Source organism: Homarus americanus, unplaced genomic scaffold (assembly GCF_018991925.1).
Source record: "Homarus americanus isolate GMGI-L3 unplaced genomic scaffold, GMGI_Hamer_2.0 scaffold11022, whole genome shotgun sequence".
Classification (NCBI taxonomy): domain Eukaryota; kingdom Metazoa; phylum Arthropoda; class Malacostraca; order Decapoda; family Nephropidae; genus Homarus; species Homarus americanus.
The window spans coordinates 1399044-1471132 of NW_024737068.1; the positions used below are offsets into that span (position 1 = coordinate 1399044).

Genomic DNA, 72089 nt, shown 5'->3' on the forward strand with positions numbered 1-72089 from the left:
ACACTAAGTCAAAGAAGAGCATCTGGGTAAGTTTATCACATTGACTCGAACAGGAATGAAGGAAGATGGTGAGGCGGAATATTGCCAGGATATACGGACTGACTCTCACGTTGGCATCTTGGACGCGACACGACCAAAGAGCTGTAGTTAAGGGATTAACAACACTATCTTAGAGAATGTAGAGGGTTGTAGATAATGTAGAAAGATGTAATGTAGATTCTCGCCATGATTACAAAACTACCGAACTATTTAATCTAATTTCTACCAAAAGGATTTTAAATCTATACTAAATTTTGTGACGCTATTGACTATACAGCAGTTTGGGAATGATGGTGTTGTGGTCTAGTGGCTCCATCACTCGCCTCGTGTTTTTTAGGTCTGGTTCGTGCACAGTTCACCACTCAGCTGTATATGGGTGACTAACTATACGAGACTCATTTTGAGAACACAGTTAATTTGGGAAGAGAAATACTATCGCTGTAATCAGATAAAGTCTTTTAAGACTTTTTCACATATTTTTTGTGAATAAAAGTAGTAAACTGAACTGAGTCTTGCCTGATCCTTCGCTCATCCGCTTGTTGTAAACAGACCAAACTTCAGCAGTTTATTTTCAGGGAAATTAGAATTCGGGAGAAAACTTCAAATAACTATAAATATGATAAACCTTGTACAGTAATAATTTATTGAGACGACTATTTTGTATTACGAAAGTGTATTAATGAATAAGGACGAGGGTGGAGAGGGTTACTATAACAAGTTTGAAGTTCAAAGACGAGTTGAGCGACTACACGAGCTGTCTCACGTTAATAATTGTGGTTCTAAACTATTGATTATTGATATATTTAAGTGCCAATGATCTAAGGTCTAGCACTCATTATGTTTACAAGTGTCAGGACTCATCAATAGTCACAATTAAATCCACGTTCCACACACTGGGCTCGAGTGGTTTGAATCAACAGAAGTTCGAGACGGTGTTGAGGAGGTGACTCCGGGTGAGGCGGGTACTCATTTACCCAGTGTGTTACCTACGGCTGGGGATTACAGACGTCTCTCTTTCGCTTGTGGAATCGCAGGTGGGGTACAGAGTATTGGCAGTGCCGTTTAGGGAGCTGGGGAGTCATAGTTTTCAGATATTTAAGGAATTATTTTAAGTAATTGATCTTCAACTGCCACTTAATTTTATTTGTTTAGGTAAATTTACAGTTTTGTGTTTTGTTACGGGTGACTGAATTGATCTGGAGCTTGGACAATGGTCACGAATGGTGTTCCCACATTAAACATAAGGTACTACTGAGTCTTTCTATTTGTGATATATTCCACACTTGGGTGGGGGTAGGTTAACATTTGTCATAAGTATATATGACTTGATTAGGCAAATGGACCCAATAATATGTTTAGATAGTATGTCAGTGAAGAATTTTTCCCTGGCTGGTTGATTCCGTATATTTCACACTGCAATAGGATCCCTGATTAAGTTTATATTAATTTTAAGTACTCGGTGTTGTCCGGTATAAGCTTCTTGCATCGAGTTTTTTTTGTATTTTGTATTTTCTTGGAGCTATTTCTAGGACCCGAGTGTTCTCTGGGGAAATTTTCGTGGACTGAGTTGGTTATACGCGTCAAGTTTTCCCCAATTTAGAAAAAAATTGAAGTGGTTCTGTAGTTTTGGTGTTTATGGTCCCTGTAACTTATTAGTTATTGATATTTATGGTTTTAAATAAATTTCATTATCTGTAACTTGAGAAAAAATTAATCTTTATTATATTAAGATCCAAGCCCCCTGTATTCCCTTAGTAGTTTAAGGTATACTGTCAAGCTTTAGAATATTGGTTAATCTACTTGGTGACCAGATTAAGCTCTTGATAGTGTTTGACGTAAGGTACACAAGTTCTAGGTAGGAATTAAGAATCTCTAGATCGGCTGATAAGTACTTTGCCGTCAGTATGAATGTCAAATTAGATTATAGATAAAAGCCTACCTCCCTGTATAATGCTCAAGAATAGAATTAAGTTTTAAAATCTACATTAGATCGGCTGGAAAAAATATTTGGTCGTGAAGTATGAATGAACATTATTAGATCTAGATAAAAAAAAAAAAAAAAAATACCAAGTCTGATAGAGTAGCTGAAAACAATGATTACAATAATTCAGTTTGGAAAATCTTGAGGAAAGTATACGTTTAATTAGATAAAGAAATGTATACATGAAGTTGAGAATCGGGCTGTGAACGTCCTCTCGGCTGTTGTGGAGTGTGAACATTGTAGTAGCGGTGATTGTTTGTGGATCCGGTACAGTTACAGAAATTAAATTGCATCTTAAACATTTATGTAGTCATGTAAGTAAAATGTAAAGGTTTTCATTGGGTTTATAATATATTTACTAAACTATTTATGGAGTACGTACTTAGTTTCTTGGTTTCGAAGTTTAACGAGTATTTCAATGTAAAGTTTTGAAAGTAAAAGGTAAAACAATGCATATGTTACCAATGCATTACCTGTACAACTTTTTAATTTTTTTTCTCATTTATAGTATTTTGCATTAAAGTTGATAGATAAAAGCTTTTCAGGCAATGCTCGACACGTCTTGATTTCATATATACAACCATTTGATATTATTCATATTTAATTTAGTAATAATCAGTACAAATTAAGTTTAGTCTTCTGGTGAACACAAAATCCTGTCAGTAGAATGGGAACGTTTTTGTGTAGGCCTGTACTATTAGTTATTGTAAGCAGCAGTAACGTTGTTTCCTGGACTAAAATACCTCTGACTCCAACCTTGTACAGAGTCCCTTCTGAACTGAATGAAATATAGTGTAGTTTTCGGTAGCCGAGGAGAAAGAGGATGATGTTTTCTTGGAGTGTGTGTGTGTGTCTCGCCGTCTCCCAGTAGTGCGGAGAATAGTGGCTCACTCGCTTGAATGCTACAGTAAGAGGCGCTGCTGATAATTCAAGGTTTAAACGCCCACCGGTCTCACTATGACTGACCAGGATGCCTTTTGTTTCAGGTGTGGGCAGCAGTAGCGGTGCTTAAAGAGAGACACTCTACTGCTGAACCGGAGGTGCGTGAGTGACGAACTACTAGCACTTGCTCTACACTTACCAAGCTGTGACGTGAACCACTAGCACTTGCTCTACACCTACCAAGCTGTGACGTGAACCACTAGCACTTGCTCTACACCTACCAAGCTGTGACGTGAACTACTAGCTCTTGACCTACTAGCACTATCTACAGTGGTAACCTCTTAGTTAACACTTGTGCCTTGTATAGAAACTTTATCGAATAAAAAGGAAAGAGTAAAATTTTACGTTGGGGTTATTTGAACCCGTCAGACTTTAAATAGGGGTAAAACTGGAAAAAAAGGGAGAACCACTGATCTACACCTACCCAGCTGTGACGAACTACTAGCACTTGACTTTGACCATCCTAGCAGCCTCCTCGGCGACATTTCCCCCTGTTAAATGTTTCTTGTATACCCGCAGTTTGTATACATTGATAACTTGTATTATCAACATATTCTTTTTGTAAATTTTGAGTATTCTACTGAATAAAAATCGAATTAGTGTCGTCGTTTTGTGTTTAGTTAAGGCTTCATTTTCTTATGGTTCTCCCTGACACGCAAGATTCACGTGCTGAATATTGTTTTGTGCTGTACTGGGTGTTGACAAGGGGTTGAACGTTGTCTTGTTATAATGAAAATGCCAAATAGTTCTAAATGGTGTATTAAGAGGTAATACCTAGCAAATGAATTGATAAACTTCTTATTGTGTAAGATCCTTAACCACTTGACGTAGAATATTGAACAAAATATACTCTAGCATAAATAATGAAACCAGACAATTATAGTCGGCTGAATTATACAAGTACACTAACTTGATACTGTACTTGGAAATATCAATGGAGCGGTCTACCAGCCCAAGCTGAGGAATAATGAACCGTGCTGGGCTTAAATACCATTTGTCAAATTTCTCGAGCATTGGAGAGCTCCTACACTGGCCTCTCTTCTTCGGGATGGCCACCTCTAGTGGGTGGTCCTTTGGTAAAACATACAGCCCGCGTCCGTGACGTCACTAGACGGTGAGCGATTACCACCGTTCCTATAATTTGCAGGGGCGTGTCTCAATGTTGTATATTCATGCAGTATAGTATATTAAATGTGAATGGAAGAGAATTCATTTTCTAGCCTGCAAAAACATAATATAAGTGTTGGAGAATTTCAGCACATGCGCGGGCTTGTGTTTTGGTAGATCAGCTGGTCTTGTTTTGTGTATTGACGTTTTCACCTCCGCGATGGCTTGCATACGGCAGCTGAAGAAAAACCCTTGGTGATGCTTAGTGAATATTATAATGTAATTAATGAAGAGTGAAATTTAACATAGGAATCGAGGTGTTTTTAAATGATGAATATGTACACGTGTGTGGAGAGTGTTAGGAGAGCAGTGTGCTTTGTGCTGGTGCCACCACCCGCTCTCCTACTACTGCTAGTCTCCTCAGTAGTCCAGCTCGGCGTTCCTACAATATCGCCGTTCCTCTTGCCTCGTAACACCGTTAAACTGTTGGAGTTTGAAACTATACTCTGCCACACCCCAAATAATCATCTGTTATTTACAGTAAAGTTTAATATGACGGAATTTAATAGAACAGAGTGTTCGGTCTTCAAGCATTATTCAGTGAACGTTAGGGAGTCACTGGGCAGGAACCCTGAGTTACGGGACTCCTCAGGCCGACAGTGGTACAATTTGAGTTACACCAAAGATGTAAAAACACTCAGGATTTACATAACAGGCAAAACGACTCTTCATACGTCGTGGAGGAGGGCGCCGCTGGAGGAGTGTAGCCGGAATACTCTAATCTTCAGGTTCCCTCACCCAGAAACTAATCTGGCTAGATATTCCAAAAACAAGACTTTCTCAACCTCGACAAAGAGGAACAAACCCCCCTATAATGGTTTAGATCTTTATAGAGATCTCATGAAGGAAATAATGAAGAACAAGCACCCAGAGCATCACTTCCCGACCAGTGTTGTGTTCCCTTATGCCTTGGGCAGCATCTTCGGGTTCGCGGTTTACGTGCGCTGTTGTTTATATAGTCATAAAAGTAAGGTGGTGGAGCGTGTGAGGACTGTCACTATCACCAGGAGGATACCCATACTAGATTCTGGCAGCAGCTCGCCTTCACACACCGATCACCAACAGTACCACCATCCCCATCAACAGTGTCACCATCAACAAGACTTACCACCATCCTATGATGATATCTGTCTTGAGGAACTACCGCCATCCTTCTCCGAGGTTCAGGCTGCACAATGTGACAATAGTTCATTACGAGTGAGTACCAAGCGCTGGTCTTTTATTGTACACTGGGGTTGTTGAGTCGGCGTCCAACCTTCATTACCGATCAGCTATAATCCTACTTCAGGTTCCTTACTGTTTCTGCTATCCAATTTGATAAGGTGCTTAACCAACAAAAGCTACATCGCCCACATATTGATTCTAGTTAGTTAGGTAGGTTAGGGGAAGGGGTAAGCCGATACCTGCTTCAGCAAATATGTGGGTTTGAGATGGACTTCTCTACAAGGCGCTGTGAATCTTGTATTGACGGACCTTACCATACTGCTATCTTTAATACTGTACCCCCCTCCCCCTAAAAAACCGAATAGATGTCGTAAGAAAATTCATGACCTATTTGGCAGGAGTGTCAGAATCATTTTAACTTGTTTATCGATTTATTTTATTATAATACTTCAGTCACCTCTCTCCTCAGTTATCTTGTCTTGGTTTATGGATGTTTCAGTAAGTCTCCGTACATATCTAGGTTACTCACGCTGTTAGTGATTACTGTAAACGCCTTTTATTATATTATGGATGTTATACAAATGGCCCAGCAGAGTTGTGAGTCGGTTGCTTCGGGCTTATACAGAACACAGTTTGTTCTTGATTAGACTGCACTATTTTCTGGCATATTCAATAAGGTATGTAGTATATACAGTCTCGCCCAACCAGCTACAGTACTTGGAACTACCCCCATGTGCCAGCCGCAACGTGAAGCCGAAACAAATGAGTTTATAATATTGATGCATCAGAGACAAGTTAATTTTTTAACCATCAGATGGCGCACCGTGGTGTTTATGGAGAGATACAGGGATGGTGGACCATGACGTAACGTGACATAAAGTGAAACAGCCGATAATACTGTCAGATAACTGTATGACTTTCCCTGGATAACAATTGATTATTCTGTAGTCGGCAGCACCCAGGATTAGTTCACTGACACATGGTAGTGTTACTGTGGGGGTGAGCTCTAGGAAACAAGAAAACTTTGGGCAGTATAGTAACTGTTGCTTTAAATCTTCACCAGTACTACCTATAATAGCCTGTCTGTCTGTCCATTTGTCTTGTATAACATAATACCTGTGTATTATTTTCCAGATACCTGATGAAGAGCGGGGCCAGCAACAGTAAGGAATACAAGACGGGTCCAACGTGAGGAGACTGTGAGGGTGTTCGCTGCTACAAGTGATGCAATACAACAATTGACAATACCTGAGTGAAACACATGTTATGTACACACATGTCTTTCACGGTGTACTTCTGAACCCAGTAAAATATTGAAGACACAAAGTGGTGGCGATGTAATTGTGCTTCAGTTTTCAAGTCTCCCGTATACAGTGACTCGTTTTCTGTCGTGCGTTATTCTCCCTGGCAAGGCAGACTCTTCTAATTAACTTCAAATACTTTCATCTATAGAATTTACACACACATTATATTTGTTACTGTATCCTTAATAATTACAATAGGATACATGATTTCGGATTTACTATTGTCAGTAATTTCTTCCTGTTATTAACTTATTACATGTATTAAATGATTTAAGAACAAGATGCACAATAAATCAGACTTGATTATCTATATGTATCTTGCCAACTACTAAGATAGTTTTCCAATATTTATCTACACTCGTGCCGACTTAACACTCTTTAGACTCAATTTATATCTTTGAATAGTAATCTAAATATATATGAATTGTTACGTATGTGAAACTACCTTTTAAGAAATACATTATATATGATAGCGTAATGTTGTCGATCGTCTGTAAGTGTGTTATGTTGAGGTAGAAACAGGTGAGAACCTTGTGTTTGGATACAGTTCACACATGTCTGAATATAAACAATATAATGATTGTTAATTTCTTTGTTCTTCCTAATTGACATTGTTCCTCAAGCCATAATGCAGGAGTTGGAATTAAAGACACAATCTGCCTTCATTTATTGATAATTGTTGCGCTAACTATAGGTGATGTTGGCTTATGTGAAACAACACGATTACACCAGATGTTTACTTTCATGACATAATCCTGAAGTGGAATTTTGGTTAAAATTTGCTAAAGTAAAACGGAATTCTATCTTGATTTAAATCGAAAGATAGAGCAAAAAAATAAATAAAAATACGCTTAACTCAATAATGTTTTTGGCGCAAATGAATTTTTATCGAGTTAATTGGAAGGTTCCAAGCTCACAGCTGAAGGCATATTGTTGACTTTATACTCGCATGGTTATGTTCCGCCAATCAGTGGAACTTCAGTAGTTTTCTTAGTTTAACAAATTTATTGACATGGCTTAGAGTACAGTTTGCGTATTCTGAGTAATTCAGTCAGGTCTTGACACTAAGGGTGGTATCACTTCTCACTACCACGCAGGACAGAGGTTCATACACAAAGAAATACATCATATTCATTAACACCGGGGTCGCGTGGTACACCTGCGCATGCCCAAACCGCCAAGCTTTTGAGGTTGAATTGGTCAGTCGCAAGATGTTTACCGTGTGTGTTGGATGTGTGTCAAAGTGGCCAACCAACTTTTTATTAACGAATCCGCTGCCATCGACATTTCCAGGCCCATGGTGTTCTTTCTGCAAAGGTCGTCAAAGTGTCATAGTGAGGTGTAGACTTAATAACGTGAAGATAAACACGTTTGATTTTGCACGAAGACGCAAAATTTCAAAGAAAAAAAATTCTCGTTGTGGCTTCATAGTTTCTGCATATAGGGAGGGTTCAAGGAATTACCCAAAAGTACCCAAAAGTACATTAAATCAGGGTAAAATCTTAACGAATATCTGTTATACATACACAAAACATGTCTAATAATATTTTTAGTGTAATTTTGAAAAAAGTAATTTGTAAGATGAAATAATAAACAGTGAAAAACTATCAGTATTGGCGAACGCTAAATTCCAAAGAGTTCGTGAACAAGGGATAACTCAGATCCATCGTGACGCACTCCGCTAACCTAACCTAACGCAAAGTAAATCCTACGGCTATGTTAAATACCCCAAAGTAACAGAAACATCGGTAATTATATCTCCATTTTGGATAGGTGACTTTGGAATTTAGCGGTTTTCGCTGTTTATTATTTCGACTACATTTCAATGAAAACATTATTAATCAGGTTTTATTGATGTAAAACATATATTCGTTAAGATTTTACCCTGATTTAATATACTTTTGGGTAATTCGTTGGACCGTATAGGGACGCTTGATTGAACAAATTACACATCAGCGTGAACAAACGTGTTTTATAATACGTTTATCAGAAAACACTACTATGCGCTACCCGGCCGCTAACATCCTCCCACAAGTGATAATCAAGGTAAGGTCAAGTTAGGGTTTCTTTCTTTTTTTCTGTAGTTATACTCAACCGAATCTTTACTGGGTATTATTTTACTGTTTATTTATTTTGTTTGTTTTTCATTTTAGCAATTTTGTAGTGTTGTTATTGAAGGTCTGCATCTTTAAACTCCTTCCTTAAATTATACGTTCCTTACTCATCACTCTTATACATTACAAAATAATAAAAAATCAAATAATAAAAATAGCAATGAATGTGAAATCGTTGTATTTATGTGAACGAATTCCGGTTATGAAAATTGTTAATAACCGTCTCAAAACGCATGTCGATATTGTTGTTGTTATAATTGTTGTTCACTTTTTATCTTTAAAACTGGTTAAATAAACACTATCAATTTCAAATCCTGTGCCATCTGTGTCCATTTTAATAAGTAATGGATGACTATTCCTTGGTCAAGTTTACCTACACTCTCGGCACACGGGAAACATTACTCCCATCGCCTTCATGCATTGTTTGTAGTCATGCTGAACTGTTTACTTGCATCTCTTATAAACATACTTATCCAATTGTAATCCTGCGTGACAACTTTAATGAATAAATATTATGATTATTATTATGATTATTGGTATCTCAAGTTTCCATGGTTTACGTATGCCTTTTGATGTTTGAAATGGTGTTTTGTATAATCTAAAACAGCGTTCATCCTAAGTCTTTGTTAATATGTGTTATATGTAGAAGTCTGTTGAATAGGTCAGGGCGAACCGTCACAAAGTTTTACGTATGTTATACACCACTAGAGTGTGTTAGTGTTAGTGTTTCAGGAGTATATCTCTTGTCATCGAGACATAAACCGTCTTAAATTTTTTCTTCATAATTATCATGTCTCCTTGTCAGGTGTTGTTTGTTTAGACAGCAGTTCTCACAGAAATTATTTTCACATTAATTTTCTGAAATAAGTGACCCCCCCCCCCCCAAATCGCAGCTTTTGTCTGTCCATTATTTTGTGGCAATGTTAAATTTACTAAGACGATTTTGCGCCGCATATTGAATCACAATTAAGTAACACCGTACAGCTACTCCCCTTAGTTAATTGTCACACACTTATGGACCTCCTCTCTGTTGTTATTATTGCATTACTTAAACACTATGTTCTGATCAGATAAACTTGCATTAGAAGTTTTATTGCATGTATGTGTATGCAACTATGCCACATGTGGAGGGGGGGGGGGAGAGAGCGGCGACCTTCCCAGCTGCCGTCCAACCGTCAGTAGCCATTACATAATAAGGTTTCATGTTAGTATGGAAGTGAAGGAACCACAACTTGGAGATATAACTTTATTTCTAAATGAACACACAATATGGGTTACGGACACAGTACTATCTGTCCACTGTAAATAATGCGTCACCTGTTCTCTCCCAATATGACTGTCCCAATAGGGTTTCAAATATTAGCTGTGTATTAATAAATCACAAAGCCAGCACTCAAATACAGCAATGTTATGACACAATATTAGTTTATATGAAGTATTATATAACTTACAATTTTGTCAATATCCAGTCGATCCTCTGCCTCAATGAGCATGCTACACAGCCGGGAGGAACAAAGTCGACAAGATGTAAGCAAATAATTAAGGTCTCTGTCGTAACCGTTCCCACACCTTCATGCATTTCCTCTCTATACACTGCCTGGTTTTCTATTCTACTCCCTAATCTTTCTTCATGAGTCCCCAAAAGTTTTCAGTGGGAGGACCAGTCACTTCATTTCTCGTCATTTCTATTCCCGTTACTACTCTGTTGGTGTGGGTGGGAGAACGCTCGTGAACCTGATTGGGAGGGAGGTGGTTCTGGGATTATGTATACACGCATAGACGGTAATAGGAAGGTGGTCTAGAGTATAATGTATTCCGGTACAGATTACTATAAACCCATACATTAATTATCTCTCGCTATCAGTATATAGGCAAGCAAAGGCCCTAAACTGACACCCTCCAGTACACTGCTCTATCGAACTTGTACAGTATATAACAAACATTAATTGTTGTGTACAGTATTTCCTACATAAAAGAAAATGAACAAATGACATTGTTAAATGACTTGTGTAAATGGTTAAGATTCGAAACAGGACCACCACGGAACTGTATGCTGTATAGAGATACAGCCAAGAAATAAATACTAATACTTTACAGCATTTTTATAGCAAATTTATATTCTTACAGATAACTTTACTATTAAATTTCATGTAAAGTACAATCAGCCAATAAGCGGAAATCTCGGAGTCGCGTGATATTAAGAGACGGAGTTTGTCAGTCGCAAAATGGCGTGCGTTTCTGTGTGAAGGGCGCTGATATTTTTCAGTTACAAAACCACTCAGTATTTATTTATATTTTTAACTAACGCTTCTGCAATTGTCATTTCCATAGCCTATGGTGTTTTGCAAACTTCAGTAAAGTGGTCCAGACTGCCATTATCGTGAAAATAAACTTTAAGTGAAATTGATAATTAAAAAAAAAAAAAAACTGGTAAATGATCAATTTGTGACGAAAACGGTTTAGAGTAAAGATTTTGTTTTCTTTATATCCCGATATACAAATCAATAAACAGTAACGTTCCATAGTTGTCGTCTACCTTGACAACATTTTCTAAAATCATTAACATAGCTTGAAGTGCAAGATATATGTTATACAGGATGTAACTAATGTTCGTCGTACTCTTACATCGACGAGCTGAAGAATATTTCAGAATGGGTCTTTTAGAATCAATGCAGAGGAACTGATAAACACTCATGAGGGATCACGTGTGAGAATTGCTAATCTGTATGTACGTTTATGACATTCAGCTGATGTATATGGCCTTTTGAGGTACCCTGAGCTATATATCTTGCCAATGATAAGACATTCAGGACTGTTATGTACAATATCCACTTAAGTCTAAACAACATTGAAGAAATAGTAAAGACTGCCTTACTATATAAAGTTATAATTTATGATACCCAAGTGAAGTATCTTCTCTCTGGGACAAAAGATCATCAATTAACAATTTAAATTTGTTATTCAGAGCAATGTTTACATGTTGGAGATAATGGTGTTTACTTATCTTGAGTTGTCCTGGACAATTTTCCCGTAGAATATCATCAATGATCTTGTTGGAGCAACGAAGTATATGTTCTGGGGGAAGGTGAACTGATGCCCGAGACTTCTTGTTAATGTCAGTAACATGTTCACTCGCATTACACCTACATTTTTTACATTTGTAAGTAATGGTACCTTTACCTGACGAGAAGCTAGAAAAGGAGCTCGTTGGTTCTACTCTTTCTGTCTCATGATTTGTCCGACATTTAATACAGAAAAGAATTTCAGGATACTTCTTAGTTTCGTCTTTAGACTGAGAAAATTTCTTCGCCGGGTTATAAAAATGTCCAAGGCTGTCTATGGCCGCCATTCCTGCACCCAGAAGACCTCTTGAGGGAGCCAGTAAAAGAAGCTCGACCCATTGTTTAGAGAGGGAAGCATTTTCCTGACATACTTCATCTGCACAAGTTGTTAAGATGCTCTCTACACTAGACACGCCGGACTCTTGAGCACTTTTTAGGTGATGCAAAACTGAGGCAAACCCCCATACTTGTTCACAGCTCTCAAATGTTTCTTTAGTCATACATTTAGAATTCTGACAAGAAATTATGAACTTCTTCAGTTCAGCTTTCAGATCACTCACAGCCGAGTCCATTACTGTTGTGGCATAAGCTGCATTTTGTGAGGCTTTAAAAGTATTAACAGAGAGAGGTGACAGCTCTCGCAAGATCATGTCACACTTCTTCCAGCTCTTGTTCCCAATCTTCCAGCACATCATGTCCAATTCGTCAATTTCTTGCCCTGGATTTCTATTGAACATAGAATTATTGAATTTTAAGAAGGACTTGGATTCTATTCCATAGGACCTCATTGCCTCGACGACTGGAGGAACCTTCTGGTTGTCAATAAATGTGATAAAAGGGATCAAGTGATGAGCAACTCGCTGGCCAAACTGTGTTGACAAATAGTCCATAAGGAGGCGTTCTGAAGAGGTAAGACGCACTTCATGAGCCCGAGCTACAAAACCAACAGCATGGATATCAAGACCGTTTGAGGCAGCATTTCCGATGAAGGTTTTAAGTAAGTGAACCTGATCATCCACTTGTGGCCCCGAGGAGTCGTGTAAACCTGGAGTATCAATGATAGTTATAGGAGTCTCACTTTCCATGAAGCAAAATGTATATGCAGTAATAGATGTTGTACGGAAGTATGCATCCTTTGAATTTGGCTCTACATAAACCAAGTCATCAGATGGACTTTTGGCATTTTTGATGCAGCTGGCAATGAAGTTGACAAGCGTGGTTTTCCCGCTACCAGAAGCTCCAACGAGGAAGATAACCTTTTCTTTCTCTTTGGAACTGACGACACCAAAATATTTCCTCGTCATACCACATATATCTGAGAGTGATTTAATTGGTTGAAGGATTCTAGACTCATTGTCGAGATGTTTACTTGAAGTTGGTCTGGTGGCTGTGGTGTGTGACTGTGCATAATCGTCCAGTTTTCTTTTATTTGTCACTAGTCTGGAAACTGTGGAATATTCTTCTACTTTACCAGAATTTTGTCGTTTATCTATATGTATATGTGAAGTTGTCTGTAAGTTTTTATTGTTATTCTGAGAGTTTGGGCTACTGGTCTCTGGCAAATCGCCAACTGTATTTTCACTCATGGGTTCTCGCAGACTTCTACAAGGATCTTTACCTAATGAATATGGGTTGTTAATAGTATCAGGATATGAATGATCTTCAGCAGTTGACCAAGAGTACAGTTCTTGTACATCATCTGTGCGGTGGCTACTGGCTGAGGGTGTGTTACTCTGTGTCAGCTGAGGGTGTACAGAAGCCTGAGTTTGTTGTCCTAGTTCTGGAATCTTTGGAGAACTTCTGGAGCTAACGTTTGATTGCTTTATATTTGTTTGTTGACTAACATCTTCATCAGCCTTAAATCTTGAGTTTTGAAGTTCCAAGTTCTGATTTCCGACAGTAATTGTAGCAGCATTTACCGCTTTTTCTGTCACTTTAACACCAGCTCCTAATGGGTCACCTGTAGCCATTATAATGGGTTTCATGAGACGTACAGAGTAAGGGGTGTCAGAAACCTTGGAATTCTTAAGTATATGGCAGAAGTCGTCTCCACTTTTCTTGGCTGATGTCTTGGTAACTGGGGAAACTGTATCATTATCACTGCTATACACATGTGCCTGTTTAAAATTTGTCGCCGTTTTTGGGGGGACAACAAACTTAGAATTTTTAAATAATACATTTAAAAGAGAAGTCTCCATTCTAGCTATATCATCATCCTCTATATGCTCTGAGAAAAACATCAACATGTGAGCATTGTATTTACGGCTAACTGAACTCACAGTATGTTTAAAACAGTCTGGGATAATGTTTCTACCTTCCTCCTCGAGGACTTTACTTCCCTGAACAAGAAGAATGTTCTTACAATCTAGTATGCCTATGTCTTTTACCCAACGTCTGTCTTGATGTGCTTCATCTTGTTTTAAATCACTTAAGTCCTTTCCATGCCAGGTTCTTAGAGTGTAGAAGATACGTTTTTGAGTTTCAACCTTCAGTATACTGTCATGGCGGTAGAACTCTTTGGCTGAGGCGCAGTAAATCCACCCAGGGAACACCTCCTTCACTTGTACATCGATTTCTTCCAGGTCTTCGTGGCTAAAAAGAATAGATTAATTTAACATGCAAGTATGATAGACCTACACTACAAGATGTTTATCTTTCTAAGGCATAAGGGTCTTGGTCCTCAAAGGAAGGAGAAAAATGCACAATGTGTACAGAAAGGCCTACACAACATGACGCCAGGATGCCATAGATTGATACTGTAGAGAGAGATTATCCCCGGGAGGGAGATTAAATCATGAGGGGAGACTGGTTGATACCGACACCTGGTTGACTAATATCTGGTTGATACCGACACCTGGTTGACTAACATCTGGTTGATACCGACACCTGGTTGACTAACATCTGGTTGATACCGACACCTGGTTGACTAACATCTGGTTGATACCGACACCAGGTTGACTAACATCTGGTTGATACCGACACCTGGTTGACTAACATCTGGTTGATACCGACACCTGGTTGACTAACATCTGGTTGATACCGACACCTGGTTGACTAATATCTGGTTGGTACCGACACCTGGTTGACTAACATCTGGTTGATACCGACACCTGGTTGACTAACATCTGGTTGATACCGACACCTGGTTGACTAATATCTGGTTGGTACCGACACCTGGTTGACTAACATCTGGTTGATACCGACACCTGGTTGACTAACATCTGGTTGATACCGACACCTGGTTGATACCGACACCTGGTTGACTAATCTGGTTGGTACCGACACCTGGTTGACTAACATCTGGTTGATACCGACACATCTGGTTGGTTGACTAACATCTGGTTGATACCGACACCTGGTTGACTAACATCTGGTTGATACCGACACCTGGTTGACTAATATCTGGTTGATACCGACACCTGGTTGACTAACATCTGGTTGATACCGACACCTGGTTGACTAACATCTGGTTGATACCGACACCTGGTTGACTAATATCTGGTTGATGACACCTGGACTAACATCTGGTTGGTACCGACACCTGGTTGACTAACATCTGGTTGATACCGACACCTGGTTGACTAATATCTGGTTGATACCGACACCTGGTTGACTAACATCTGGTTGGTACCGACACCTGGTTGACTAACATCTGGTTGATACCGACACCTGGTTGACTAATATCTGGTTGGTACCGACACCTGGTTGACTAACATCTGGTTGATACCGACACCTGGTTGAGACTAGCACCTGGTTGATACTGACACCTAGTTGACCAGCACCTGGTCGTGCTACTAACAGGCTTGATACTACAGGTACCTAGTTAATCATTATCCTTCCCTCTCTTTATATCAAATCTTTATCAACTTGTGAGGAAGTGATGTTGAAGAAGAGACCCAGAGAGACGTGAGTGTGGCAGGAAGCCGTTGTATAATACATAGATAAACCGAATACTTCCAACTTCAGATCATCGTGGTAGGAAAGTGTTGGGGTATATGCTTGTTCTTGTGACTCAAGGTATCTGTTATGTTCCCCATCCTCCTCGTAGCCCTAATATTGAAAGATGTTTTAGACGGTAACAGGAGAAAACGGCCCAAACCAGAACGGCCCCACTCAGACTGTCAACATGGCTGCTATCATGCTCAGTTTTGGTTAGGTTAGGTTAGAGTTAGGCTGTTTTGGTCACAGGGTGGGGCCGTTTTGGTTTGAGTGGGGCTGTTCCTCTATTTCAACATTTATTCTTTCCAAACTAATAATGGCTTCAGTCATTTCCCGAGGCATATTACATAACATGTATGTTACAATTACTTTATTGTAGTATATTACAGGATGTGTTGTTCACTTCTGATATTATTCCTGGACCTTTATTCTTCATTCTCAATGAATCGACACATTTAGTCGTAGTTGTTCTCAGAAGTAAACAAAATGAATGAAAATACATAATTATTAACAGTTTGGGTTATGCATTAACATCTGAACAATAAAATTACTCACTCCGATATATATATATATATATATATATATATATATATATATATATATATATATATATATATATATATATATATATATATATATATATATATATATATCACTGTGGGTGCACGTGATCCAGGTATATGCTGATAACCACAAGGAAACAAGAAAACACAGTTCCCAAGCGCTTTCGTGTAATTCACATCTTCAGGGGTGAGTACACACTGTACTCACCCCTGAAGATGTGAATAGGAGCATATATATATATATATATATATATATATATATATATATATATATATATATATATATATACACATACATTATCCACAATGAACACTGACAATATAAGATGATTACTATCCTTAATATATACAAAGTTTTTATTAATTTTCTGAAACTGACATTCGTAATAATATGAAAATTAATAATGGTTAATACTGGTTTATTAGTAAAGTTTTCATACAAGAGACAACTGGTGCAAACTCTTAAAAAAAGTTATAATCAACTTTTATACATGCTAGTCTCGGGATTATTGTAGAGAAAATGCTTAAGTGATTATGACTTAAGTCCCCCATCACTTTTCCTCAATAACTCGAGGAGCTATTAAGACACCTCATGTAATAAAACCAATGAAACAAAATCTCAAACTAAAACACATTAAAATACCCTTAATTAACCTCTATAATCTTGTGATATCTATATCTATAATTTGACATCTCCGATAATTTGATGTCTCCTATAACACTAATTTTAACATTGTTTTATAGACAATAAAAAAAAAAACGTTAGGAAATCCATGACCAAAAAAAAAAATACATCACATATCATTATCTACTGTGCTGGATGGTAAATATAGGAATCATCTCTAAAAAATAACATTACAGTGAGACATAAAACATCCAGCATATTACTGTAATCCAAGTTACAGTGAATCCTCTATGTGTAACGGACTTCTCTCTCCATTTTATCCGTTAGATGGGGGGTTTCACATCTAAGGGACCCTTGATATAACGGAGTTCCATCATTTGTTAGATGGATGCGTCACATGTTACACTATACTGTATAAGGTTAGTCTCGGTTAGCAATAACATTTATGCATTTCTTCTTTCTATACACTTCTGACTGCCATAGACAATCATGTACAGGTATATTATCCCAATACATATAACCTGACCTGACTTGACGTAACCTTTCTATTTTTTAAGTTATAGTTTTGTTCGTGTAACATATAACTGGCAACTTAGTTTTGGTTACCCAGTGTTTAAAACAACTTTAATCTTACTGGTTGACAAATCAAATTCATTTAGCGTTATTTGATCATTTTCTGAAGGTTCTTAATGAATACAGTAAAGTCATAACTTGTAAAATCAATAATGTAATTTAAAAAGTATTGTACATTTACTGGATATTCTGGAATGGAGAATTGTGACATAACTTTAGTCAAAGAGCTTTTCGTGAGGTCCAACACCTTGTTCACACTAACAGCAGAAGATTGTGAGGGATCCTGATCTTGTGATCTAATTAAATGTTTAATGCCATCACAGGGACACTGTGTACACTTGTAGGTGATCAATGAAGGATCTGATCCAACTACAGGCATAGAAGACATTAGACCAGGCTTTGGTCTTCCCAATATATGATCTTCTTTACAATCAACACAATATAAAACTTCCCGCACATGTTTACTGTTGGTTGTCGTTTTACTGCGGCAACTGTCGTCAACAAACTTGTAGAGAGGCGCCATACTCCGGAGGACGCCTACTCCGGCTTTTAGTAACTTTCTTGAGGGGGTAAGAGAGAGTAGGTGGATGCAGTTCAGGGGGTCATAACCTTTTTCCTTGCATACTTCTTCAGCAAACTGTGTCAAAATAGACTCAGTCTTTAAGGGGTAAGATATTTCAATTGATTTTAAACATTTGAGAGCCGCTGTTAACTCCCAAACTTGTTCCCCTGTATGAAGAACTTGTTTTAGGTTTTGTTTTAAGTTCTTGATGTAGTTAATGTATGTCTTTAGTTCAGCTCTCAAATCTCGCTCGGTAGATTCTATGACTGTTGTTGTATACATTTCATTCTGAAGGGCTTTCATGGTGTTGACAGAGAGAGCGGGAAGACTCTGCAGAGATTTCAAACATTTCTTCCAGTTCTTCCTCCCAAGTTTCCAATAAGCAATGTCCAGCGCATCAATTTCATTATTTTTGTCAGTACTAATAGCAGAATTGTTAAATTTCAAAAAAAGGTTACAACGTACACCATAGTTTTTCATGGCTTCCACAACCGGCGGCGTTTCCTGACTGTCTGCAAATGTGACAAACGTGATGAAGTGATCTGTTATGTCCTCACCAAACAGTGTCGACACATAATCCATAACAAGTCGTTCTGACGAGGTTAGGCGTACCAGGTGAGCTTGTGCCACAAAACCAATGGCATGGATCTCGTAATTTTGGGAGGCAGCATTTGCTAGGAAGGTTTTGAGGGACTGGACATGATCTCTCACCTCCGCCCCCGAGGAATCGTTTAGTCCAGGAGTGTCTATGACGGTGATAGGAACGTCCTCTTCTCCATCACAGAACGTATAGGCAGTTATGGATGTGGTGCGTGATTTTACGTCATTTGAGCTTCTTATTACATGTACTAATTCACCACCAGCACTCTTAACACCTCTGAAGTAATTCGCAACAAAATTCACCAGAGTGGTCTTGCCACTTCCTGAAGCTCCGAGAAGAATTATGGTTTTGTGTGTCTTGTCAGAGTGAACGCCGTAGTATTTTCTCGTCATTCCACACGCCTCATAACCTTCCTCCAGTGGCTTCAGGTAACCTGACAACGGAGTGATATTCCCTTCATCTTCAGAAACACTTTCTTTTCTGAATCCCTGAAATGTTCCTTCAGATAAATCTTTGGTCGTTGAACTGCCTACTTCAGAGCCACGCGTTTCCTCAAATGATAACCGCGGTTCATTCACAAGAACCTTGGCACTGGGAGAACCTGAACTCTCTCCCTCCTCATCTTTCTCAGACGTACACAATACTTCCTGAATGTCGTTTTTTCCTCTTGAACTTTCCTCCACGTGTATATCTTGCTCTGCCTCAACAGTAACAAGATCGCTTGATCTCTTTTCTGCCCGCACTTCATCTTCACAAACCTCTGTATCATCAGAAACAAATATTCTCTTTAAATTCGGGTAGAGGTTGCTGCTCGAGCATGTTTCTTCCTGTGCCTTGCCTGATGTACCTTCGTTCCCACTCTCCTGTCGTCCTTCAGTTGGTAAAAGTTGTTTACTCGTTGCTAAGCAGCTGTTGCTATCACCGTGATCGTGAAGTGGCAGATTCTCAGCCGACGAGGTGGTGCTTGCCATCTTCCCGTCCCGGATGTTAACAATGACACTATGTCCTCCACAATCAAAGTTGTTCTCACTTACAAGGACTTGTATCTTTGGTTTATTTGATTCAAATTTAATGGTTGTTTTTATGTCAATCACATCGTTTGTTGAACTAATTGCGCAACTAGACTGACTCACGTCTTGCTTCTGAGTAGTGCTAGAAATATTTGTAGAGTTGCTCCAGACTGTTGTCCTCACAACAGAGGCATAAGTTGATGCAACTGAGGTGCATGAAACAGGCGCCAACAGGGATGCAGTAAACGGATATTTGCTGGGCTCAGATTCCATCAAAAGGCGACAAAATTCCTGCCAGCCGTGTTTACTGCCTGTAACCTTACGTCCATCCTCTCCTTCTGGATAGATGTAGGCGTGTGTGAAGGCTGAACAAACTTCTCTTGGAATACGGCTGACCGCGACACCACTGACCACATCAAGGAGATATTGTCTCAAGTCATACACTACAAGATCGTTTATGTTGCAAGAAAAATGCACAAGCATATCGGCACAATACCTATAGTTAACTGAGCTCACAATGTGGTCCTCATTGTGGGGTTGAATATCACATCCTTTATGCTCTACTATTTTACTTCCCTCCAAAAGAATTACATCTCCATCTTCACCCTTCATATTATTGTACTCCCGCACCCATCTTCTTTGTTGGTAAACTTCATGTTTCTTCAATACATCATCAATAAGTTCCTTTTTCAATGTAAAAAACTTATATCTGGGAGGACACAGCTGGGTGCTGGTGTGGTGGTAGTCGTGTGGAGGGATGAGCTTCCTTTCTACTTTATCGTAAATCCATCCTGGTGTTACGTCGCTGTTTAGTGCATATACCTCCTCTCTTTCTGGTTGTCTAAAAAAAGAAAAAAAATCACTTTTACGTTGACTTATCGAATATTTTGTCTCTTGTTAAAAAATTTTGTTTATTAGAATAATATTTAACAATATTATTTATAAGTTATTATGAACTTGAATACAAAGACGATAGATATTATATGAAGTGAAATATACGTTATTGAGCTACACATAAACTGACATAATAACAGAGTGAAGGAAGAAGCGGGTGTTTGTTTGGTATACCGTATATACTTTGTATACTTTCTCTTCTGAGATGACATATGTACTGAAGGGGTCAATATCAGGAGACCACGGGGGCCAGCAGACTTGCTCACCATGTCCGTAAATCTTCCAGCGAAATTTTCTTCAAGGAAATTTCGCAAAATCAAACATAAATAACAAATGGTCATAACTTCCAACTGGGGAACCAGCATGTCAATATGTACACCTACTGTGATATTCTGCTCAGCAAAGAAAAATGGGACTCTGTATCGAAACAATAACGCCATGGAAATTTCTTGAACACACGAGGCTACATGTGAGTGACACTCTAGGAGCGAGTAATCGTTGCTGCTACCCCCTCCTCGCCAGGTGTTGCGTGGCGGGAAATTATCAACCACTCATCAAATAGAATCGAAGTGACGTCACCACAGTGACGCCCCAATACGGGCTGACAGAAAGCCATACACAACTCGGGAGCATCTTCACTTCCTGATCCCTCAAACTTAATATAGATTTCCTTTGGTTCACGTGCTGTTTGTCTGCTGGCCTACGTACAAGTCCTCCTGTGTCCAAACAACTTATCGGCTTATCTGTCACGCCAAGTCTTAATACTTCTTATATTTCGTCTTAGGTTTGTTCAGCCTTAGTTACACCAGTATGGAAATAGGTAAATCTAAAAGCTCCCTAGCTGATGTGAAACGCCGATCTTAGTAACTAGTGAATACGCACTATTAACGAGGCAAACTTACTAATAAAGACGTATGTGGTTTTGGCCCTAAAATGTAAAAACCTCTTCAGTAATTCTTATAAGTGATTAATTAATGTCGAGCCTGCATGTACTTGCGTGATAATTTAGTAAAGACACGCGTGTTGAGTCCTGAACCTGCTTCTAGGTCCTTTGATTATTATTTTGTATATAAGTGTAATAAAAAATATTTCAATTCGTTTTAACAACCCTATACCATAATAGATAACTACTTAATTAACTACAGTACCATTAACTTGCTTACACTATACCTTGTCTACGGTTGAGACTTCTGGTTAACATCCTGCCTAATTTATAAAGTAATCATTGGATGTGTTATATATAAAGACAACATACTGTTAACTATAGGTTTTGATAATCCGTAACAGGACTGTATCACCCTATCGTGCAAGAGTCCACACCAAACATGAAATTTTGGGCTATAACGAATGTGTTCACGAAACCTGCAGTATTAGGGTTTTTAGTTCACCATGTTCGCACATTATGGCGGTTAACTCGTCCAGGCATGAAAGGTGGCTTCATCAGAGAACACTTTTTTAGGAGCTTCTCTTCATCATTCACGTTCAGTATGGAACATGCAAACTCAGCACTGAAGCTTTCCATTACATTGCAAAGCTTGGATTATTTACAGTTTAGACATGAAAAGGTGCAATTTCTTGTGTGAGGCTGTACAGTTGATCTAGCTGCAGTTCACTTGAGGCACGACGAGTAGTTTTTCAGGGGCTGTGTTGGAATGTCTCTTGGACATTAGCAACGGTATCTTCAGAAACACCTGGACGTCCTCTTCAAGGCGAGTCCATCACACTTCCTGTCTCCCAAAACTTGTGAAGTCGCCACCTAATGCTGGGTTTGGAGGGAGGAACCTTTCTATATTGACGGCGGTAATTCCGTTCAACAGTTGTCACTGATCTCGACTCGACAAACCAGATGACACATTGAGCTTTCTTGTGTAATCTTTATTCAGGTTTTCATCGTTATTAACTAGACTATTACAAATTGTAAATCGACTAAAAGAAACAATAATTACTCAATAACAAGATGCAAAAAACTGCCCAACTCCACTTCTCTTTTTTTTTCAAATTTTAAATTCTAAGTTTTTACTGGTTTACGATTGTCACGAAGACATGAGGGAACATTCAGTTAACAGACACCAGCCATTTGGTCAATTCGAACAAACTGTTTCCCCTTTGCTCCCCCGCACCCAATCCTCTAACACTGTAGATCTCGCACTAATTTCTGTTCTACAATTTATGCTCGTGTTTATTCATTGAGAAGCATTGAAATAAGATTACCTGGACATTTTCTTCCATGTCTGACCCCAAGTGAAGAACATTGATCTGTATATGGTGGAAAGTCGTAGTACAGATAGTGGAGGCATCCATAAACAAACCATCAGTTGATGTGTGACGTGACGCGTAACCTATCTTCGGACATTCTACGTCTTTGTTGGGAAGCATCAAGTGTACTGTGATGAAGGTAACAAGAGAGAGGGTTGGGTACACTTACGTTGCCATGGTTGAGGAGGAAGTCATGTTCAGCTGTGTCACTCGAGTGCAGCTCCAGTATGACAAGTGTACCGCAGTCTGATGACTAGTTGTGTTGTCAGAACCATCCAGGAAGGTACGCCAATACCTGTCAAGTATGTGGTTTTATTATATGCAAATTAAAGATGAATGAGTCGCGTAATAATAATAATATATAATTAGTTACTGATGTACAGTCAACCAAAGATGCCTCCACCCCACCCTGGCTCTCGTACTCACAATTTTACCTGGCAACACATGGTGAAATAAGGTCGTATGTAATAATGTGATTGGTGGACATTAGATAGTGACGTTCCATAAGTGAAATTTATCTTATCCGGTACATTTGTTTACACAGAAGTCAACATAATGTAGTTTAGTATTGACAAATTCTGTGGTCGATTCAAATATCAGTAAGTTGATGGTAATTAATAAAGTGTTTGATGATTTACACATACAGTACACCTTGGTGGTAGGACTGCACCTCCCATGGTTACTCGAAAGTGATTCTTAACATTTGATGTACAAGTAATGAAAGGTAAGGTAAGGTTTTCAAAGCCCTGCCTACTCTGAAAAACTAATATAAATTTCTGACGGAAACGTTGTAGAATAAATTATTTTTATTGTTTTCCTTTTCTCCCTACATAAGACGCAATATATACTGTACGTATATGTTGGCATTTATAAATATCAACCCAATTACGTCATTTCTACAATAAGTTTGAGATGCACTTATAGACTTACATGGTGAGTATAATTAGTTGATAGAAGTTACTAGAATATACAGTAGTTAAGAATTAGACGATCCGGTCGGTCATTCACCCATGGCGCGGTGCAACTCTCCTAATCCCCACTATATTTGTGCGTTCCCCCCCACACACACACTCATCATTCTGTCGCTTTATGTAACTTGCTGACAAAACCTATGACCCTTCAGGCTTCTACGCCCTTAATGCATGAGTCATAAAGGCAAGCATGAACTTAGCATACTTCCCAGATGGGCGCTGTAAACGCTTCACCTTGCACAGGGTGTAAGGGGGTGCCCAATAAACTAGCCACCTCGAGGGCAATCTAATCTAATCTATATTTTCGCGGGGAAAATGTCATGCCTAATTTGACTTATCTCCTTAACTATAAATTATAATTGTTTATATTCGGCAAACTTATTAATTCTTTACAAATTAGATTTTTATTACATTTGCTAATTAAGCAAGTCGTTGTTTCACCGTTTTTTGTTTTCCCGTTTTCCTAGCCATTTCGGGCGGCACATTTAAAATTTTACTTTGTTAGCTCGATCTGAATAACTAGGGTTACAATGTTATACACAACTTAGTATTCTAATACTTCGTGTCAAGAAATATTTACAATTGTATGGACAGATATCGCGATACTTTTCGCGACAAGGCCTTTGTGGTCAAAATGATGCACTTTATGAAATATCTGCCCAATTACACAACCTCTAAGACTGAAAACATCAAAAGGTAAAGCGGTAACACATTTATTTCTCGCCTTGTGTTCAATCCCTGGCTGGGGACAGATTGCAAGGGGTGTAATCATGCATGACACGACCAAACAAGCTATCATGTTACACACCTACAAGATGCGTACACAACACAACAGATTGCCAATAAATAGTCTTGCCATAGCCCAGAGATCAACGCAGCAACTGACTAAACATCCATATTGAGAAGTCCAGTTATTTTCACACGATTGTACCTGTATAGTTGTTGGCAAGAATGATTATTTGTTTATAAAACTATCATGTCACGCACCTTATGTGAACTTGGTATACGCAAGTGAGGATAGCGTGTTTATATTTGATATACTATTCTTAAAAATATTAACCAAATTATTTTCTCGTGTTGGTAAGTTCTCATCACTGCTTACGGGTATTTATTTTTTCTTTACTTTTATTACGATTTATTAAACTTCTCATTGACGGTAGATGCTCCTGATAGGCTGAATCATAACTGGGATAGGCTGAGACACAACTGGGATAGGCTGAGGCACAACTGGGATAGGCTGAGACACAACTGGGATAGGCTGAGGCACAACTGGGATAGGCCGAGGCACAACTGGGATAGGCTGACAGTTGTCGTAGGGGTGTTCTGTAGTGCAATAGCTATATTGTATGCGGTAAAAGACGTTCATTATACCCATCTACTCTGTATGGTAGACGTTCATTATACCCATCTGCACTGTATGGTAGTCGTTCATTATACCCATCTACACTGTATGGTAGTCGTTCATTATACCCATCTACACTGTACGGTAGTCGTTCATTATACCCATCTACACTGTACGGTAGTCGTTCATTATACCCATCTACACTGTATGGTAGTCGTTCATTATACCCATCTACACTGTACAGTATGTGGTAAAGGTTTATATTAAGAGACATAAATGTTTCGCTTTCTTTTATTTGATGTAAACAGAAGTTGACTCTTACCACCAACTATACAGTATATACAAATAGCATAAATTACAAGGCATATTTGTAAACAACCAAACACACAGGCACCATTACATGAGTAATTACAAGTTTTATCTCGAAGGATACTAATTACAATAAGGCCCTTTCCCCCCAAAGGTAAACACGATAATCTCCTAATTGGTGATCACTCTAACACAAGTTTCAAAATATAAATCACAAGTGAAGGAAGACTGACAATAGCGGGTGCCGACATTTGCTCACAAGACAGAGTTGGGAAAAATAAGTTTTAATAAAAATCAAAATAATCGGGTTGTTTTTTACCCAATTATTCACATTTCATTCTTTTATACAATAGTGATGGCCTTTTTTCTATGTAGTATGTTTAAAGTCATTAAATTATACTGTATGTTATATGAAAATTTTCTTTTTTTTTCTGTGGATATAATTTGGCCCAACTATCTTTATGAAAGGTTATTATTCACTTGATTGAAAAACTTATCATTTACTGAATTTGTATATAATAATGAAATTTAATCAAATTTCTTGTAACTGCAGTATACTGTTACTAAAAATAATTTTCCTAAAATAAAAACAAAAAAATATACCTATGACTATTTTAAAATAAACATTATTGTTGTAAAAATACACTAAGATGCAGGAACCTACATATAGCTACACATAGTAACTGCAGTATACTGTTACTAAAAATAATTTTCCTAAAATAAAAACAAAAAAATATACCTATGACTATTTTAAAATAAACATTATTGTTGTAAAAATACACTAAGATGCAGGAACCTACATATAGCATGATTATGAAATACACATAGAATCCAAAAACTTAAATCTGTATGAACATAATATAATAAGAAATAATACTTATGATTTCCAGAATTAGGAAGTAAATGCTTCTATATTTATATAAAATAAATATTACATTTTGTTCATACAGTATAAGTCATAAAGTAACCAATAAATACACATAATTCAGTAAGGTATATAATAATAATGCAGACTGAGCAGGTAGGTACACAAACACAGACCATGACCAAATGAGTAAATTCACCCAGTAACTTTAACCAACTGATATGGCTCTGGGAAGTTACCAACTAAGTTATATTAAGAAGAAACATTAGTAAAGCCACAGTAGCCACTTAAATACACCTAATTTAGTGAGGTAATAATGCTGACTGAGTACAAAAATAACTTCATCTGTCACACATGAATATTATATAAAGAATGACAAAAAAGTAATTGTGCTGTGACTGTCTATCTGTATTGTTATAGATTTTTGGATGATAAATAGTGATAGTACACTAAATAATATAATTACTGTATATATTTTTTTAGATTATTTTCTTTAAAATAAAAATAATTTTGATTATAATCAATAACATTTTTTCTGATTATATTACTTCAACAGTTCAATAACTTCCAACATGAAGATGAATGAGAGGTGTACCTAAACTACACTGTAGACATTAACTAACATTATACAAAACGTCATAAGAGATGAATACATTTTATTTCATCACTCCACTAGAAGGTCGTGGAAATATTTCAGCAACGATTCACCAGATGCTTTGTTACAGTCGCCACGCACTCCTTGGATTACCACCACCTCTTCCTTCAATTTCTCCAACATTTCAATCCTTTTCATAAAGTTGTGGCGTTTCTGCATCTTTTCAGACTCGATCATTAGGTCAATGTATTCTTTGGTTGACAGTGGGTTGGGCTTCAGGGCAATTTCTTCGAGTCTTTCCACGTGTCTCTGAGCCTCCTGTATCAAGTCAATAAGCATTTGAGCGTGGTCATTGATATCTTGCTCTATGGCTTGAATTGCACCTTCCTTAGTAAGTTTGTCCGCTTCAGCTTTCTGATAACGGTCCAGCAGTTCCTGCACAGTGCGCGTTTCCTTTACCGAGGTGTGCTCGTACCTGAAGCTCATGTTCTTATGGAGGTCCCAGAAGCACTTATCAGGACAGATTCTACAATTACCATCTGTTATGGCCCAACAATTAGCCTTGTTGTCATCATCAGGAATATAACACGGATAATGACACGTCATGTTACATTTGATACAATTGGTTACATATTCTTTTGGATTCAAGTCAATCTTAGTAATCTTAGGAACGTCAACTTCCTCCTCATAATTTGCACTCCCTTTCATGTCATCGTCAAGACGAGCCAACATATCTCTCTCCTGGTTCAAGTTTGAAAGCTTTCCCAGACCCAAGTGAATCTGATTCTGCAAACCAATTACCACTAACTGTAGACGACTTCGCTCCTCAAGCACCTGTTTGGTAAGTGTTAGACTTGCTGGAGAGGTTTTCCCCAACTTCAAAAAGAAGTTCTGCAGGCTCCGGTACCCCATCTCCCAGAACAACTTGCAGATATAAGCCGAATCTTCATCATCCGAGTCTGAGTCATCAGTATCATTATCAGCAGTTGCGTTACAGGCATACAGTGCGCTGTTGTTGAACTTATAGAACCCAGAGTAGTGAACACCAGCTTCCTTGAGAGCGTCAAGAACTGGAGGAGTCTTGGCATCAGCAAACGTAGCCATAACATAAATGTTGTCTTTAATATCCTTACCAAACATAGATGACAGGCCATCATAGACGTATCTCTGTGTCTGTGTTAAGCGAGCAGCAGAGGCAGGGGTAACAAAGCCAACTCCATCTACTTGATCAATGCCATAATCTTGTTTCAGAAATGATTCTAGTTGACTCATCATTTCACGGTCACGCTGAATTCCTCTTGTGTCCCCAAAGCCTGGAGTATCAATCAGCACATAGTTGTACTCAAAGGGCATACCAGGTAACTGGTAGAATGCATAAGCTGTGATCATATCTGTTTGACTCTCCGCCTGAGAACGCTTTGGGGCATTTTTGTCGTCAATCAACACAAGTCTGAACTTGTCAGTGAACTCAACACGGTATATGAAGTTGACCATGGCATTGATGAGAGTTGTCTTACCGGTACCTGTAGCACCCACCATCAGTATCACTTTGGTCGGCCTGTTGGTCTTTTGGCCGAGAGACATCTTCTGCACCTTGTCCTCAACACTCTTGTGCTCCACCTCCATCATCATTTTTCGAATTTCCATACCATCTTGCGTGCCATGTGAGGTGCTAAAAATGTCCCTCGCTCGCACCTTCAGTTTTGCTCCATCATCGTCAGGTGTGATGGACGAGGTGGATGCCGGCGCCATTGTCTTGACAGTAGAGGACTTCACGCTCTGCGAACATGGAGAAACACGATGCCATCAGTGTCGCTGACGAACTTCTCACCACAAATGCAAGTTGCAACATTGATTCAAAATAAATAAAATGCAATGTTCACCTCAAAGAACATCAAATATGTAGATGTATTCCACATTCTTGAAGGAAACATGAAATAATGGATGCCTTTCAAAATTAATGTTCATGACTCAAGTACTGAGACAATAACGACAAGAATATTTCCCCGGGCAGGTTAGCACCGTGTGAAAGCTGTCACCTTGGCGTACTAGTCGGTCGTTGAAACGATCCCCCCCCCCTCCCCTCACATCGCCTGATCTACGTGGCAGAAATGTTTATCTCTTTAAAAAAAATTAATTTACATATATAAATATTACATATTCAATTTATTTGTCCGTGAAATATTTTGATGGCTTTCTTTTAAAATACTTGATAATCCCTTTCTACTTAGCCACATCCAGTAAATATAATCTAACATAAGCATGATCATTGTATTCGTATCCTTCTTATTACTACAGTTAATATTTAACATTAAAAAATGCAGAAATAATTTGCTATTGACATTGCAGACTGTATTCAAGAAATTTTTAAACCATTTAATTATCTCTTTGTTATGGAAGCAGAAGTAAAATATATGTAGAGGATATTCTACCTCACATCATCTTACACAACTATCATATATCATAATCAAGTCACGTCATCGACAAGCCACGCCCATACGAGGTTTTATAAGCAGACACAGACCCAGGAACATTCATTCACAGTCCCACTTCCATTACATAATGTAAATACTCTATATTGGTTGATGGATGTCTCAAACATTCTCCAGTGCCGGCTGTCTCCAGGGTCTAGAGTCTTCATGTGTCCAGACATCTTACTTATTGGCTCGGCTAATCGCGCTCTTTCTATTCTTTTGACTTAGGGGCCTTGTCCAGCCTTAGTTATAATGTTTAATATTAACTGTAGTGATAATAAGGATAAGAATACAATGATCATGCTAATGTCAGATTATATTTTCTGTATGTGGTTAAGTAGAAAAGAAAATTATAATGTTAAGGAGACTATAGCCTTTATTAAAGGCAGGATATATTATAATAAATGGATGATCAAGTGTATTTTAAAAGAAAAGTTATCAAAATATTTCACTTACAAATATGTCAATATGTAAAATGTATACAGTATATATGTAATTTGTAAAATTTATGAATAAAAATATATATAATAATAATAATAATTAACGTTTTATTGAAAGAGCATGACAGCCGGAAGGCTGAAAATATACAATTACATAATTGGGGAATGGTTCTCTTGATTTACAAATGATGTACAAGTAACATAAGTGATACAAATATGATATATAATAATTAGGTGTTGATAATTTTTACAATGGTTAGGACTGGGCTGTTCTTGTAGCAATCAGTTCGTGCTCCTATGGGCTGGATGCGTTTGGACAGGTGTGTGGCCACGTGGCCAGGACAGTACATAAGAACATAAGAAAGTGGGATACTGCAGGAGGCCGACTGGCCCATACAGTGCAGATCCCTTTCACACCCATCCCAGCACTTCCATGTGCCTATCCAACTTCGTCTTGAAGCTCCCTAGCACTCGATCCTACAAACCAGTGCTTGCCTATATCTCGGAATTTATCTAATATTTGTTCTAGTTATCGTTATTACTGAGTTAGAACATCTTCCATTTTCCTTGTTAATCCCACTTACCCACTTGAACACCCATCATATCTCCCCTAACTCTACGCCTCTCTAATGAATGCAAGCCTAAGCTTTTCAGTCTTTCTTCATATGGAAGGTTTCTAATATTATGGATCATTTTTGTCATTCTTCTTTGTACTCTCTCCAAAGAATCTATGTCCATTCTATAATAAGGACACCAGAATTGAACCGCATAATCCATGTGTGGCCTCACTAATGCTAGGTAAAGTTTCAAGATAACGTCAGCAGTTCTGTTACTCACACTCCTAGATATGAACCCAAGAATCCTGTTTGCCTTGTTGCGAACGCTAATACATTGTTTTCTAGGTTTCAAGTCGTTGCTAACAAATACACCTAGATCTTTTTCACAATCTGAGTTTTCTATTTCCGTGTTACCTAGTTTATACTTAACGTTTGTATTCGTCTTCCCTATCTGTAGTACCTTGCATTTATCAGTATTAAAATTCATTTGCCAGTCTACTGACCACTCATGTAAGGTATCTAGATCTCTTTGAAGGTGTTCAAAGTCACTGTCTGAATTTATCACTCTCCCCATTTTGGTATCATCTGCAAATTTACTAATCCTACTAGTTATACCTAAATCAAGATCATTAATGAATATAACAAACAGCAGAGGGCCTAATACAGATCCCTGGGGAACTCCGCTTTTGACCGCACCCCAGTCTGACTTTAATCCATTTATGCTGACTCTTTGTTTCCTACCAGTTAACCATGACCTAATCCATTTTAATAATGATCCACCTATTCCATGTGCTTCTACCTTCCTTATCAATCTCTCATGAGGGACTCTATCGAATGCTTTACTGAAATCTAAATAAATTATATCATATGACTTATCATTATCTACCGCTTCATATACTTCTGAGAAAAAGCTAAGCAAATTTGTGAGACAAGAACGTCCCTGGGTGAACCCGTGCTGAGAAGAATGAATTAAGTTGAATGTTTCAAGGTGGCTTCTGATTTTTGTAGCAATAATTGACTCTAGCAACTTGCCTATGATTGACGTGAAACTAATGGGACGGTAATTTGATGCAATGCAGGTGTGCTCCATCCTTCAGGTTAGGTCAGGTGAAGCCGTGAGGTCAGGTCAGATCCAGCCACATTCAGTATTGCTGTGTTTTTGTGCTTTTCCTTCGAGTTGAAATTGCCACTTTTGTATATCACTCGTGGGTTGATCGTCAATCTTTGCACTGCACTGTTGGTGTGAGGATGTTGATAAATCCAGATGGGAAGGCGGAGATGGGGGAGGGGAAGGCCCGACAGACCGGGCTGGCAGCTGTCTCCATGATCAAGAGACATAAGAACATAAGAATGGAGGAAACTGCAGTGGGCCTATTGGCCCATACTGGGCAGTCCCGTTTACACCCAACCCCTATTGCTCATATAAGCATCCAACCTATGTTTGAAGCTATTCAGTGTATTCGAGTTAATGATGATATTTGGTAACTTGTTCCATTCATCCACTACTCTGTTTCCAAACCAGTGTTTACCAATTTCATGCCTAAATCTAAATTTGTCTAATTTAAAACCATTGTTACGAGTTCGCTCCTGGTTGGATAGTTTGAGTACCTTTGTAATGGCCCTTTGTTTAGCCCTGACTTCCACTTATACACCTCTATCACGTCGCCCCTCGCTCTACGTCTCTCGAGGGAGTGCAAATTAAGATGCTTTAACCTGTCTCTATACTCAAGGTTCCTAATGCCCGGGATTAGTCTTTTCATCCTCCTCTGAATTCTTTCCAATGATTCTATATCCATTCTGTAATACGGTGTCCAGAACTGAACTGCGTAATCCAGGTGTGGTCTCACAAGAGCAAGATACAGTTTTAGGATGACCTCACTAGTCTTGTAACTAACACTCCTTTGTATGAACCCAAGTACTTTATTAGCCTTGTTACGAGCAAAAACACATTGTTTACTTGGCTTAAGGTTCCTACTTATCATTACTCCTAAATCTCTCTCGCAGTCGGATTTCTCTATGGCATCATTGTTCATCTGGTATCTGGTTTCCCTGTTTACATCTCCTATACTGAGTACTTTACATTTGTCCACGTTGAATTTCATCTGCCATTTTTCAGACCATTCGAAAAATTTGTTTAGATCTTCCTGTAGTTTTGCCGAGTCCTCGTCAGATTTAATAACACGTCCTATTTTAGTGTCATCAGCAAATTTACTTATGTTGCTGTCTATGCCGATATCTATGTCGTTTATGTATATAATAAATAATAATGGCCCAAGTACTGAGCCTTGGGGAACTCCACTTGTGACGTTGCTCCAATGGGACTTAGTGCCGTTAATGCTCACTCGCTGTTTCCTGTCCTGTAACCACGCCCTAATCCATTTAAGGATGTTACCTTTGAGGCCATGTGCTTCTACCTTTCTAATTAGTCTTTCGTGGGGGACTCTGTCGAAGGCTTTGCTAAAGTCGAGATATACCACATCATAATTGTGCCCCTCGTCCACCGATTCGAAAACTGATGAAAAGAATGTTAATAGATTAGTTAGACAAGAACATCCGCTTATGAAGCCATGCTGGGAATCATTGATCAATCCGTGCTTCTCCAGGTGATTTCGAGTTTGAAATGATTGCTTCCAGTAATTTGCCTACTATTGATGTTAGACTGATTGGGCGGTAGTTAGAGGATAGTGATCTATCCCCCTTCTTGAAAATCGGTATTACATTCGCTATCCTCCAGGATTCTGGTACTACACCTGTTTTAAGGACATGTTAAACAACTTTGCTAAGGGCATACTAAGCTCTTCCTTACATTCCTTTAATACTCTGGCAAATATCTCATCGGGACCAGGTGACTTATTAGGCTTTAGTTTGTCTATTTGCTTACTAACATCGTTACTAGTAACTACTACTCACTTAATTTGTTTTCTTCACTTTCTCTGAATAGAGTCGGTGCCTCGGGTATCATGTTTAAATTTTCGGTGGTGAAAACTGTTGAAAAATATTTATTCAAATTATTGCTTATTTCTCCGTCGTTATCAGTGAGTTCGCCGGTATCTGACCGTATTGGTCCAATCTTTTCTCATGTTTTAGTTTGATACATTTGGTAGAATCCTTTGGGATTTGTCTTCGCCTCCCTAGCTATCCTTACCTCATTATTCCTCTTGGCTTTCCTTATCTCGGTTTTAACCCTACTCGCCAATATCTTATAATAATCCTGGAGGTAAATTTCGCCACGCTTTATCCTTCTACCAATAGCCTTCCTTTGGCCAATGATGTTCCTTAAATAATTATTTATCCATTTAGGGTCATTGTTGTCTGATCTGATTTTTTTGTATGGTATGTTCTGCCTTTGTGCATTAAGTAACTCATTATTTAATTTGTCGTGGAACTCGGCAATCTCAGATCTCGTTATCAGGTCAGAGTCACCTGTCAGGTTTACGGCCAAGCGCAACACCCCCTCTCTCAGCTGCCTCTTTAAACTGTCAAAGTTTGCCCTTCTGAAATCTGGTACTTCAGTGGAATTTTCCTTACGTCTGCCCTGAAAATCTAACTGGAATCTAATTTCTTTGTGATCGCTGTTTGCAAGTTCGTTCCCTACCTCGACATTGCTAATGAGGTTTTCTCTGTTCGACAGAACTAAATCGAGTATATTATTACCCCGGGTGGGTTCAGTTATATGTTGACTTAGGAAACAGTCCTGGATCGTCTCGAGAAAATCCTCTGAATTTGAGTTACCCGTAAGGTCAGTCCAATCTATTTGGCCAAGGTTAAAGTCGCCTACTATACAGACTTTGTTGTGTGTGGAAGCCCTGCGCATTTCATCCCAGATAAGTCGCTCATTGACTCTATCAAGATTGGGAAGTCTATATATTACTCCTGTGATTTATTTTTCCCTACCGTCGCTTAATTCTATCGAAAATGTTTCTGTATTCCGCTCACTTTTTATTTCCTTATTTATTTCACACTTCAGATTATCCCTAACATAGATTGCTACTCCGCCTCCTTTCCTGGTCTGCCTATCGGTATGGAACAATTTGTAACCCACAATTTGGTATTCGACCGGCAACTCACGTGAGTCTAGGTTGATCCATGTTTCAGTGAATGCTATTATATCGATTTTTTCGGTACATACCAAGGCCCTAATATTATCCATTTTGTTTCTCATACTTCTACTGTTCGCGTAGTAGACATTTAAGTTAGTCGTGTTCTGAGTCCTCCCTTTACCGCGTTTAGTTTTAAACTCCCTGTTTAATTTAGTTTTGTCATCATTCCTAACACTATTTCCCTGTAATCTTTTACTTTGTTTACCCGCTCCCACTGCAGTTTCCCCCACTCCCGTGCCCATATGTTCCCCTAGCAGTTTAAAGACTTCGATATCCTTTGAACTGCCCCCTCTAGAGACCCAGCCAGGGTTGCCACCCCATCCCGAGACAGGTGCACCCCATCCCTAGCATAAAGGTCCCTTCTGCCGTATAAGTTGTCCCAGTTGTCAATGAATGGGACCGATATTGACTTGCAATATCTGTCAAGACGGTCGTTGACACCAACCGCCCTTGACAACCATTCACTGCCAACTATCATTCTAGGCAGGACACGGCATATGATAGGGATCCCTCCCTTAGTCCTAATACGATCTATAGCTGCCTTGAACTTATCAAGAAGCTCCTCCCTCCTACACCGGCCAATATCATTGCCTCCTGCACTGAGGCAGATAATGGGTTTGTTCCCATTACCAGACAAGATATTGTCCATCCTGTCAATTATATCACACCCCAGCTACAGCAAACACACCCTCATCCTATTTTTTTGTTTTTTTACCACAAGGCCCTGTCAAGTACCTTACCTGTGAGTCACCAACAATTAAAGTTTTTATACCTTCTTGTATTTTGTCTGACTGTACTAACGTCCAATTCATCAATCAAGGGACTGAACGAGTTGGTACACTTAGCTGTTGTTGTCGTTGTTGTCATATCCTTGGTGTATTTCACCACCAGCTTGGTCTTCCACCTCTCCTCCACAACCTTCCACTGCATGAGTTTTCGTCAGACACTGGCTTGCCCTGTCCCCTTTATCCTCGCCAGCTCTTCCTTTATTTCAGGTTCTCCAACGTGGCCCTCTCAATTTCTTCCTTGGCCCTCTCAATTCTTCCATGGACCCGCCAGTTTGGTCAACAAGCTCGCACACCCAAGACCACACATAGCACTGGCCATATCTAATAATTGTTATCCCTCGAGCTAACCCTGCCGTGACCTTTCCCCTAGTGAGGTCAGAACACCGCGTTAGTGAGCAGCGCCGACTACACACGTTCTTACCCTATGAAGGCTGAGGGAAGTGTATATAATCTGGACGTATGACCAGGGTCATATTAAACTACTAAAAAAAAGTTATGTCAATGGAAAATAAGTGATCTGTAAAGCCCCGTCCACACTATCGGACAGTGACCGTCGGGCACGAGTGATGAGTCCGTCATCGCACTTTTAGCCCAAATAAGATCAGCCGTGGTGTATACCATGCTGTAGTACTCCCATGGTTGTTATGCAAGAAGCGTTTTTTGGCTAAAAAAGAAAAAGCATGTCACGATTCGTTATTGGAACATGGGGAAATTTCGTGGTACCGCGTAGCCCCCTTCCGATGATCACTCACGAGGGAACTATTTTTGAAACAAAGAAAGAAAATTGATTTGGATGGACATAAAATGTATAAATCTGCAAAGGAATATTTTTATCGATATACTCCATATAGAACCTTACATTAAGAATTGTATTGTTCTTTTTAAAGCGGTTCATGTTTGTGTCTGAAAAATGTCGTAGCCTTTATATCATCCAAATTCGCCTAACCATTATAAAGGTAAGCATTTAAGATAACTAATACAACTAGTCCATGTGTAGAAATGTATTGAAATCAGAATTAAACTAAAAAGTCGTAAATGGTCTACTTGAAGAGTGGTGAGAACAGCTTCCTCTGGGATGAGTGAATGACGTCCTTTATCAGAACTAATATCGGCCCAATTTTTCGTAATGGGGCAATTAATAACCGTCCAGCACTACCAAAATAATTATTTCCTTGGTATAAATGCTTTTGTAGCATAAATTTCACACTTTAATAAGTCCAAATATGCCAGGTAACCAATGCCAGATGAAGATCAAACTGGTCCATCCGTGATGGTCGATGGACGTCCTTTATCAGAATTAATATCGACCCATTTTTTCGTATTGGTACAATTAATAACCGTCCAGCACTACGAAATAATTATATCCTTAGTATAATTACTTATTAGCCTAAATTTCATATTTTAATAAGTCCAAATATGCCAGGTAACTGGTACTAGGTACTTCCAGGCATGTTTCATTTGTGTATCGGATTTAACCACAATTTGCTACTAATAAGATAAATTCAGTGACCTAAATTCATGTTTTATTTTTTTTATTCCTTAGTGACTCAATGTATTACAAGAACGAACTACTTTACGACGTGCTTGGGCCAACAGTCGGAGTGGTGATATTAATTAACTTTGCCATTGACAGTATGTCCATGATTTCAACAAAAATGAATAAGTCCTTCTAAAGTAAATGGAATTGATATTATTATCTTTTGGCCATCCAGCGAATTTAGTGATTTTAAGTTGACCGATTTTTACCAGTTGTTAGGTTACGTTAGATTAGTTAAGTTGGGTTAGGTTAGGTTTGGTGACATTGAAATTGTGTTTTTTTCAAATGCCAAGTAGAGGTGGATGACCTAAACATTCATTTTCCAAATTGATTATGAGTAGATCAAAAACATTAGTCTTGCATTTTTACAAATTCAGACTCCACAAAGTTCAAATGACAATCACTTCATGATAAATGTTTCACCCTATACACTAAAGTTACTTTATATAAGAGGAAAAAATTAGCACCATTTCATTGTTTAATACCAAAGAAGTCATTGATGATATTTAATAACAATATTTCAGGTATTACGACTTGGTGGATTGGAATAGGATCACCGTCGAAAGTCGAGAGACTTGTAATACATTTTTCATCTTTAAACTCCTTGTATCTTACCTAACTTCGTCTTGATGCTCCACTCAATTATAGCTAGATGTAATAATTGTATAAATGTCCGCAGTTATGACTCCCTTTTACCGTTAATTGTTTTATATTACAATTCTTGGATATTCAAAGATAATGAAATTATGAATTTTCAATAAATGTGATATCATTACATTCTAATGATGACAACAGAAATATGTCAGACTTGACTAATTAACTATATAACAGAAATTAACCAAGTGAATTTGTCCTTAATCAACCTTTAAAATATGAAAGACAGTATACTTTTATTTTATGATAGTTAAGTCAGGTTCAGTTAGGTTAAGTTAGGTAAGGTTAGGTTAACATTTTTTTGTATAGAGCATTAAAATTTTAAAGGGCTTATAATTTTTGTTCTATAATTTCTCCAAAAAGGGATCAAAGTTTGGAATCCACCATAACAATATACACTACAGTACATTAGAAAAAACAATATTTTTGAGTGTTTATATCAAACCAAACAAATCTGAGTTCCATTTGAAATTTTTTATTTTTTTTTAACAGACAAATTACCCTCAATATTTAGATATTGAAACTTATAAATATTAACCCTCATAAATATAGATGTTTCAGAATTCCCGCAAATTTAACTAACACAATATTAATGACTTTATTTTCACTTACAGGTAGAGATACAACTGACTATTCACCTTTCACCCAAAACTGAAGAAATAAATCTTGGTATCATTTTGATTGCAGGGGAATTTTTCCGGTTCAGGGAGAAGATTTTTGGAATTTAACTTTCTAACCTAACCTCGGAACTGGTTCCCCAGACTTCGGAACAAGAAATATTTGGAGACTTTCCGTGAACTCCCCAAATTACTCATAGACCAGAAAAATGCAGTTTCTGGAATTTTCTGAACATATACCTTGGAAATCATAACATACTGTATGCCTTAATTTATTATTATTTTATTTTATTTTACACTCTTCATATATACGTGGTGTAGTGTGGTTTGCAGGATGATTTTTCTTTCAAAATAGCACTCTTTACGTCAATCACTTCATTGTAACATATATAGCTTTAATGAGCTTATACTTTGTATTCTGGAAATAAGCATTATCATTGTATACTTATTATTATTACAGTTTATATTAAACATCAAAAATGCAGGAATGATTTGCAATTAACATTGCAGACTGTATTAAGGAATATTATTAAACCATTTTAATTATCATCTTGTTCTATGTTTAACATTATTGATCTCTGATTAGTTGGTAGTAGAATTTCATGACTATACCTACATTATATGGGTTCCATGACATTTGCTCACAGAATGAACCTAATCTAACCTAACATGTCTTCATTTCCATAATAGTTGAGTATATACTTGTAAACAAATGTCTGCACACTAACTATATGTAATATGTAATATTTTTCAAATAAAGACCATTTAAACAGCAGAGACTTTACTCAGACTTCTGGTTTTTAGTCCATGTCTTAACATATTGTGAACATTTTTTACTCCTGACATTGGGAAAGTGTTCATGTCTTGTTTTTGAAAGGGTATTTATTGTATTACTATAATCAGGTGGAGAAAAGGAAGAAACATTATCTCAGTTTTCATATCTTGTAGATAACTGGCCTTGTATAATATGAAAGTAAAAATTTTTGGAATAAAAACAATTTCCTGTTTTGATAGAAAACTAACAGTTATGGTGATATTTTTCAAGATTTTATCCCAATTCATCTGTACAGTGAGTTCATCACTGTCATAACAAAATATAATACCCTAATATTGTACTTTGTTATATTCTACTGACTTCATCCACAGAACAGGCCATAGTTCTCTTTATTACACTCCACCCAACCCCAAGTTCATGAAAAACTTATAACTGTATTGTTAGACTGTAAAAGGATAAAGAAAGAAAGGAACAGATATTACCTCAATTCCTAAGTTTCTATAGTTGTCACAGGCTTTATTTACCTAGATTCACTGTAAATTATCGTATCTTATTCCCAGAATTGGCTTTTTAATCCAGAAAATAGGAAAATGAGGTGCACCTTGGCTTTGGGATTCAAGTTTTTATGCTCATGGTTGTGTAGCAAGAGCAAACGTTTCGTGCCACTGACAACGTTTTGGGGTGCAAACATACCAACCCCCAAGTCTTCCGGCAGTTGGTACACCTGACTACACTACGATGACGTAGTAACAACAAACGACAGTCGGGTACCACCATGGCCCATCTTGAATACTCACAAAATTTTCACTCCATTGTATTACGACCGCCGGGATACCACGGCATGGTGTACACCACGGCTGATCTTGCAATTGGCCCTCTGTGGCAACTTTGACGGGCAAACCAGTGGACAGCCCGTGCCCGTAGTTGAGCAGACTGCCCGGCCGTATCTTCCTTTGCTGTGTATGGTTCCACTTTAACTAGGAGTGTGTAAAAGGCGTTGATATCCATTCTCATGTAGTTGGTGAAATCACGCTCACTTACATCTTGTAGTTCATGTAATATAGTCATATGACTTCAATACTTCTCTCCAACTAACCAATCTTTACACCAGATCGTTTCTGCACTGTCCTTACTTTTCTTTTACAAATACAGCAATTAATATACTATACAGCGCTATTTTCTTCTTTCCAACTGTGTTGCGCATGGTGATACCGCACTCAGGGGCTGCCGACAACCTACTGGCTACTGCCCGACTTTACTGCCTGACCACCTACTCAGCAGTGTGGACAACATCACAGTCATGCCCGACAGACTGTGTGCCCGGTGAGGGCACAGTCCCCAGATCACTGCCCTATAGTGTGGACGGGGCTTAAGAGCTTCCCTATCATACCGTGAAACGCCAGTGACGAGTACCTTACATATATTCATTTACATGTGTACATAATATGATACTGTCGCCAATACCTGGGATTCTTTACTAGAACTGAAGTGAATCTATGCATTGTGGTTTCGGTGCTAAAATGCAGAAATCACCTCAGTCTTTCTTATAGGTGTTTAAACTTTGGCTCTACTTGTGTGATGCTTCAGTAAAGATACTTACGTTAAGTTCTCACTTGCGTCTTAAGTTCTCACATGCGTCTAGTTCATATTATTAAAAATATGCAAGTAAATAAGTATTTTAAGTATAAGAAAACTTGGTTCGTTTTATCTACGTTCTACCATAATTGTTATCTATCAACTTAACTAACATTAACTTAATTACACTATAACTTGTCTACGGTTTTGAACAATAACTGTAACCAGAAAACCGTTGATAACAAAAAAAAATATCAAGAAATTAGTGGATCAGGAGTGAAATGGAAAATGTTGTGTAAATGGGTAGTTTTATTAGTTGTGATGACTGACAAAATATAAAAATTAAAACAGGAATAATTCAAACAAAATTATAATTTAGTTTGCTGAAGTGCAGTGTCTATTGAGTACTGTACTGTACTATTGTATGTGTCAGCAGCGTGGACACGGCGTCAAAACACCCGAAGTCATGTCCAACCATGCCCACCTGTATACCCACGTCTCGCCCCTTACCCGTAGTCTAGTGTGATCGTGTGTATGTAACATAAGACTGTCTCTGAGAAATTACATCCATCAGTAACAGGACCAACACTCACTGGGACGAGGATGGACAACAATGGTGCCAACTGTTCAGCATCAGCCCTAAACAGTGATCCCATACGCTAGGGTTGCCATATCTGAACATTAAAAAAAAGCGTTCCCGAAGACATTCCTGAAGACATCCTTTGCCTCCTTGGAGGAGAATGTGGCCAGGTTGGAGGCATGGCTACTCACGCACTTTGCTCACTGCGATCTGGTCACCAGCAGGTCCCCATCACAGTCATGCACTGGTCCTCTCTACCATATCCACCTGCTGACGCCCGGCACGATCCCCACGCCATGTCACACACCCGCCAGCTTCCTCGTTCTGAAACACTGGGAAGCGGAGGTGAAGGACCAGCTGGAGGAGGACGCCAGGAGAGGCGCTATCCAGCCAGTGCCTGCTGGTGAGGCTACGGAGTGGTGCGCCAGGATGGTCGTGGTGGCTATAGAAAACAGTCAGCCCAGGCGCACTGTGGACTTCAACGCCTCAATGCAAGCTGTTCCGAGGGAGACGCACTATACACCTGCACCATTCGGACATGCAGGCGTCTAAAAGCGAAAAAGTAATTGTTCAAAACCGTCGCCGACGCCTTTTTGGGGATTTCATCAAGGGAGTTGGAGGGAGAGTAAACGCCTGACCACATTCATCACGCCGCGGGCTGCTTTTGATAATTGCAGGACGCCCATGGGATACGTTTCAGCGTCAGATGCTTACACCAAGAGGTTTGACGACGCGATTCAGGATGTGCCCTGCAAGTACAAGTGCGTGGATGACACTCTCTATGACGCCAGTGTGAAAAGTGTTCTGGCACACTTTACGATTTTCGAGACCCGCGCCGCACAGGTATCACACTGAAACCAGAAAGTTCTTGTTCTGCAGTTTTGAGCTTGTGGGTTTCCTTCCTGGGTGGGGACCTCACCAGCCCACTGCCCAACGTCTGTCAGCCATCGGCGACTTCCTTGCCGGATCAGCCATCAATCACTGACATCAGGTCCTGGCATGGCTTGCTACCGTTGGTTTCTTCCTGCCACGTAATCAGGATGGAGTCCCCGTGAGCTCCTGCTAGCCAGTGGGCAAGCAGGTGTATTGGGACGACTAGCTGCGGCTCAAGTTTCTGCCAGGCCCAGGACACCATCTGTCACACAGAGACGGCTTGGTGTACTACTTAATAAATCCACAGGCTCACGGCAGCTGTCACTGATTGGAGCAGGAGGGCATCGGCTTTGCTCGTCCTGCAACAATACTGTGCCTGTGCCTCTCCAGAGACGTCCTTCTGCTGCAGAGGAGGTGGCTGGCTCCTGTGGTAGCCGACATCTGGAGCACGGCTGAGGCCGGCTGTGCTGCAGTAGAAGGGGGAGGCCCTGGCTGTGGTGTGGTGCCTGCGTTAAAGGCCAGGCTGTTCTCCTCCTGGCTGCCTGAACCTCATTCTGAAGACGGACCACCGCCCCTTAGCTGGCTTATAGGGGAAGAGCCTCACGATGGTGCGAATCCGCGCCTGTTCAGGCTCAAGGAGAAGACCCTGCAGTACCATTCCATGGTCAAACATGCCAGGGAAGTGAACTGCAGCTGACGCCCTATCTCGCTCTCAGGGCGGGCGCCGATGCGGAGGACATAATCAAGAGGAGGACTCAGTGCTGCAGTGCAGTCAGCAACGGCACGGATCAGGATGGTGTGCATCACTATGGACGAAGACACAGGTGCAAAGCGGCTGGCGACGACCCAGTACCAGGATTCTGGGCACGAGGGTGCTGGCGGGTGACCGAGCCACCCCATGTCGTGGTGTGATAAAAGCCTGTCTGCGCCCGTACTTCTCGGTGAGGGACAGGTTACGTGGTCAGGGGTTTGGTCACTTCCACACCTTTGACCAGGGCTGCGCGCTCGGGTCATCCCCGACTCTCCCGCCACCGGGTCGCCGTTAACCTGCATGTGGGGCACCAGGCCTCGACTAATGCTCAGGCGGCCCGGCAGTTCGTCTATTGGCTCATATGGAGGGTGACCGGTGCATCATCGTCCCGGTAAAGCGTCGGCGAGACCCACGCCCTTCCAGCCTCCCGGAGTTGCCCTTAATCTCAGCGCCCAGACTATCCTTTTCAACAAGTGGTGGCCGGATTCGTTCCACCTGCAGGTACGTGCCCATTCTGGGGCGCGACCGACCGATTGTTGGCTGGAGATCGCCCATTTCCCCAACGAGGCCAATTTCTGGAAAAAATCATCATCGCCAGTCTGCGGGCCTAATATCGCACGAGGTAAAATTGACCCCCACGAAGCGGTGCAGTACTAACCTGCCAGCCTTGAGATGACAGATTTCGTCATGGGGGTCGAGGTGCGCTCTCTGTCGGCCCACTTCAGTCCAATGGCAGGGCAGAGGCTGGGGTCAAGGCTGCCAAGAGGCTCTCAGATAACACTGGGCCTGGGGGTAGCCTGGACTGCGATAGACATCCAGCTCCCTCCAGTACCCGGGAATTACGCTTGCAGGGTGAACAAGTCGCCCGCCCATCTTGCCACGTCAGCCAGCTCCGGTGACAGGACAGCACAGGCGTGGACCAGCACTGGCGGCGGGCACTTCGTATGAGGGAGGTGCGCTTGGCCGAAACCCAGGATGGGGTCCTGTCGCGGAGGGAGGTATCCCGCCAGCTGGCTCCCCTAGTCGTGGGCACGCAGGTGCGTGTGCAGGACGCAGCTACCAAGCTCTGGGACAGGACAGGCATAGTGGTGGAAGCCCGCCCTCACAGGCAGTATGCCGTCAGGTTGAGTGGCAGTGGCAGGGTGTCCATCCGCAACAGACGCCACCTGCGAAACGGCTCCACACCTGTGCCTACTACTCCGGTGGTGCACCAAGCTGTGCCTCCTGGCCCCCCTTCTGCTGTGCCCTCCGTACCCGCGCCCTCCTTCGCACCCACGGCCCCTTCCCAGTCGAGCGCGGCCAGGCCCAGGAGAGGCCGTAGGCCTCCGGGCTGGTTGACGGACTACGTGGTGTAGTGTATGTGATGTAAAATCAGTTTAGAGGTGTTTTTTTTCCTTTGTTTGACTGGTTTTTCCTGCATTATTGTTGTTTTTATGAATGCATTGTTTTCCTTTTGTTAGTTCAAATGTGCATTGTCATTTCCTTTTAACTTGGGGGGGAGATGTAAGATTGTACCATCGTACGATATGTTTTCCCATGTTGAGATGGGGGCTTGTCTTTGGCAGCGCCCGGTTGCCAGTCACCAGCTGACGCTGTTAGAATAAAGTCTACAAAGAACGTGGTCTATGACTCCAACCTCTCACAAATAATTAACGGGTTTTTTAAAAAGTTCTGCAGCCCGAAGGCGATTTTTTTCGTTTGACGTTTTCCGAAAAAAAGTGGCTAAGCGACTAAAAAATACACAAAAAAACACTAGAAATCAAAACCTAACCTAACATCTGACTCTCACCATATGATGGAATCACCTATTTCTTACCTTATTGGCCTGGTTCGTTGTTGCATTCTGGGATTCTTACCCAACGCCACATATGTTGGTCTGCGATATTTACATTCCGTCTTGCTCTTAGTACACTTTACTGAGGTTGGAAGAACACCATGCGATCGAAAAAATGCTATAGTTTCTACGTTTTTTTTTAAAAAACTCGCAATCAGCTCCATATACTTTAAGTGACATCCATCGCAGACTTCCATGGTCGGAACTGAACTTGCATTTCAAAATATGAGATCCAAAATAAAACTCGATATTGATTGGGCCAAATATACTCTGAATTAGCAAAAACGCTTTTGATTGGCCGCGTGACGTGTACGGGTACGCATGCGCGTCATGATTTTGAAGGAGACGCGAGAAACACGCAGTGTTGGGTGAGACAGACCATAATGGCGGGAAATAATGGAAGAAAATAGAAATTTATTTGGAAAAGCTATCTCTGTTATTATACATTTCCGCCGGTAATGTAATAGATGAAAATTATCTTATAATTAGACGTCTTATTCGAATATGATAATAGATTAGTGGTAGGAGTGAACGGTGTGTAAATGCAATAATACCGAAAATATAAATTAATATTTCAAAATAATTAAGAAGCAATACATGTGGTTCAGTTTTAGCGAACATCAAGTATGTATAGTAATAACACGTGGCCAACATAAACTTGTCAAGGCGTAACTCCAGAGGTCGCTCGTTACACGGCCCAAACACCTGACAACTGGCAGCGTTTACCTACACAAACCTGATTAAGAAATACTTACAGTAATAAAAAAATCCCCTAATTTTCATAAATGCAGTCTTAACAGGCATGTGGCAATTAATTAATTTAGCTTAACTAGTTAACTTTTGAAATAAGTTTAATTGAACTTTATCGAAATTTTGACAAATTGATATCTTCGACTAATTATCAATTAATTCCTCAGGAAAAATAACAAATAATATATAACACACCAACCCTTGCGCCCAGTGAGTATCCAATATATTTAGCATTATAAAGTGTAATAAGCATCTGATGAAAAAGTTGGAGTTTAAACATTGCGAATATTATTTTTTATATGCAGAATTGTTATCTTATCGTGATTTAATTTTTCAAGAAAGAAAGTCTTACATAGTTTTGCACACTGAAATAATGAAATTATTTACGTGGAAAACTGTTGAATAAAAATTTAAAAAGTTAAGAATTTATAATTATTTTATCTCAAGACTTATTCATACCAAGGAAGTAGTATGCCAGACTGCCTGACTATTCACGTATTCAAACTACAGTATTCATTGACTCTTCTGGAAAACATTTACAGGATATTAAGATATTTAATCCACGTGAAAATTACCCTACGCAAATTTGACACAGACTGGTTAACTTAATCGAAAAAATCTTAACTTAATTAATGTCCAAAAATTCAGGTTAATTTAATTGGAAAAATTTAAAATTAACTTAACTAGTTAAATCTGAAACTTAATCGCCCACATGCGTGCCAATAGGCAGCAGTAAATTACTTTATTATCACTAATACTTAAGCCCACATGAAGTTTAGGCACACTAGCTTCAGTGAAAAACACTAACGCTATTTGGGGGTTAAGTTAGGATACGTTAGCGTTTACATATTTAAATAATCACGAAGTGAAATAAGCGGGGGTGGGGACCTACTAACCTTCACATGATCCAACACCAGAACATTACTTAAGGAAATGGTGACTTACTTACTTTATCAAATTGGTGGCCAAAGAGGAATCACAGTGACGGAGAGCGAGGAGTGTTAGAGACTCCTTATTTTCTTATGTTCTATGTAACGTCCGTTCAAGTCGACTCCCGCCTAGTGAGTGATGATCCGCCGGGCCGCCAGCATGAGCGAGGCTGCGAGGGGGAGAATGGGACCGTAAGAGGGCTCTGTCCGGTGATGCCACCATCAGAGAGCGTACCAATCACAGCCCTCAAGAGGTACAATGCTGACCAATGAGAACAGACTTGCCATATGAAGGGATCGAAACAATGACGTGGATGGTGGCAATAGGTGGACACGTGAGTAACGTGATACTTCCTGTAGAGTCTGCTCAGAACATTCAAGTGATAAATACGTGTTGATGAAGAACTTGTACCATATTCTGAAGTTTAACGAGAACATCTTAAGATTTATGCGTTAAAGATGTTAAATAAATAGAAAAATATATTATTTGACTAAAATATGGTAAATCTAACTGGATTACAGTACATGACGAAGATAAACGTGTTACATTGTAGACCAGTGGTCCCCCAACCTTTTGTAGGCTCTGGGCAACATTTGTCATTGTAAATATAATGGAAGGCGCCTTGGATCATGCATTCTTAAAACGAGCAATAAATATATCTAATTGTAGTGAGAAAACTGGCTCTATCTCTGGGCCCAGTCTGGGGTAGATAAACTAATAATAATTAACGGTTTATTGAAAAAGCATGGCAGCCGGAAGGCTGAAAATATACAATTATATAATTGGGGAATGGGTCTCTTGATTTACAAATGATGTACAAGTAACATAAGTGATACAAATATGATATATAATAATTAGGTGTTGATAATTTTTACAATGGTTGGGACTGTGCTGTTCTTGTAGCAATCAGTTCGTGCTCGTTTGGGCTGGAGCGGGTTGGGCGGGTGTGGCCACATGGCCAGGACAGTAGCTTGGGGCAATGCAGGTGTGCTCCATCCTTCAGGTTAGGTCAGGTGAAGCCGTGAGGTCAGGTCAGGTTAGGTCAGGTCCAGCCACACTCAGTATTGCTGTGTTTTTGTGCTTTTCCTTCGAGTTAAAATTGCCACTTTTGTATATCACTCGTGGGTTGATCGTCAATCTTTGCACTGTACTGTTGGTGTGAGGATGTTGATAAATCCAGATGGGAAGGAGGAGATTGGGGAGGGGAGAGCCCGACAGACCGGGCTGGCAGCTGTCTCCATGATCAAGAGACCACGGCCGCGTTAGCGGGCAGCGCCGACTACACACGTCCTTACTCTATATAGACTAGGGACAAAGGCAAGTCTCTCTCTCTCTCTCTCTAAAGTAGTATGAAGTTATTACATATTTTCATTATTTTCACTCTGACAAAGATTTTCAAATATTTCTCAATTTTCTACTGTACCCTTGTGGGCTCCACAATATAGTTCCGGGGGCGCCTAGTTTGGGGGACCACTGTTCTAGATTCTTCACGAGTCAAAGATCACCATTAATGATGAGTAGAGATACAGCATTCAGTTATGATTATCTGTGAATGCGGTTTGAATACGCTTAAATGGTACATCAGCTCACACTGCAACGGCCTAACATAAGTTTCACCAATTATTTAAAAGATGAAAAAAGTAATGAAAACGTCCACTAATTTATCATTTCCTACACATGGCCACCTCTAGTGGGTGGCCATTAGGTGAAAACAAGGTAAAATCAGCATTTTTCTTTCTTCTTTACGATCTTCTTTAGCCATTGTTAGTTAGTATAGGAAGAAACCGAATTACCCAAGTTTGATACAAGCTCGTTATCGCTGACCTACCAGCACTTTCAAGAGCTAGGTGCGCGCCTTCGTCACTCCGACACCAATCTCCTGTATTGTTATATATAACTTGTCATTAAAGTTTAAAACACCTTCCATCACAGGGGGTAACACTTTTCATAGTTTATTTGGCTAACACAAGACGATTTTATATAATTCAGAGATCAACTATAATTCATTCATTGACAAACAAATATAGGTAGTAGGTAGTAGGCAGCTACCAAACAGGGAGGTACTACTGCCTGGGAAGCATAATGTGTTGTCTAATGGTAGACTCTGCTGCCATATGGCATCACGAAAATTGTGACCAAGTCCCAGGTTGCTGATCTGACTTTCTGCTTCATTTACACACAATTGCAGGGTCTCAATTGTTTCTCTTACCATTGACAACACAACATACATATATCGTTTCTCACTTTTGATCTTTTTTTCATTTTTTGTATTTATAGTTCTTTATTAATAAAATTATTATTATTATTATTACAGTTACTGTATTATTGTCATCATTATTTTATTATTTTATATTTGTTTGTTTTATCATAAATTTTATTTATTATGAATTATTATGACTATTATTTATTATTATTATTATTACAACATTTTCGCCCCCCAGGCCCCGATGTGGGTCAGTGACCTATGTCCGGGTGGGCTAATTCCCGTAAAAAAAAAAGTCTTTAAAATTTTCAGGGTTAACTTCTCTCTGCTACACTCCACATCTCCCTGCGGCTCTGGCTATGTACTCACCAAACTCATCACTCGGAAACCTCCTCAAAGTCAAAGTACTACTCACAATAAAAAAAAATAAACAAAGGATATCCAAGCAAAGCCCGCACCTCTAACACCCGGAACATCATTGTACGTATATCACTGTCTTTGTGATATAATATGCAATATTATATAATAATATGCAATAATTTTATTTTGAATCTCGGGACTTTTGTTTTGTGAAGCAAGAAGCTATACGCTAGATTCTGAGAGACCGTTGCTAAGCTCACGTATCGGTCACTCTAAAGCAGTTAAAATTTGTCAGTGGCTGCGTAACCGACGATACTTTAAAAAATACTTATGTTTAACTTTCTTATGAAATGATAATAGTTTCTATCTAACCTAACCAACGCTAACCTAACCTAACCAAAGCTAACATAATACATGCTTTGTTAGAACTGCTCAGTTTAGGAGAGTGAGAAATATGAATTCTTAACCTATAATTAAACTTTATATTACTACGTATCCTCGTGTATTCAACTACGGAATCATTGTCTTTGTTCTGTTTAGTATCCAAAAAATTGCGCCATATCCTGTTGTTGACAGTGTTGTGACAGACGTGAGAGTGTATGAAGCCTGACTTAGCAACACTCAACACACCCAATTCAACTTAACACGCCCAATTCACGCTTAACACACCCACTTCAACTTAACACGCCCAATTCAACTTTAACACACCCACTTCAACTTAACACGCCCAATTCAACTTTAACACACCCACTTCAACTTAACACGCCCAATTCAACTTTAACACACCCACTTCAACTTAACACGCCCAATTCAACTTTAACACACCCACTTCAACTTAACACGCCCAATTCACGCTTAACACACCCACTTCAACTTTAACACGCCCACTTTAACTTTAACACGCCCACTTCACACTCAACACGCACACTTCACACTCAACACGCCCACTTCACACTCAACACGCCCACTTAACATTCAACACGCCCACTTAACATTCAACACGCCCACTTAACATTCAACACACGCTCTCACCGACAAGTAGTGATTACATACGACTTATCAATTTCCTAATCAATTGAAATATTCTGATAATGGTTAGGTTAGGTTAGATTCTTCAGGTGAGTCTTCATATGATCCAATATCAGTATACTTAATTAGACTAGATTCTATTATATTCTTACTGTTCTTTAAATTATAATCTAATATTGAGAAATATTTATCCCCAGGTAAAATAAATAACTGTACACTATTTGCATGGAACCCTGTATACAGTATATAACCACATGAATTTTGGGGGGAATTTGTAATAAGCATTTTGTTTACAGTACAAGAATAATTACTAAATAGGGAGTGCCGATTAAGCCTTAAGAAATAATTGTGTTTGCCTAAAAGGGTTAACTTGTTTTATGCTGCTATAAATCAGTGAAAATATCCATAATCATTATAATTTAATCCATATAATTTAAGACGCCGTTTACTATCTTAAGTAAAATTATACCTAAAGTAGGTTAAGTTAACTTTTAATGAAACTTTTAATTTATATTTATTATGATTGTCTACATGTTCGTCTATGGTAAGTGAACAGTTCAAAAGTAAATAATTATCGCCATTAGGCAAATATCCTTGGTGGTATTTTTGGTCAGTCAACAAGTTTGTGTGGTAGAGTTAACAAACAAACTCTACTTGGCCGCCAGACCAGGCGCGCACAGAACGTTTCGTGTTGATCGTCCCGCTGTACTCACACTTCTTTTTATAGTGTATCGTCAACTTTCACAAAGGAGCTAGATACAGGCAAAACGTTTCAAGGCCAACCAAGATGGTCCGCTCCTATTCAAAACCTTTTCCTCATATCAGCTTGTCATGTTTTCATTGGTCAACATCGTAGGTCCTTCCTTGTGACTGGTGAATAGACAGAGATTTACTATGAGTTGGTGAGGTTTAGAAGACCGTAAAATAAGTTACACATTATTGTATTGTATACATGTCACGTTTCACTCTCTCTCTCTCTCGGGGTTCATGATAAATAATTAAACACATTGAACAAATAAGTACTGTACAGTAGGTTAGAATTTCCCTCCTTACAGTTGAATCGATCTAACCTCTACCCTTTTTATTCCTATCCAACTATAATTTAATTTAATAAATAATGTCCAAATTACATGTAAATTAATAGTTCGTTCTTTCCACAATCCCAGTATAATTTAAACAAAGAATAGGATGTTCGTCTGACAACAAACAAGGCTTTTATCTTTAGTGCTCAGGATGTACGTTGAACTTTACACCATCTTACTAACATATACTGTATTCTCCTCTATGTTGTTTAATTAAAAAAAACACGGAACTTCATCCCCGGAAGCCCTTAAGTGTAAACGGATCATAATAAATACACCGTACCATCGCCCTGAGCCTAATGCATATAAGAACATAAGAAAATAAGGAGTCTGCAATAGGCCGGTTGGCCTGTGCATGGCAGCTCCTGTCGAGAGTTACTACCACTCTCTTTTGCAACTATATCTTGCGCTAGTCAGGCCGCACCTCGATTATGCGGTTCAGTTCTGGTGCCCTTATTATAGAATGGATATCAATTCATTAGAGTCGGTGCAGCGAAGAATGGCGAAAATGATTCCGGGACTTAGAAACCTTCCATATCAGGATAGGTTAAAGAAACTTAACTTGCATTCCCTAGAAAGACGAAGAGTGCGGGGAGATATGATAGAAGTATTTAAGTGGGTGAAAGGAATCAATAAAGGTGATATACAGTAGATAAAGTTCTTATAATATCCGAGCAGGATAGGACTCGGAACAACGGATTTAAGTTGGATAAGTTTAGGCTTAGGAGGGAGATAGGAAGGAACTGGATTACAAATAGGGTGTTGGATGAGTGGGACAAGCTTAGCAACTTTGTAGTAAGTGCTGGAACGCTGGATAGATTCATGGATGATAGAGAGTGATAGTAACTCTCGACAGGAGCTGCCATGCACAGGCCAACCGGCCTATTGCAAACCCCTTATTTTCTTATGTTCTTATTACTTACACTTCTAGACATAAAACCTAATACTCTGTTTGCCTTATTTCGAACATTAACGCACTGTTTTCTAGGCCGTGATCCTCTAATGGGGACTGTCCGGATCACTAGGTGGTCAGAGTAACGTTTTTACCAAATCCGGCTTCGAAACACGAGGATCCATATATATTTCATTAGCCCACTAAAATATAACAGAGTCTAGGACTGCTTTTTAGTATCCTGGTGGTCCAGAGGTAGCGTTCCCTGGTCACAGTCATGGGCTCGTGGGCCGTAGGTTCGAACCCTGGCGGGTTGAGGTGTTGATTGTATGTAGAAGTCCGCGTGCTTTATTGGGCTAATGAAATATATATATATATATATATATATATATATATATATATATATATATATATATATATATATATATTACGGTTAACATTTTTCTAGTTTCCCCAAATTTGTTCGTTATAGTATCTGAGTAATACAATCCCTCAGTAACAGGTGGCTCTGAAGTAAAAGTTTGGGCTCTTTCTGAAAATAATGGATTTTTTTTTCTTTTTTTACGGGAATTAGCCCACCCTAGCACAGGTCAAACGACCCACAACGGAGCCTGGGGGGCGAAAAAAAAAGAACGGAAAGAAATTGAAAATATAGAAAAAAAGGTTATACTGTGTTAATCTACACCACGAAGATGCCGGAAAACCAGCTTTTTAAAGTGAGACAGATTGTAAGAGCATGGAAACGCAGAAGAAGGCAGAGCATTCCACAGTTTGGCTGTGTGAGGAAAGAAGGAGGTACTATAACGGGTTATTCTCGTGGGTACCGCGGGCAAGACGTGTGTTACGAACCCACGGCCTTGCCGGCGGTACACAGGATGCCAAATCCACTGAACATTGCCCGTTAAAGTACCTGTAAAAGAGAGAGAGTGAAGCAGCATTGCGGCGAAGAGAAAGGGAAGAGAGATTGTCGACTAAAGGAGGAGAGTTAATAAGACGAAATGCCTTTGATTCCACCCTATCTAATAGTTGGACAGAAGAAGAGCCACCCCAGATATGAGAGCAGTACTCCAAGTTAGGACGAATGAATCCCTTATATACTTGGAGCAACTGCTCAGGAGTGAATTAGCTGCGGCATCTGTACAGCATTCCCAACTTTCGGGAGGCAGCTTTAGTTATACTAAGGATGTGTGATTTCCAGGACATATTGGAGGAAATGGTGAGGCCTAACATATTTATTTCAGAATTTGGGAGGATGATAGTGTCCTGAAATGTAATGGGTGGGAGATCGTCTACTTTACAAAGTGTAATTGGTAAATATTGAGTTTTGTTACTATTGAACTTAACCAAGTTTGTATCTCCCCATTCAGAGATGCTGCACAGATCCGCGTTGATAGAAGTATGCTATCAGTTCTCGAAACAGATCTAGTTTGAGAGTTAGGAGGAAGGGGAAAATGTGAGGAAGAGTGAAGAGTAGAATCATCGGCGTAAGAATGGATAGAATTAGTTGAAGTGTGAAGTAAATCATTGATAAAAAGAAGAAAGAGAGTTGGTGAAAGAACAGAACCCTGTGGGACGCCACTATTGGTAGAGAAAGAGCGAGAAATCGATCCCTCGACAACAACTGCCATGGATCGATTCTCAAGGAAGCTAGAGATAAGAGAACAAAGTGGGGGAGAGAAACCAAAGGAGGGTAGTTTAGATAGCAAAGACTTGTGCCATACCCTGTCAAATGCTTTGGAGATGTCGAGGGCCACGACAAAAGTTTCCCCATAATCCCTAAGAGAGGATGACCAAAGATGGGTGCAATAGGAGAGCAGATCACCAGTAGATCTCGCCTGGCGAAAGCCATACTGGTGATCCGACAAAAGAGAAAGGCGTTCAAGGTGGCGGAGAAAATGGGAGTTCAAGATAGTTTCGAAAATCTTAGAGAGGGATGAAGTTAGGGCAATGGGGCGATAGTTAGAGGGATTAGAATGGTCACCCTTCTTCGGGATGGGCTGAACCAAGGCATGCTTCCAAGAAGAAGGAAAAGTTTTGGTTTTGAGGCAAAGGCGAAAGAGGCGAGCAAGCACAGGGGCCAGGGCTTCAGCACACTCCCTCAGAATACGAGGGGGTATTCCGTCCGGTCCATGCGCCTTACTCACATCCAACCTGGATAAAACACCGGCAACCCTGCGAGTGGAGATTATAGGAAAGTGCATAGGTTCAGTAGGAGGTGCAGGGGTAGGAGGGATAGAGTGGGAATCGTCTAAGGTGGAATTAGAGGAGAATAAGGTGCCAAAGAGGTTGGCTTTCTCAGGGGGAGAGTTGGCTATAGAGTTATTGGGACGGAAGAGGGGAGGAAAAGAAGGCGTGCAGAAGTTGTTACAGATGTTTTTAGCTAAGGACCAGAAGGATTTACTAGAGGAAGAATTAGTCAGGACAGCGGTCTTTCTTTTAATAAAATTCCGCTTGGCCCTACGAAGAATAGCCTTGCAACGATTACTAGAAGTAATGAAAGAGGTGTGGGTAATAGGAGGAGATAGTTTCACAGCTCGATATGCCCTATCTCTCACCCTGCAAGCAAGAGAGCAGGAGCGATCAAACCATGATTGTAATGTGAAAGTTTTGGTAGAAGATGGGATAAATGCACTCATACCGCCCTGTATAACCTCAGCAATGCTGTCAGCACATACTGAGGCATCCCGAGTGGAAAAGCAACATTCATCCCAGGGAAAGTCGGTGAAGAATTCTCGCAAGGATTGCCAGCTTGCCCTCCGATAGTGCCATAGTTGACGTTTAGAGGGGGGTGGGGGAGGTGGTTGTGCCCAGTTTGATTTAATAGAAATAAGGTTGTGATCAGAAGACCCTAAGGGGGCAGAAATTGAGTATGAATAGTGTGAGGGGTTAGAGGTAAAACAAAGATCAAGAATGTTAGCAAGTTGATCGTGTCGATCAGGAACGCGTGTAGGGTGTTTGATTATTTGTTCCAAATCATTAAGTAAGGAAAAAGAGAGTGCCTCAGCTCCACCTGGGTCATCCCTTGCAGAGCCAAGCCACTCTCTGTGATGTACATTGAAATCCCCTAGGTAGAGGATCTCGGTGTTGGGGTGTGTGGATAGCAACGACTCATGGCAAGAAGTGAGATAGTCAAAGAGTTCGAAATAGTTGGTAGAGTTGGGAGAACAGTATAGGAAACAAAGAAAAATAGTCACAGTAGGTAGAGATATTTTGAGCCAGATGACATCATAAAGGGGAGATTCAAGATCCGTGAGTCGGGCTATAGGTGTACGTGTATTGCAGTAGGCGCATACACCTCCCTTAGAACGGAAGTAGGTATAAAGGTTGTAGTTAGAGACTTGAAAAGGTTTGGGTGAAGCTGCTTTGGTCAGTTGAAGTTCGGAGAGTAGTAAGAGATCGGGGGAAGAGGTTAATAGATGGTGCTCCACAGAAGAAAAATTGGATCTCAGTCCGCGAATGTTGGAGAAATGAAGCGTGAAAAAAGCCGATCCTCCAGCAACCGTAGTGGCGTCAGTTGAGGCCCCAGTAGCTTGATGATGATCAGGTAGGCCCTGGGGTCCACAACCTTCCCGACCAGTGGGACCCATCCGAGAAGGCTCCGCTTCAGTAGTAATATCAACTGACATAGGAGAATAAAATAGAATGAATAAAACAGATCAAGAATGAGTACGGTTTTAGTTGTGGTGTTGTCAATGTAGTGGATTTCTCCCCTACAAACGCCATTTGTTGCTGAGTAGCCGACCCCACCAATTCCCCAGTGTATGCCTCGTGGTCTAGGTCAACCAACGCCGCCATACATCACAGAGTGGGGGTCAACTACTAAGTCACGCCTACCCCCCGCTATTTAAGACCTGACCTCGTGGTGACCTGTCTCTTTCTACCCACACCAACCAGCCAGCAACACCACACCTCCTCCGCCGCTGCCTGGCGGTCCTCGCTCCTCCGCCTGCCTGGCGGTCCTCTCTCCCGCTGGCGAGCATGGCGACCCACAAGCTGTCCTTCTCTGAGCGTCCTCACCAACCAGCTCTCTCTACATCACGCTTGTAACCATGCTGCCTTCCCAGCACCAAGCTGCATTGTACATCCAATACAACATGTATATAGAGAGCACATTGTAAGTTTCCTTTCTCCATTCCATCCTGAGTGTGAACCAAACATCTTGAACCCCACATCAATAATAAGAGAGACAGTTGAGACCCTGCAATTATGTGTAAATGAGGCAGAAAGATAGATCAGCAACCTGGGACTTGGTCACAATTTTCGTGATGCCATATGGCAGCAGGGTCTACCATTAGACAACACATTATGCTTCCAATATCTTCCCAGGCGGTAGTACCTCCCTGTTGGGTAGCTGCCTACTACCTACAATAAATAAGGTGAGCCTCCTTATTAGATATTCCTTGGTAACTACCTACGATGGTTCAATTACTGTACAAAGCCCTCAGGTCTGTACTTATTTTATTTTTATCCTGTTCGCCACTGATCAGCTCGCTCGCTTTATTCTTTACTGATAATTGTTCAGAAATTGGATGAAAATCTGTATACGACGTAGGGATGACTTCTTTACCCGGGGTAGACCGACGTAATTAATGGCACCGTCGCAACAGAGTTGAGATGTGGCAACAGCGACATTGTTGTGACTTAGAATGGCGCGTAAAGTTGTCTGCTGGTGGTGATCAGTTTACGTTCTGTTTACAAGAAAATAAAGGTAAATGAACATTAGAAATTTAATGAACTATTTTCTTCACATCTTATTCACATGGTCTTACTTCATGATTGAAATAATTGCGATGGATATGCTATAACAGTCACTATCATGAATTATCTGATCTTGTTTTGAAATTTGTCAGTGATTAGTCATGGCTGTCTTATTACTTTATAATATATGAACCATAGGTGTAGCTACGACTCTCAGGAGGAAGGGATTGGTGAATCATGCCAAGGTCAAGTCCTACTGCTGTTTCTGAGGAAAACATGGTGTTTGCAGTTGTCTTGTTTTTTAGAAGTCTCTTATTTTATTTTTGTCTGTCAACAAAATTTACACAGCCTTTTTGTGTATTGTGTTAACCGTTAACGTTACTCTTCTGTCAGTCCGCGATGTTGGCAACAACCTATCACTTCCGCTATAACTTTTGCTTCTATTGTCTTTAGGTATTGTCTGCTATTGGGGAAATGCTTTTTATCCGAGTTAGGACATGTATTATATAGCTTGGTAAAGCGACCATCTGCTAGGTTTTCTCTGATACCATAATTAGCATACCTGGGAGAAAGATGATACTGGTGCAAGGTGTTACTTCACTATTCTTCAAAGTAGCTACAGAACTTTAGGTGGCATAGAAAATACTTGAAGTGCATTGATGAATGTCCTCTAGATAGTAAAATTCAAATTAAATATCGGTGCTACTATAGCACGCAGTCTACAAAGATAGTTTTAGTCTATCCTAACCTAACCAAAGTATCTTGAAGACCACACTGTAGTAGCATTAAAATATCTATATACAATACAATGCAGTAATTGAAATTTGAGTTTGGGAGCTGTGATCATGGCAGAAATGACCACAGGTCGCTACAACTGAACCATTCCTTATATAGCTAGTGGCTTCATAGTCCTCGCTTCACCAGTGTGCTGACTTGCCACAAATTGCAGCAATTCAAGCAGCCCAACATTGTGAAAATTTCGTTCCCTAATTACAATATAGTTGTGGAATATTAGAATGTCATGTTCATGGTCAATATAGAGCGAGGGTGTATTAAACATTTACTATACTGACTATTATGAACAGAGAGCTTTCTATTCAGGAAAATCTTTAAGAATCATGACATATTTAAAAGTAATTAATACTTGGGGATGATGATGATGATAAATTAAGCTATTGTATTTTGTTATATTTCAGCAGCAGACAGCTTGGCCATCATGAGTGAGTTTAAGATTCATCACCATGTTAGTGAACTGTTTGCTCTTCTTGGGTGAGTACAGAGCTGATTACACTGTACACTGGTATTTGCTGATATCTGTGTACAGTACTCTACATGCTGAAATGTATCCCAGCATTATATGTATAAATGGCAAACCAATTGTAAACTTTTATGACAATTTTATGGAATAGATATTATTTTTATTATTATTTTGAATACACACATGAATAACCTGTACAGTATGTTGTATGGTTTTGACCACCATCCTTAATGTAATGGAAAACTTACAGTTGTGTAAAGTTTATTGTGTGTATGATTATGGTGGGACAAGTACTGTTCAGTAGCTACTGCAGTATCAAATATTTATTACTAAACATTTAACAACAAAATAAGACACATGAAAAAACAGGATATTTATTGTAATGGCAGACATTATCTAGTGAAGTTACAGTATTGTAGTATTAAGAACTGTTCCCAGAGCTACTTGACCTCCAACTTGTAAGTACAGTACTGTACTGTATGTGTTTACAGTAATGACTTGAACACATTTATTCTTTCAGAATCAGAGCAGATGCTGCTGAGAGATATACAGAAACTTTAAGTGAATCTGTTGAGCGGTTCATCAACACACAAGTGTCAGCATCAAGTGCAGTGAGGATCCTGGCTGAGAATGCCCCTAATCCACAAGCTTTCCTTAATAAATATGACGAACTCAAGAGCCGCAAGTAAGAAAAAAAAAATTCAATGAGCTTTCCCAGTAAACTTGATGAGGTCTAAGGCTGAGTGTAAGGTGAAGTAATTACGAAGCAGTCTTATTCAGTATCATAAACACTGATAAAATATAACCTTTTTTAATCAGGTTCTTTTACTGGACCTGTCCCAGAGCCTTATCACGGTGAGGAATATCAGCTGGGTAAATTTTTTGGATGAATTTAATTTTTTTATAATTCATTATGATCATGTAAGACTGATGAAGTTATTTTTGTACTCAGACTGCATTATTCATCATTATTACCTTGCAATATTAGTTAAAATAAATTTGATTAAATTTCATTATTATATACAAATTCAGTAAATGATAAGTTTTTCAATCAAGTGAATAATAACCTTTCATAAAGATAGTTGGGCCAAATAATAACTTTAAGTATAGTACATAGAAAAAGGCCTGCATTATTATATAAAAGAATGGACTGTGAATAATTGGATAACAAATAACAATCGATTTTAATAAAAATCGATTATTTTGATTTTTATGAGAAAAAAATTTGATTTTTTCCAACCCTGTAGTTATACACATCTGCATCGTGGGCATACTGCCAGAGTTATTTGTACCGTAGCCTCAGTCTAGCAGTGTCAGCATCTTATGGGGTACTGATCTTGTTGCTTGGTCCATACATACCCAGTGCGTTTCAATTGATTCTTTTTATCATGGTGGATAGTGTATTGACAATGCCTGTTTGCACTTGTCTGCTAACTTCAACCACATATGTAAGTTCTTTCCTAAATACAGATTTTAGGGTTCTGTTTGACAGTCTTAAAATATATTAAACAGTGTTTTATTGGACACACATTTAGCTAGAGAATCAACTCTCATTTTAAAAGGTCAATATGAGAGGATATCCATAGCAGCCTGATCCTAACACCCTCATCATCAAAGTGCACACACACACTTATGTCAGGCTTCAGAGACAAGTATATGGTACCTGTACTTTGAGTTGAGGCTGGTATAGGTAGTGTTATGAGGTGTTGTGGATAGCACTGTGGGTACTGCCTCTTCCCCCAACTCTGCCATCCTCTTGTGAGGGGAGAGTAATTGCCCCACGAGGTACTGTTGCTGCCTCTCTTCTCCAATAATAGTGGAAAGTGTCATTACATTAATTATTCCCCCTTAACTTGCTAATTAAGTACTGTATATGTAACTAAGAGCCTCATTGAAATTTTGCTGTCATACTTTTTTTTAGTTTTTTGTCGCTTGATGCCTTTTGCTAGATAGCTCCTGTTTGGGGTGTAAGACAGTAGACCACACCACTAACTGGCAGCTGGAGGATAATCTTACTGTCAGCCTTCCCTACCCTTTGTGTCTATCTTCCTCATAAGGTTGCCCTTAGTGGCAGGAAGTCTAAAGACTACTGTCTACCTAGCCAGTACAGTACACACATCATTCTAAAGATAATAACCATTTTGAATCCAGTACCCAGGTGCATACCTCAGAGAGCAGTGAAAACTTAATTAATAGATTTATACAGTTCTTAGATTCCAGTCTCAAGTAAGGGCCCCTAGCTTAGGATTTTGACCCCTTAGACTTATCAACAAAAACAGAGTTGCTCAACCCTGACTATTGTAAAATGGGATTTCGTGATAAATTCTTTATACAATACAAGGGAAGTCTTACCCTGCTAGAAACCCATAAGCTTGTCGAGTTAGATACACAAGTCACCCAAACCGCTCATTTTAAATTGGGATTTTAAGGCCGATCTCATTTTTTCTTCAAGTTTATGTTCCTTGAATATTACAGTCATATCGTGACAGTTAATAGGGACTGGCTGTAAGTGTTTGCCTGTATGAATTTATTAATAACAAGTCTTGGTAACATTGGTAGTACTGTACCTCATATGTGATGACTATTAGATGTAGGGATTTTATACTCTTGAGTGATATTATTTTATTGACAAGTGTTGTAATTGCTTGTAGAAATATTCATTCTCTTTATGAATCTCTTACAATGATGTATACTTGACCAACAGATCACAATTCAGTTGATAGTAAAAGATATTAAATCATATCAGAGAATATCTTGTGACCTTAATTAATCCCAGCGTTCGAGACTTGGACCCATTGGTAGTGTTCCTGAGTGGTCTGGTGGAGGACGAAACTGTTAGAAAAGCAGTAGAAGGCAGCTCCAAGTTGAGACTACAGGAAGAGGGCATGACACTCACCACCGTCCCCTCAATTGTCTCCGATATTGAACATGCTGCTGAGACAAAACTCTCCAAAGATCAGCTCAATGAGGTGCAGTATTCTGTTTGCATATGATATTTAGAGAAATTGCCTTCATGATCCAATAATATTGTGCTGCTTCAAACACTGCTTACTGCTAGAGTCCTGTTTACTCATAAAATATTGTAATCATTATTTTCTTTTAATTTAAAGATGATTTATTCAAAGATTATATAAATATTTACCATCATTGGATGACATAGGCATACAACCACCATGACTCTGAATCAAAGGTCATGGTCAAAGTTGATAATATTTGATAATACTGTAGTCCGTGGCACCGGTGGTAGAGCAGTACCGCTCTTGCCTCGCAAGCGAGATGTCACGGGTTCGATTCCTGGGCCGGTGGAAAGTTGTTTGGACAAACTTCCTGGCCCCCATTGGTCCCTGTTCACCTAGCAGTAATATAGGTACCTGTTGTAAATCGAAAAGTTGCGAATTCGTATTCAGGGAAAGTTGTTGGAGCTTCCAATAACTTACTGACAAAAACCTATGACTTCAGGCTTCTATGCCCTTGGAAAAAAAAAACCTATGACCCTTCAGCCTTCTACGCCCTTAACTCATGAGACATAAAGGCAAGCATGAACTTAGCATGCTTCCCAGTTGGGCGCTGTAAGCGCTGCTGCGCTTCACCTTGCACAGGATGTAGGGATGTGCCCCAAAAAAATACTGTAGTCCCTTAGTTGTAGAAAAGTCTTCTTGGTGTACATTTACTCATTGCTTTACCCTGTCCTTGAATTGTGTCTTCACTTGCCCTTTAGCCAACCCAGTTTTTCATTACTACTGTATTCGTGTTGAAATAATTTCCTCCTCTTCGTTTTATCTTATTTTTATAGGGTTATTTCTCCTCTTTCAGTGACTAATGGGTAGTAGTAGTAGTACTGTATATCGTAATTTGTTATCATTGCTCGGGATTTTTCCAGAATTGCCATTGTTATGTAAAATATGGTGGGTAAACCATAACAAAAATAATTTCTAACATGTATAGCTGCCAACCTTCCGAGAGCATTGTGTTGGCACCGAATGTAAGCTTCTTTAACCCCTTGTTTACTGATGTCTCTGTGTGCTGAATAAATTCGTCTGGCTTTAACCAAATAAGATATTAAAAGTGGCGTCCCTGTAGTGAAGGGGTTAGGACCCAATTTGATCAACACTGGTGCAGGCTCAGGTCATCCACTATGGTGGATGACCTGAACACAGTTAAAAATGTGCTTGTGGTGTGAAAATCCTGGCTTTGTGCAGATACATAAACTTGGAGCTGGGATTATGGCATTATTGTTGCTGATTGGTCAAACATTGGCTGTACCAACCTTCTCCATCATCCTATTTAGGGGGGAGTGGCAAACCACTACTCCTGCCCCCTCACTCATGGCTCGCTATGTAGAGAACAAATCAACCACAGCCTCATTATCTCCTAGTTCAGGTATACCTCTTTATATTACAGGAGCTACCTGCAAAAAAGATGCAGTTTAGAGAACTTTTGTTTTGTGTTCATTCTTTCAGGGAACAGTCATGCCACAAATGCATCTTTTATGTTCTTGCTGCTGAAGGGGTTGATAAATCCTTAGTCATTCTGTTTTCAATGTTTCTACAGCTCCGAGATCGATTGCTGAGGGAATCCCAGGTCATGCACGCCCCTAGTGAAGCTCTGCGCAGTGTGGAAAGAGGCGAGAAGAGAACTGTGCGTCTGGGACCTCCAACACCAACTTGGCTAGACAACAGACCTTATCTTTCACTAGATTTTGTCAAGTTGGAGCATCGGCAAGCGATAGGGGCACTGGGTTAGTTGATCATCAGCCATATTTTCATAGCAAAGAATATGAATGGGGGTTTCACACATGCCAGCTCTTGGTTTGAGCTGGATCACATCATATAAGTGTTTGAGTCTGATAATTAAACAGTATTACTTCTGCAGGAGATGTAGCATCAACATCACAGGAGCACCAGCTGATTGAAGATGTGTTGAGTGTGATGATGGGGGTTGAAGGAATGTACATCACAGTACAACCACCAGCCAAGCATTATGATGCCCCAGAGTTCACAGTTGATCCTTCTGTAGGTATGTAATAGTGCTCAGGGTACAATTGCTGTTAATTATCATCTTAATTTCCTTCATTCTTTGAAAAATAAACACTTGGAATACATCACTTAATTTTGAATTATTGTTTTAAGAAGAGAAAATAGACATGTTCCAGGAATACTGCACTAAAACCTTTAGAAAATGAAGTCCTTATATTCATCTAAAATCACTTCATTTAAGACAAAATAAGTACAGTCTCTCCCCGACTTACGACGGGGTTAGGGACCCAATTCCAGGTCGTAAGTCAAATTGGTCGTAAGTCGAATTGGTCGTAAGTCAAATTGGTCGTAAGTCGAAAATGCAAAAATAATACAGGTTGACAACCCTTTATCCGAAATTCCAAAAACCGAAAAGCTCTAAAAACCGAAAGTTTTTTTGTGGGCAAAACTTTTTTTTTTTTTTTAAACACGGATTAGCCCACCTGGGCATAGATCACTGACCCACATTGGGGCCTGGGGGGCGAAAATGTAATAATAATAATAATTATTCATAGTAAATAAAAATTTTAATAAAAAATACACCAAAATAAAATAATAATGATAATAATAATAATAATAATAATAATAATAATAATAACAATAATACTGTAATAATAAGATAATAATAATAATAACGAAATACAAGAATGAAAAAAAAAAGATCCAAAGTGAGAAACACAACCTAGACCTATGAATTATTATTATTATTATACTTGTTATTGTATTTTCGCCACCCAGGCCCCAATGTGGGTCAGTGACTTGTGCCCAGGTAGGCTAAAAAAAAAGAAATTAACCATTCTGAAAGCCGAAAAATTCCGAAATGCCTCTGGCCCCAAGGATTTCGGCTAAGGGATTGTTAACCTGTACATAGAAAATCTAAAATGGGTGTCTCTTTTTCTTCTCAGCACCACAAAACTCTCACTTTTAGGCATGCCAGCCATTTTAAATGGAATTACAAACGAAAATTTTGTCAGTACACAGTGCAATCACTAACGTCGGGACTCGAAAATATGTAATTTGAAATTTTTTTTGTACGACTGGGGCGGTCGTATGTCCGGGTGGTCATAAGTCGGGTAGGTCGTAAGTCGAGGAGTGGCTGTAATAGAATGGCAAAAGTCATCTGGTAAATACACTACTGTAAATTTCAAGTTTAACCCCGTTTGTATCGGCGTTCGTTCGTAAGTCAGACGTTCGTAAATTGGCGACCCCCTTATGGAACCCAGAAAGTTTAGTGTGTTCAAAATATTACATAAGCCAAAATGAATTTTATACCCCCAACACATGGCACTGGTTACTCACACTGTATATTAACAACTAAGTCAACTAATTGATAACTTGAGAACCCTTAAGTTTAGTGGCTGGAACCGATTCATTCATTAGTTTATATCAAGAGTAACAAATTGGAGATTATAAGGTGGTTTGATGCTGGTGAGTGATGTTCACATTGGTGTTGGTCATGTTGCTAGAAGTGAAGAGAATTGACGTCCAGAAACACTTTTGTACCTAACCGTCTACAGGACATGATGTCAAGGAAGGTTTTGGGGGGTGGACTTGCTGCCAATGGGTGGTGCTAGCTTATGTGAAGTGACCAATAAACTATATAGATGATTGGGCCTGGTAGTTTTTATTTATTGATGGACTTGTGTAATTACTATCTGTTACACACACACTTGGATGTTGAAGCGATGTGCTAACATTATAACGGCAATGATTGTGTTTGCTGTCGATTTTTTCACCCTTTATTATACTATAGGTGGAAAATACATGAGAAAAAACTATTAATACTGTATTTATATGTCTTCCATTAGAACCTTCTCTGAGTACACTGGTGAGTCGCATTTTGCCTTTGTGTGGTTACTACTCTCAGCTTATAAGATTTGTGGAAAACAAGAGCTGTTATCATCACGGCCTGGTGAATCAGGCTCTGTCTGCAGCTATAACCAACCTCATCAAAGATTATATGGTGAGCAAAATGTACTTAAGAATTAACTTATATTCCTCTCCCACTTGTGTGTATGTTTGTGTGCGTGGAGTGGATCAAGGGTTACAGAAACCTCGGAGAAGGGAAAGAAGTAATGAGGTGAGTGATGAAGCGGGTAAGAGAAGACAACAAGTAGAAATACTCACAGATGCTTGCTCATATCATCAACTTACCTACGGAAGAATATTTTCGGCATTCACAGTGACACAGTACAGTATTTAATTTTAATTTGAGTTATCAGATTTGTTCGTTTCACAATCACTTCACTGTCTGTTTTTCTAGTTGATCTCTTAAATAATTTGTGTGTGTGTGTATGTGTGTGATTTCTAATCTTGCTTTTAAATAAACATTGTTCTATAATTGTTTTAATTATTTGCCTCAGCATAGTATTTGTTAAAACAAGAGTAGACTGAATTGGTTTATAACAGGCATTTTAACTCCTACAGTATATAACTTTTAATATCCAATCTGCTAATTTCTAGGTTGAATAAGGGCTTATAATTATGTAGTGTAACATGATGTGTGTTACAGCTGCTGGTAACACAGCTGGAGGAGCAGCACCAGCACTGGGCCCTCACTCTACACAAGCTTTATTTCTATGTGGAGAAGACTATGGCTGTCATGGATATGCTGGCTTGTGTTACCAGAGTCATTAGTAAGGTGGGTGAAGCTTATTACATGGTACACTAACTTATTTTATATTTCCATTTCACTAAATTAAGTCTTTTATTATGTATCTATGAAGACATATTAGCTGGTCTATTGTGTATATACTGTGTACAGATGAATACAGAGTTTTGCGTGATGTGTACATATTAAAAAAAGATACAATTTGAAGGCTATGAACAATTCTTTACATATTTAATCTAATTCCAAATACAGTACTGTATGTCCTTGCTAAACCAGACCTCAGCTAAACTAAATATAAACTTACATTGGTTGATTTAGACATCAATACTTTGCTTGGGGGAAAGGTGCTGCACTCTGAATGGGTGTTTGTGGCAAGTCCCCTTAGATTCCTTATTTTGGGTTTGATTCTAAATTGGTGGTGTTAGCAAGTTAGCACAGTGGATGATAATGAGGAGCGGAATACCTGTACCAAGAAGGGAAATGAAAGATGGGGTGTAAATGGTACTAGATGTGAAGGGGGTTGGGGCGCCATTAAGCAGTCGTACACAAGGATGACAGGCAGGAGAGCACGGTGCTGTCAGGTGGTGTTCTGGAATGGAGTCATGGACATGCTGTTATTGAGTGTTCATATTAGGTTGTGTGAAGCATCAGGGATAAATCAGATGGAGATGCTACTGTTATAGAAAAAAACCACCATTCTAGAACAAATCTTTTACACCAATTAAAGGGAACAAAGGAAAGGATAGTACAGTACTGTGTTATTGGTATGTACAGTACAGTACTCCATTTGTTCTTCATTATAAAGGGAAGAATATTACAAGAATTACATGAAAAATTTTATTATAATGAAAGGCTGATAATTTAACAGAAATAGTAAAGTTAGAAAAATGGTGTGTGTGTGTTCAGAGGTATATGTCAGCCAGGATGATTAACTGTGAGCTAACCAAAAGATGTTAATTTAAAGAAAATATTGATTCCTCCAGTGTTTTTCACAATGTTATCACTTCATACATTTCACTTCCAACCTTATGATTCCATGTGTACATTTTCCAATCAGTCTGAAGGTGTCTCTTTTCCCCGAGTAGTCTGAGGCTCACGGAGGTGCAGTTCTAAGCATCCTACATGACCGCACTGTCAGTCTCACAGGGTGCGGACAACTGCAGCATGTTATGGTGTTTCTGACACAATCTGCAGCTGTCCCGTACATGAACATGCTGGCCAAGTGGCTCTACAGAGGGATCATAAATGATCCTTATAATGAGGTGAGTTGCTGTTTTGTTTATTACTACTGTATACAGTATTTGTAAAATGATTAATTGAAGTATATTTCATTTTATAGAAAATTTTTGTGTTTTAACCATCAAGTCTATAGGTAGCACAGCCAGCCCACCCTTGACATTTATGGCTGACACTAATCAAATAATAACAAGTTTGTGTATGTGGGAGAGAGAGAGAGAGAGAGAGAGAGCGCATGCATGCATGTGTGTGTGTAATTTCAAAAATTTAAATATGTATTTTGAAAAGAATTCTGTAGTCTTCTGGTTTTTGTCACCCACGGTATTCCATGACTTTCAAGTTATGTATTTGTATTTTCAGTTCATGGTTGTGGATAGAGAGAGCGGTAACGAAGAGAACGAGGATGAGGATCTGGCTGACGATTACTGGGAGAAGCGGTACTCAACTATCCCTCACAACATTCCCACATTCCTCCAGGCACATGCTAACGTCATCCTTCGTACTGGCAAATACCTTAATGTTATCAGACAGTCTGGTGAGTGATTGCATATCCACAACTTTCATGACCTCCTCTAACAGCTTCAGGCCTCCTGTAGTTTTCATGTTCAAGTGCATCATCACCTTTTACCGTGTGAGTATTGTATTGCCAATCACACACTCAAGCCTGTCAGCTGGAACAATGCATTACAGTACAGTACATCTTAACTACATAATCATTTTAGAATCTCATGTCACTCATTGATGACCATAAATTGTAAATGTAAAAGTAAAGTATAAAATCTGTTTTTGTGACTGAGGGGAAGAAACAAGTGACCTGATTTCTTCTTCTCTCTGGGTGGTGGTGTAGATTGGCTGGATCTGACATGGTCATAGTATGAACTTGCTGTTAAGAGTCAAAGACAGTTTGAAACATATATGGGATTCCACCCAAGACCTAAAGTTGCACAGATCCTGAGACAACCAACCACTGGTCAGATAGGATCATATCACTGAATCAACTGGATAAAGAACTGCTTTTAGCAAGAACATTATTTGCATAGGTGATTTATCCTGCCACTAGACGTGTCAAAACCATATGGTAAAGGGAAGCTCAGTCTTAGGATGTTTTTTAGCCATCTTTCTCGCAAGTCACTTGTTTCTTCTGATGAATCTTCCCCCTCTGTCATAAAATGGGATTTCAACCTTCACTCTTTTACTGTAATAGTTTTCATTCTGATTGGTTGAAAGCTTTTGAATCCTTATTTTCACAACCAGTGGTCCAACTGCCACCATGTTCCTTCAACCCTGATGTACATGATCAGTTGGACAATGTTATACTGAAAATAGTTGTGTACTGTATTTCCAATCAAGACCTTTTAATTAAGTAATGGAGGCATTAATTAAAGACGTCTCCAGTAATGACATTCTCATTTAATTAGACCGTAATAAGAAAAATTCATCCAGAGTTTATGTCCTGAATTATGCTAACAATCTTGCTAATCTTGTAATAGCAATACCCAACATCTTTTGCTTCTTTGCTCTTGATGCATAATTTTAAAAGACACTCAACGTATTCAGCTTTTCTCTTTATACCCCTGTGGTAGACCGTAGTGTGGTGTGCCCCGACCAAGAGGAACTTGTATACAGTGTGCGTGGTTGTTCGTACGCTGAGGTAATAGAGCGAACATACAACTTTGCCTCCAAGAGACTGCTGGAGTTGTTAATGAAGGAAAAGGACCTCATGGGCAGATTAAGGTGAGTACATAGTTGTATATAAGTTCAAGAATAGAATCACTCTTTTGCAGTACAGGTATATTCATCAACTTGTGATTCTTTTTAACCTGATATTGTAATTGTTATTTATTCCCTGCAGATCAGTGAAGCATTATTTCTTACTTGACCAAGGAGATTTTGTGGTCCAACTTATGAGCTTATGTGAGGATGAACTGAGTAAAAACATTGATGATGTTGTGCCCACAAGACTAGAATCCTTGCTGGAGTTGGCACTGAGAACATCAACAGCCAATTATGACCTGTACAAAGATGACATTGAGTGTGACCTTCAGCCCATAACCCTCATGAACCAAATGCTGAGGATTCTAAGGTATGTTGATAGCTTTGGTAAATACAGTCCTCTTAGTTAATGACAAGTACAACACACAGTAGCGCTTCTGATACTGTCCCGTTTTTACATACAAAACTTAGTACAGTACTTTGCATCAATTGAGAAAAGAATTCCTAGGAAGATATTGGAGGCATAATGTGTTGTTTAATGTGCCTGGGTTGGTTAATCCCCTTTAAATAATAATAATAGCTTTATGGGACCACTTTCGTATCGGCGGATGTTTGTAGGTCAGATGTTTGTAGCTAAGACTGGGTGATATATTATCGGTAATAAGTAATGGTTATCCTTCACTCCCAAAACATAAGTCATATATTGTGGTGATGTCAGTATGTTTCTAAAATGAAAAATATTTCACAAAACAAACTTATAAAGCTTTGGCTTGTCCAACAGCATTGAAACGGAGGACGAGCGGGACTATTACCCACAAGATGAGCGGCTGCAGTTGACTGGCCTTCAAGGGTTCTCACTTGGCTATCGAGTAACGTGGCCAGTGTCGTTGGTGCTGGACCGTAAAACTATAGCTTGTTACCAGATGATCTTCAGACATCTCTTTTACTGCAAACATGTTGAGAAATTACTCTGCAGGTAAATCATATACTGTACTGTTCTTTATTTCTGGTACAGGGGAATTTAAGCTTAGGCAGTTAAGAGTTCCAGTACAGTACATTATGTATTACTCAGATATAACATACTACTGTATTAGCATTGGCTGGAACACAGTCTAAGGACCTCATAAGGCACCCTGTATAAAAAAAAGAATCAAGTTCTGCCAGAAAAGGGAGGTTTCAGGATCAAACCTCCTTTTTCCATTTGTTATATGATAAATTTCATGAAACATTTCTTTAGGGTAATGTTATAATATTGTATGTTACAGAGTGTGGGTCAGTAATAAGGTGGCCAAGAGCTTCCCACTGTCAGCCTCCCGCACCTACACTGCAGCTTTTGCTCTGAGGCAGCGGATGCTCAACTTCATTCAAAATATTGAGTACTATATGATGTTTGAGGTGATAGAGCGCAACTGGCAGACTTTCATAAATAAAATGCAGAAGGTTAGTGCCGAAGCTCTTTATTCTGTATGCTGTACCATGGATAATCGATCCCAGCAATACTTTTACAGTGGGAGAAGTGTAAGACTATCATGAGTAAGATGTCACATGTACCATAATTTCTTTGTTGTTAGTTAACAGTATTTGCCAGCACTGCATGCTTTAGTTTTGCTCAGCAGCCTAGCAGCAGTCTTGTACAGTATACAGTACATAATCTCGACCAATGTAAAAATACCTATGTCCCAGAATTTTTTGGGAAGAACTTTTGAAATAGAAGGTGAAAGTTCAATTGGGATTAAATATTGTGACAGTTTTGCTTGTGTTAGTGTGAAGAATGAAACACCAAAACTTTTATGGTCTTACATAGATGACTCCACAGAACAGGAAAATGACATACAAAGTACAAGTGACAAAGCTGCTAGGTATCGTCCTCAGGTCCATTTTGTAGGTTTCATACATCCTCATTATAGCAGAGTACTGTACTTTTTAATGATGTTCGTTACCTTTTTTTCTGCTTAATAACTTCTGTAAGATGACAACCCCAGGGAGGAAAAGATAACCTCACCCAGGGCCTTGTGACGCAGTTAATAGCTTTATGCTCTAAACTTTCACGAACTAACTCTTATTTCAGTAGGTGACTCATGTAATCTACTCAATAAGATATTAGTATTCGGGGCTTCTCTCATGATTAGTGTGTCCTCTCCTACTGCAACCTTCACTAATAGGGAAGGAGAAGATAAGAGAGGAGACCCAACAAGCTTGTGATGCCATTAATTAGTGAACATCTCATTGTTTTGTCTCAGGTCAGTCACAGATGGTTTTTAGATGTGAGCCTCTTCTTCCTGAGCCACACAGACCCAATTAACACAAGATCCTACTGCTCAATCTAAGTTTCTCATTATAAAACTGCAATTTCAGGTGTTTGGGCTGTGTAACACTCTCCTCGATTATGTTATTTAGGGATTAGTTACATGTTACAAGCATTAATTTAGGTTTGGTTATGATTTAATTGGGTCTTCTCCCACTAGGTTACTTGAGGGGAAACATTTGCTTCTACTGTTTCCTTCAGAGTGATTGTTGCAGCTGGGGAGGTTAGACAAATCTCAAGATCAATCTCGGCCATTAAAATCATGCATCCTCGGCCTAGACCAATGATTTAGTGAGCTCAAAACACGAGTTGCCGGATCGTAGAATAGGATTTCAGCATCAGTCTACATTTCTCGAGTGTTTTCTTATACAATATATTCTAATACTTGTAATTATTAACAGGTGGAGAATGTAGACGAAGTTTTAGCATTCCATAATGACTTCCTGAGTGGTTGCCTGAAGGATTGTATGCTCACCTCACCAGAGCTCCTCCGCATGATATCCAAACTCACCTCAATATGTGTCAGCTTTGCCAATTTTATAGAGGTTAGTGTTTTGCTGTGCATCAAGCTCATTGGAACTATAACATATTTTCTCTATTCATTGGTTGGAGAATTTGTTCATACATTCATATTTGTAAGATATATTGATGCTTATGGTTCTAGTGTTGCATATAAGTAGAAGATATATTTACAACACTTAAATTTTTATTGTATAGAAAGCTGAAATATACAATTACAGTGGAAAGTGATGTAAGTTAAACGAGAGTATTTCAGATCAAATTACATTACAGTGCATACAGTACAGTACAGATCCACCTTCAACAATGTATTGAAACAAGTAAGAATTAAATCTCAAGACTGTAAGAAAGGGAAGGAAAATTCCACATACATTACAATACCCAAAACATTTTTCCATTGTCTGAAGTTAAAACTGGACTAAGGAAGTGTATCTACTGTATATTAAGAATCATATTGATTTTGGGGTTATTTAATCTAGAATATCCTAAGTTCTCTAATGACTTTTTTAATGAGTGTTAAGGGAAACTGAGTATTATTTTTTTAAAGTAACTTGTATTGTATCTGACATCATAATTAAGTATTGTGGTTTGATATCTAACTTATTCATTATAATTTTTGCTTCTAATTCTCTCCTTACCATTTTCTCTTTGATGCTCTTTCCTCTCCTTGCCACATGTAAATTCCTGCCCAAATTTTGCCAACATCTGTCATGATCTCTTCCCAACCTCAACTCTATCATGGTGTCTCTTCTCCACCCTACCATGATATTCCCTTCCCAATTCAACCATGTTCCCCCATATTCTGATACATTATCCCATCCCCATTCTATGATAATGCTTCCCTTCCTTCTACCATGATCCCCATACCTCCCCCCTTCTACCATGACCCCCAGAGAATGAGAAAGTACTACTTGGAGGCAGAACTATGGATGTCTGATGAAAGAAGAGACTCGATAGATCGTGAGGTACTCGTAACGAGGAGTTTTCACCAACCGTGCCTTTATAGCGTGCTTTAATATTATTATTATCATTAAATGGAGTTCCATAGTATACTT

General features: G+C 39.3%; 4 protein-coding genes across 8 annotated transcripts in view; 2 read left to right on the plus strand and 2 right to left on the minus strand.

Moving 5' to 3' along the window:
* Nucleotides 1-4252: 4252 nt before the first annotated feature.
* LOC121872894 lies at nucleotides 4253-8129 on the plus strand. Its single transcript, XM_042375985.1, has 2 exons — nucleotides 4253-5326; nucleotides 6428-8129. The coding sequence occupies exons 1-2, from the start codon at nucleotides 4397-4399 to the stop codon at nucleotides 6458-6460; spliced, it is 963 nt and encodes a 320-aa protein (XP_042231919.1). The 5' UTR covers nucleotides 4253-4396; the 3' UTR covers nucleotides 6461-8129.
* A 1814-nt stretch (nucleotides 8130-9943) lies between these two features.
* On the minus strand, nucleotides 9944-46303 carry LOC121872895. Of its 2 annotated transcripts, none has more exons than XM_042375987.1 (3): nucleotides 46133-46297; nucleotides 22966-23091; nucleotides 9944-14365 (listed from the first exon to the last, which is right to left on the minus strand). In XM_042375987.1, exons 2-3 carry the CDS (start codon nucleotides 22989-22991, stop codon nucleotides 11596-11598), a joined length of 2796 nt encoding a protein of 931 aa, XP_042231921.1. In that variant the 5' UTR covers nucleotides 22992-23091; nucleotides 46133-46297; the 3' UTR covers nucleotides 9944-11595. The 2 variants fall into 2 exon arrangements, with proteins under 2 accessions (XP_042231921.1, XP_042231920.1); XM_042375986.1 differs by lacking the exon at nucleotides 9944-14365 and adding an exon at nucleotides 16555-20487 and having other exon boundaries at nucleotides 46133-46303.
* Nucleotides 26120-46240, minus strand: LOC121872896. Its single transcript, XM_042375988.1, has 2 exons — nucleotides 46129-46240; nucleotides 26120-28657 (listed from the first exon to the last, which is right to left on the minus strand). The coding sequence occupies exon 2, from the start codon at nucleotides 28628-28630 to the stop codon at nucleotides 26948-26950; it is 1683 nt and encodes a 560-aa protein (XP_042231922.1). The 5' UTR covers nucleotides 28631-28657; nucleotides 46129-46240; the 3' UTR covers nucleotides 26120-26947.
* A 9960-nt stretch (nucleotides 46304-56263) lies between the features above and the next one.
* The window catches only part of LOC121872897 (gamma-tubulin complex component 2-like), a 19242-nt gene continuing 3416 nt past the window's right edge, over nucleotides 56264-72089 (plus strand). Inside the window, exons 1-16 of one of the 4 annotated variants that reach the window (XM_042375990.1) lie at nucleotides 56264-56387; nucleotides 57574-57646; nucleotides 58156-58320; nucleotides 60412-60604; nucleotides 62187-62373; nucleotides 62508-62651; nucleotides 64459-64613; nucleotides 65163-65291; nucleotides 66347-66523; nucleotides 66858-67032; nucleotides 68081-68231; nucleotides 68350-68580; nucleotides 68992-69186; nucleotides 69476-69650; nucleotides 70917-71060; nucleotides 71928-71999. In XM_042375990.1, coding sequence (XP_042231924.1) covers nucleotides 56294-56387; nucleotides 57574-57646; nucleotides 58156-58320; nucleotides 60412-60604; nucleotides 62187-62373; nucleotides 62508-62651; nucleotides 64459-64613; nucleotides 65163-65291; nucleotides 66347-66523; nucleotides 66858-67032; nucleotides 68081-68231; nucleotides 68350-68580; nucleotides 68992-69186; nucleotides 69476-69650; nucleotides 70917-71060; nucleotides 71928-71999 — 2460 coding nt within the window. In that variant the 5' untranslated portion in view covers nucleotides 56264-56293. Of the gene's footprint in view, nucleotides 56388-56767; nucleotides 56831-57573; nucleotides 57647-58155; nucleotides 58321-60411; nucleotides 60605-62186; nucleotides 62374-62507; nucleotides 62652-64458; nucleotides 64614-65162; nucleotides 65292-66346; nucleotides 66524-66857; nucleotides 67033-68080; nucleotides 68232-68349; nucleotides 68581-68991; nucleotides 69187-69475; nucleotides 69651-70916; nucleotides 71061-71927; nucleotides 72000-72089 lie in introns of those variants that run through there. The other 3 variants (XM_042375991.1, XM_042375993.1, XM_042375992.1) reach the window with 3 other exon arrangements.

Bases quoted from the DNA above. Each gene is read 5' to 3' on its own strand.
- LOC121872894 (XM_042375985.1), top strand. From the start codon at position 4,397: ATGATGAATATGTACACGTGTGTGGAGAGTGTTAGGAGAGCAGTGTGC. The intron at 5,327-6,427 runs GTGAGTACCAAG...ATTATTTTCCAG, and splicing joins GTGACAATAGTTCATTACGA to ATACCTGATGAAGAGCGGGG.
- LOC121872895 (XM_042375986.1), bottom strand. From the start codon at position 22,991: ATGACTTCCTCCTCAACCATGGCAAC. The intron at 20,488-22,965 runs GTAAGTGTACCC...TTCTTTTTTTAG, and splicing joins TCCTCCTCAACCATGGCAAC to ACAACCAGAAAGAGAGGAGG.
- LOC121872896 (XM_042375988.1), bottom strand. From the start codon at position 28,630: ATGGCGCCGGCATCCACCTCGTCCATCACACCTGACGATGATGGAGCA.